This window comes from Myotis nattereri (assembly GCF_964212035.1).
Source record: "Myotis nattereri genome assembly, chromosome: 3".
In the NCBI taxonomy this organism is placed as follows: Eukaryota; Metazoa; Chordata; class Mammalia; order Chiroptera; family Vespertilionidae; genus Myotis; species Myotis nattereri.
Genome location: NC_138077.1, coordinates 6,579,728 through 6,649,845, shown reverse-complemented (window position 1 = coordinate 6,649,845; position 70,118 = coordinate 6,579,728). Strand labels below are relative to the sequence as shown.

The window sequence follows — 70,118 nt, the reverse complement described above, 5'->3', positions numbered from 1 at the left end:
GGGTTAGACACAAAGCCCCCAGCCAGCAGGTTTTCCAACTGGAATTAAACCAGCACGCTGCTCGGGGCAGCCTTCCGTGCCCCGACTTAACTTATCTAAGATGGGGTTCCCACCCTCCACAGAGGCTCAGAATTCCTGAAGAGCCTGAACCGCACACGTGACCAGACCCCTCGTCCCCAGAGCCTGAGGAATCAGCCTCTTTGGTTTCTCTTTTCCTGGCCTTTCAAGTGGTGAGTGTATACCCATCAGAGAGCTCCCGGGATGAGGGATGAATTGAAGTCAGTCAAATAGTCACATTCTCTCTCTCTCTCTCTCTCTCTCTCTCTCTCTCTCTCTCTCTCTCTCTCCCATTTGTTCCTGGGACTTAGAAAAACTGGCTACCTGGGAGCCCGGGCATCTTCACACAGAAAGCACCGGGACCCCCACCTCACTGAGCGCCAGGAAGTGGGACGCGCCCTGCCAGTGCGGCCTCACGGTTTCCTCCAGTGTTCACACAACCTTGTGAGGTGAGGACGCTGCTCTCAGCCGTGCGCTGTGGAGAAGGAGCTGCAGGCCAGGCAGGCTACGCGGCCGCCCAGCCCTCCAGCTCCTGCACAGCAGAGCCGGCCTCCCCGTCTGTGCTGGGTGCTCGGGACTGAACGTCTGTGTCCCCCAGATTCACATGTTGACATTCTAACTCCAATGTGCTGGTTCTGGAGGGAGGGCCTTCAGGAGCTCTAAGTCAGGAGCGTGGAGTCCTCAGAATGGGACTGATTCTCCAAATATACAGTAAAGTTGCAACGGTCTTAAATCCAGGAAATCTATTTTCTAGCATCAGGGTTAATTATTTTCTTTTTAAACAAATGGTTGGTTTTACCTTGCAGGTTCTGAAAAGGTTGAAAAACTCCTCATAATTTTTCTTGGAAACATCTGCGAAGGCAAGCCGGACCATATCTGATCAAAGAAAAACAAAAAAAAAGCCCAGTATTAGTAGGATCATTCATCATCTTAATAGATTGCAAAAAAATAAGAGGATAAGATGACAAGAACAAAAGTGCCCTCCGTCCCTCCCTCCTCCCCCATCTCCCTCTCTTCTTTGCACTAAAGGAAGAAGGCCTGCTTTTTGGCTCAAGAGCTCCCTAAAAGAATTTTAAATATATTTTTTTGTTGATTTCAGAAAGGAAGGAAGAGATAGAAACATCAATGATGAGAGAGAATCATTGACTGGCTGCCTCCTGCACGCATGTGCCCTAAGGGGAAATCAAACCCAAGACCTCGGGTTCACTGGTCAATACTCAACCACTGAGCCAGGGGCTGGGTCCTAGATTTATAAACCTAATGTCTCCAGCATACTTATTTAACATTTAAAGTTTTCATCCTAAGTTTAAATAGTTGCAAAGAATATGATTTCTAGTAAGATATAATATATATCAACATTTAAGTCAAACCTCACATCATTCTTTTAAATACGTCAATGAGATCTAAACATCCACATTATCTATTTGAAAAGAAATACACAAATAAGCTTAGTTAATCAGAAAATGTACATTATTTTCATTTCTGGAACCTGTATTTCCATTTGATTTCCTCACAGAATTTATCCTAACAGTATCTTTATGCTTGAAAATCTTTTACTAACTCCACACTTTATCTTTCTAAAACAGAAGTTTATACATACACTAGAGACCCAATGCACGAAAATTCGTGCAAGAGTATGCCTCCCTTCCCCCGGCTGCCAACACCGGCTTCTCTCTGGCACTCCGGACCCTGGCTGGCTTTGCCACGGCTCCCAGCTTCCTCAGTAAGGATGTCTGGAATAATGTCCAGAAGACGTCTGGTCTAATTAGCATATCACCCTTTTATTAGTATAGACTAGAGGCCCCGTGCATGCAGGAGGTGGGGGGAAGGGGAAGTCCCCTCAGCCGGCCTGCACTCTCTCTAATCCGGGACCCCTCAGGGGATGTCCAACTGCTGGTTTAGACCTGATCCCTGTGGAATAGGGGACTGCTGGCTTCTAACCACTCGCCTACCTGCCTGCCTGATTGCCCCTAAACCCTCTGCCTGCTGACCTGATTGCCCCCTACTGCCCCCCTGCCAGCCTGGCTGCCCCATAACTGCTCCCGTGCTGGCCTGGTTGCCCCCTAACTGTCTGGAAGGAAGTCGGACGTCCAGTTGACCTGGTCTAATTAGCATATTACTCTTTTATTAGTATAGATACTTCTATGACTATAAGTCTCTAAACACAACATATTTTCTTCAGGAGTGAATTAGAAGGGCACAACTGGTCAACACAACACAAGAACAGATTTTGACATATAATTATTAAGCCTCAAGTAAAATTTTATTAGAAATATACCCCTTAACGAGACAGTGGAGTAGCCACAGCAGTGGGCGGAGTGGAGGTGTTGGTTCATAAGAAACGTGCATTTGGTCTTTGCCCCTGGTTCCTGACACACAGCTCTCCCATTCTTTAGGCCTTTCTGGGGGTAGGAGCATCTTCTGTCCTAATGAGGGGACTCTGGGTGGCCCTGGGTAGCCCAGGATGGAGGCTGGTTGCCAGGAAGCCCAAGGCTTGATTGGAAACCTGGAACTTTCAGCCCAACCTCCCCCAAATTTCCAGCATCAGGGGAGAAGGGCAGGGAAGAGGGATGGAGACTGAGTTAATAATGGTTTATTGCCGGGGTCCAACCCCAGCAGGTCCAGGGGTTCCCAAAGGCGTAGACGGAGTCGGCAAAGAAGGAATGACACGGAGACAGCGTTCAGTTGATCAGCAGCCTAGCCAGGATCTCCAGCCAAGTTCTGGTCTCGATCTCCAGAGAGGTTCTGCTTAGGATCTCCAGCCAGGTTCTGTCCAGGTTCTCCAGCCAGGTTCAGTAGCCATGTTCCCTCGCTAGGTTCTCCAGCCAGGTTCTGTCCAGGTTCTCCAGCCAGGTTCAGTCACCAGGTTCTAGTCAGGTTCTCTTGCCAATTTCTGTAGTCAGGTTCAGTCCAGGATCTTTTGCCATGTTCTCTCGCTAGGTTCTGTCTCTAGGTTCTGAGGCCAGTTTCTGTCCAGGATCTTTTGCCATGTTCTCTCCAGCGAAGTTCTTCTGTCTCTAGAGAACGTTCTGTGTAGGTTCTGTCTTCTTCGTTCTGTCTTCTTAGTTCTGTGTCTTGCTGTCTTCTTACATCTGTATTTATACCAGTTGATTCCAATCCTATCAATCTCTATTTCAAAGGTTAGGGCGTTTCTTATTTCCATTCCAGGGAGTAAAGATTATGTAGCTTAAGCATGATTGTTCGTAGTTAAAGTGATTCATTACCCGCCTGGCACTTAGTTGAGGGGTTTTATTCCCTCCCTAACTTCAGGGGAAAATCCCTACCTGGGGAAACAACCTTTCTCAGAGAGGAGACCTTGGCTAAAACACACAGTGCCAAGAAGGTGAGCAAACATATCAAGAACAGTATGCCATATATGCCAGGTCCCTTGAAACAGCAAGGATGGACCGGCTCCCGGCAAATTCCCCCTTTTTTATTTTTTAAAAGCGGGCATTAAAATGAAAAAAAAACAAAAACAAATGCTCTCTTGTATCCATTTTAAGAGTAGGATTGGCGCTTTCCGCTATTACCTGAGTCCTGATCTATCACCCCAGGGAGAGCTTGCCAATCCTGCACTTTCCCAGGGTGGAAAGGCTGCAGTGGGGTTTAGGATAAGGCTCCTTGGGCCTACCTTCTCCCATGCCATTACATTTACCTTTCCTTCCTCAGAAAAGCATGGACATATTTCTTGTATAAAACGTTCTGTCTGACTGGGAGTAACCTTAATTCCTCTGCTAGCAAGCATATATGTTAAAAGATCAATACAGTCTTTTTTCTTTAGACTCAGTATGGCACATCTTCTTAATCTAAAGATCAATACAGAGTCTTCTTTCTTTGGACTCAGTATGGCACATCTTCTCAATCTAAGGATCAATACAGAGTCTTCTTTCTTTGGACTCAGTATGGCACATCTTCTCAATCTAAGGATCAATACAGAGTCTTCTTTCTTTGGACTCAGTATGGCACATCTTCTCAATCTAAGTTCTGTACTATCCACCTTCTTACCCTACTTGTCTTCTATAGGGGGGTCTGTAGCACCCTGGTGGAGTCCTATCCGTCCCGAGTGTGGGGGTTCTCAATGGAGGGGGCTTACCTAGGGGAATCCTGTTCCAGGGGTTCCCAAAGGTGTGGACGGAGTCGGCGAAGACTATCCACCCTCTTCCTACAGTGGAGTCCGATCCGTCCCGAGTGTGGGGCGCTTACCTAGGGGTCCCTGTTCGGGCGCCAGATGCCGGGGTCCAACCCCAGCGGGTCCAGGGGTTCCCAAAGGTGTAGATGGAGTCGGCGAAGAAGGAATGACACGGAGGCAGCGTTCAGTTGATCAGCAGCCTATCCAGTATCTCAAGCCAAGTTCTGGTCAGGATCTCCAGCGAAGTTCTGGTTAGGATCTCCAGCCAGGTTCTGTGTCCATGTTCTCTTGCTAGGTTCTCCAGCCAGGTTCGGTCCAGGTTCTCCAGCCAGGTTCTGTAGCCAGGTTCTAGTCAGGTTCTCTTGCCATGTTCTATCCAGGTTCTGTAGCCAGGTTCTGTCTCTAGGTTCTTCAGCCAGGTTCTCTCGCTAGGTTCTGTCTCTAGGTTCTGTTGCCAGTTTCTGTCCAGGATCTTTTGCCATGTTCTCTCCAGCGAAGTTCTTCTGTCTCTAGGTTCTGTGTAGGTTCTGTGTCTAGGTTCTGTGTAGGTTCTGTGCCTAGGTTCTGTCTCTCTCTCTGTCTTGTTACATCTGTATTTATACCAGTTGATTCCAATCCTATCAATCTCTATTTCAAAGGTTAGGGCGTTTCTTATCTCCATTCCAGGGAGTAAAGATTATGTAGCTTAAGCATGATTGTTCGTAGTTAAAGTGATTCATTACCCGCCTGGCACTTAGTTGAGGGGTTTTATTCCCTCCCTAACTTCAGGGGAAAATCCCTACCTGGGGAAACAACCTTTCTCAGAGAGGAGACCTTGGCTAAAACACACAGTGCCAAGAAGGTGAGCAAACATATCAAGAACAGTATGCCATATATGCCAGGTCCCTTGAAACAGCAAGGATGGACCGGCTCCTGGCAGTTTATGCCTATATGTATGATAATTGATTATATCTCCATAGAAACTCCTAAATGACAGGGTTCGAAGAGCTTCTAGGTTAGTGACACAAATACTTGCCAAGAGAGTAGTGGCTCCCAACTCTGTGGGACTTGCTCTTGGGGTACCCCCAGACCTGGCCCTATGTATCACTTTCATTTGCTTCCTTTGTAATAATCAGTCCTTTATGCTACATCAGTAAAGGTAAGTGTGTTCCTGAGTTCTGTGAGCTGTTCCAGCAAATTACCTAGCCCAGTGGTCGGCAAACTCATTAGACAACAGAGCCAAATATCAACAGTACGACTGAAATTTCTTTTGAGAGCCAAACTTTTTAAACTGAAAACTATATAAGTAGGTACGTTGTTATTAACTTAATTAGGGTACTCCTAAGCTGGCCTTTGCTAAAAATGTCCTCAATCTGATTGAGGTACATTCGCTGAGGTCAACCCCTTCCAACTCTCCCATCCACACTCATCTTGTATACTTGTTTCAGATAGATGAGTGTGGAAGGGAGAATTGGAAGGGGTCAACCTCAGCGAATGTACCTCAAAACAATGTACCTCCCCCGTGCTGCGTATCCCATCGCCAAACCGACTGACACCCCCCACTTCTTCTAACGCCACTTCTTAAAAATAGACTCGCCCAGGCCGAAAACCGACTTCTGTGCATGGGCCACGAAGCTTCAATCACACTGTACGTGTGCGCCCGCATGTGGTATTTTGTGGAAGAGCCACACTGAAGGGGCCAAGAGCTGCATGTGGCTCACGAGCCACGGTTTGCCAACCACTGACCTAGCCTGAGGAGGGAGCTGTGGCAACTCTGATGTATAGGTAGCTGGCGACTGCACCCGAAGCCGGCGTCTTGTGGCACGGAGCCCTTGAGCTGTGCCACCTAACTCTGGGTAGTGAGAATTGGAACTGAATTGAATTGCTGAACACCCAGTTGATGTCCCGAAACTAGAGAACTGGTTGGGGCTTGTTATAAAAAATGTGTATACACACATACACACACACACACACTAGAGGCCCGGTGAACAAAATTCCTGCACTGGGGGAGGGAGTGGTGTCCTCAGCTCAGCCTGTGCCCTCTTGCAGTCAGGGACCCCTCAGGGCATGTCTGCTTGCCGGCTTAGGCCCAATCCCCCTGGGCCTAAGCCAGCACTCAGACATCCCTCTTGCAGTCCGGGGCTCTCACAGTCCAGGACCCCATGCTCCTTACTGCCCACCAGCCACAGATGTGGGAGAGGCTCCTGCCACTGCTGCTGCGCTCGCTAGCCACGAACCAGCTTCTGTCTGAGCGGGTGGGGGGAGGGAGTGCCACTCAACCAGAGACTGGCTTGCTGCTACATAGCGCTGGCCCCACCCCCTGCCCACTGGGTGTTCAGGAAAGTCGTTCTTGCCTCAGCCCTTGCAGCCCTGGCTTCGTCCGGAAGGTCATCTGGAAGGATGTCTGGAAGGACATTCGGCTGTCTGGTCTAATTCGCATATTAGCTCTTTATTATACGGGGTAAACAAAGCCACTTTAAAATGGAGAAACTGCCTTGCTCGCCTTATGCCTCAAACTGTTGAGATGTTAGAACAGGCAAAATGGCCTTTGATCTGGGCCGAGGGTAACACTGTGTCCCAAAGCACTGACTGTAAGGATCACAAGAAAGCAGATACGATTTTAACTGGACTGGAAATTAAAAACTGTTTAGGATTAGCGTTGCTGTATCAGCTTATCAGCACCGACAGCAATGCCTTCCTTCTATGGAGGCAACTGTCCCCTTCCCTTTCTCATCGATCCCCCTGGCCTTTCCCTCCTCGGCGGAACACCATTTGGGCTTCTGCCTGAATCAGTGTTTCCCAAGTAGTTCTTCTTATTGATCTCAAAGAACTGCGCTGCCCCACTTCGGCCTTTTATTTCTACGTGAGCGGTGGCTGGTGCTGGGACACCCAGGGGAGAGCTCTGCGGCCTGGCACTGGCCTGAAGGTAGACCCGGGAGGACTCACCGGTGATCTTATGCAGCATTTCCACCGCCGGCTCCTCCAGGGTCATCACTTGCTTCTTAATGATCGTCTCAAACGTCTTGTAATTCACGAACCCTGGCAGCTCTCTGCCGCGATACTGATTTTCAAATTTCCTGATCTGTCTAAAAATATCGTCATAACCTACCGTGGGAAGGAAGAGCTCTGAATTATTTTACAAAAATAACACAGCGCCATCCTGGACTCTCTGAAAGCACAGAGTGGCACGGAAAAAAAATCACATCTGATTTGCAAATCAAAAAACAATCAGGGGTTGCAATCGCGAAAGAGGCCTTAATGTACTTTCCCTTGGTCATCTTGAGAGGGCAAGGATAGAGTCAGGGATAGGATAGAGCCAGGGCACGATGTCAGCGAGCAGTGACTGCAGACCTATTCTTTAAAAGGTACCTGAGTATGAAAGATTGTCCATCAATAGGGTTTTTACCAAAGCAATTGCATCTAATAGAACATTATGACTTGCAGGTCCTTAAGAAAGTGGGATTGGCCGTGACCACCACCTGGAATTCCCTAGGCATCCCTTCTTCATGTGCTGTTGCATGAGTAGGAGGACTGTGCAGATCAAGTGGGGTCATACAATACCGGCACATAGGATCGTATTAGTGTGGTATGTTTACTACATAAAAACCACTTGGCTTTTTCTTCATGTTTGGAATTCTTTGTTAAATATATATATATACATACATACATACATACATACATACACACACTAGAGGCCCGGTGCACAAAAATTTGTGCACTTGGCGGGGAGGGGGGTCCCTCAGCCCGGCCTGTGCCCTCTCACAGTCTGGGACCCCTCGAGAGATAACGCCCTGCTGGCTTAGGCCTGCTCCTGGATGGCAGAGGGCAGGCCCAATCCCTAGGTGCAGCCCCTGGTCGGGCTCAGAGCAGGGCCGATTGGGGAGTTGGGGCGCCGCCCCCTGTCATGCACAGAGCAGGGCAGATCGGGAGGTTGTGATGCCATCCTCAGTCACGCTCAGGGTAGGGCCTATTGGGGGGCTGGGGCACCGCCCCCTGTCACACTCAAGGCAGGGTCGATGGGGAAGTTGCGGCGCCACCCCGTCACGCACAGAGCAGGGCCAATCAGGGGGTTGGGGCTCCGTACACTGTCACGCACAGAGCAGGGCCGATCAGGGGGTTGGGGCACCGCACCCTGTCACACACAGAGCTGCAGGGCGATCAGGGGGTTGGGGAGCTCCCCCCTATCAGGCACAGAGCAGGGCTGATCAGGGGGTTGGGGCACCTTCCCCTGTCACGAACAGAGCAGGGCAGATAGGGAGGTTGTGGCCCTGCCCCCTGTCACACACAGAGCCGCAGGGCGATCAGGGGGTTTGGGCGCTGCCCCCTGTCACGCTGATCCCAGTGCCAGGAGGCCTCGTGGCTCCGCTGATCCTGGTGCTGGGAGGCATATTACCCTTTTACTATATAGGGTAGAGGCCTGGTGCATGGGTGGGGCCGGCTGGTTTGCCCTGAAGGGTGTCCTGGATCAGGGTGGGGGTCCCCACTGGGGTGCCTGGCCAGCCAGGGTGAGGGGATGATGGCTGTTTGCAGCTGGTCACTCACCCTTCAGGGTGGGGGTCCCCACTGGGGTGCCTGGCCAGTCTGGGTGAGGGGCTGAGGGCTGTTTTCAGGCTGGTGGGGGACTGAAGCTCCCACTGCTCCTTTTTTTCTTTTTTTATTCTGGGCCAGCTTTAGCTCTGACTCCAGCTCTGAGGCCTCTGCTGCTGAAAGCAGGTATCTGGTTTGTTTGTCTTCTATAATCGAAACACTGTATCTACTCCAGCTCTGAGATCCCGGCTCGCAGAAAGCAGGTTTCTGGGGTTTTGTTTAGCTTCTATATTTGTAACTATGTTTCAAACTGCAAGCTCAGAGGCTGGCAAGGCAGGCGGGGAACGTTGGTTTCCTCCGTCACTGAAGCAAGCAAGCCTCATGTTAGCTTCCAGCTGCCTGGCTGCCGGCCGCCATCTTGGCTGGCAGTTAATTTGCATATTGCCCTGATTAGCCCACGGGAAGCGTAGCGGACATACGCTAATTACCATGTTTCTCTTTTATTAGATAGGATATTGACTGATTTCAGAGAGGAAGGGAGAGTTAGAGAGAGAGAGAAACATCAATGATGAGAGAGAATCATTGATCAACTGCCTCCTGCACACCCCACACTGGGGACCGAGCCCGCAACCTGGGCATGTGCCCTGACCGGGAACTGAACCATGACCTTCAGGTTCACAGGTCAACACTCAACCACTGAGCCATGCTGGCCAGAATTCTTTTTATTCTCAACATACTAGCTGTGAAGGAAAACATGCCACTGGGGGGCATTCAGCAGGACTCTGGGTCCTCTTTTGGGAGAACTAACCAGGGGTCGTAGCCTGGGTTCCCTTTCTTGGTCAGGAGATACTTTCTCATAGAAATGTTTTAAATGAAGATGCAAGCCGTGTATTGTAAAATTCACCTATGGGAGTGTACAATTTGGCGGTTTTGGGTATATTCACAAGGCTGTGCAGCCATCACTACTATCTAACCCTCAAGCATTCCCATCGCCCCTAGGAACCCTGTGCCCATCGGGTCCCTCCCACCCTCCTTCCTCAGCCCCTGGAAACCACAGATCTACCTGCGGCCTCTGTGGATCTGCCCACTGTGGACATATCCTGTAGAAGGAATCACACGGCACGTGGCTTTTTGTGTCTCACTTCTTTCACCGAGCATGAGCCTTCACGCTTCAGCCACGCGGTACCCCGTGCCAGCACTCCAGGCCTTGCGATGGCTGAGTAACATTCCATCACGTGATGTTACAGTCTGAATTCTGTCTCCCCCAAATTAACACGTCGAAGCCCTCACCACTAATGCCTCAGAACATGGCTGTGTTTGGAGCGAGGGCGTTTAAAGAGGTAATGGAGCTGTGTGTGGTGGTGCCTCAGACTCACCTCTCTGGAAACTCTTTTCGATCTCAATGCTCCACTTGCCGAACTCCATCCGGATTCTGGTGAACAGCCGGCTGTCGTCGCCCCACACAGACTCCTCCCCCTCTACTAAAGCTTGGATGTCCTGATTAAATGCATTGACTTTCTGTGAAGAGGAAGCACGAGTGGAGCTATGTCAGATGCTGGCGTGGCGGGATCTGAGATGATACGCGTGCTGAGGGGCAAGGCAATCTTGCTGCCTACGGGCCACTCTGGGGAATGGGAACCAGGTCCCCCCACACACACTCTTTCCTTAAGGCCTTCGGGGTCTTGGGTGAGTCCCATGATGAGGAATCCAGGAGCAATGTGACCCTCCACCCTCCACACCCCACCCTCCCTGCTCCTCGTCCCTCAAACCCGGCCCCTTTCTGGTGCTCAGTGGACAGAAAAGAAAGAAGCACATAAGGCACGCAGCCCCTTTCATATATTCAGGGTGTGACTCTTCAGCGCGATGCCACGGAGCTACTCACGTCAATCAGAAAAAACATTTTCTCAGTTTCTTCTTCCGGGATGTCCATGCCATACTTCTGCAACTGCTCTGTTATACTCTGCTGGTTCTCCTTTATTTGATTTTCTAACAGGGGCAGAGATTTCTGGGGAAAGGAGGAAGAAAGTCATGGAAATACAGCAATGTGAACCGGGAACGAAAAGAAGGGTCCAGGCCTCCCTCTGCAAGGTGCGGGGCGGCTGAACAGTGCATCTGACTTCCTGGCTTCCTCTAGAAGGACTCTCCTGCCTGGAGAGACGGCACTGCTTCCCACCCGGGCCTGCCCACCCTCCCGCTCACGTGCAAATAGCCTTGCCCATGCCAGGCGACCCCTTGGCATGGCTCCTGGGCCCTGGAAAAGCAACTTGTCTAGTGGGTTCGGAAAAAGTGCAGCTGCAACAATTTGAGATTTAGCTACTTTCATGCTGTTGTGCAAGACGGAAAGTGATCAGGCCCTTTGTGTCTCTAATAACAACCATAAGGTGGAGTGCACGTGCCGGCTCAGCCTTCCACGGCGAGCATCTAAAGACGCCGACTAACATGTCACACGCAGCCTTTAAACGTGTCAGTGAGCCGGCAGGTGTTCACAGACACCCAGCAGCCAAAGCCGGCTGACAGTGGGTGCCCACGGATGCCAGAGGGGAGCCGCAGTGAGGCTCAATTTGGCCTCAAGAGCATTTGTGAGAGAGAAAGCTTGAACTCGCCTGACGTGATGCTGAGGCGAAGGAGAAATCTCCGGGGGCTTGCTCCAGGCTGGAACCTAAGGGACGAGCACCTTCTTTCTAGATAAACCTGGGGTCCTGACAAGATGCCCTCATCATAGCAGGAGGCACAGCCTGCCCACCAGCCCATTCCTGGGGGACTGCGTGCCATGCCTGGACTCTGTGCCGAGTGGAGAAGAGAAAATCTGCATGGAGAGTCTGTACCCACAGCCAGCACTCAGACAAGTTTGTTCCCCAACTTCACACTTGCTGAGGGGTCCCCAAACCTCCAGCTAAGAAGCTAACGCTGGAAGCAAACGCTGCCTCTCCCCGAAGAGCCCCATTGAACTCAGGCTTCTGCAAATCCCCACAGACCAAGTTCCAAGAAACTCAGGCTCCCAGTCAAAATTCCCGCCCAAGGCCCTGTGGGAACGGCCCGCAGAACCCAGCACACCCGGCTTCTGATTCTGGAACCATCGAGTTCAAGGCACAACAGAAATACATGCAAAGGCATCTTTTAAAAGGATCGAAAATGAGAAAGAGCAAGAGACTGTGCGGACAGATTGGAAAAGAAGCAGAGAAATGTTAAGAAATGAAATACGATCATTACAGTTACCAAGGCAGGCTGGCAGTGGCAGGCGGTGAGAAAGGAAGAGTTAGAACAGTGCTCAGAAGGTCTTGATTTTTAATTCGACCAAGTGGGCACTGTCAGCATCCCTCTCACTGTGTGGTCCTCTGATAAGCATCGTGCATGACCCGGGCCCTCTTTAGAAACGGGGGGTGTTTCAGGCCACACTCCAGACCCGCTGAGCCTGGGCCTGCGTCTTCACAGACGCCCAGGAGTTCCGTGTGCTCGCTGACAGTTCAGCGTCGCCATGCCACGGTCCAGCTTGCTGTCAGTAGGATTCTACCCAGAGAACATTCAGCCCTCCCTGTGCTTACACTGATGTGTGCGATGAGCTCATTGGTCAGTCTTTCTGCCAGGCAGGGGATCGTGGCCTTTCCCTCCTCCAGGAGATCCCTGCAAGAGAAGACGGCACGCACACCCATCTTAGTGTAGCCACAGAAGGCTTTGTGCGGCTGCCTGCGGAAGTCACGGCAAATCCAGTAACTTCCAACTGGAGGGAGTGCCCTGTGTTGGTAGATGTCCCGCCAATGTTCAGAATTGGATCGTATAGAAGGATGACTGCGTTTTAGTCAATTCAGATCATTCAAAAGTAGTATAGAATGACCCCTTCCAGTTGACGTGTGAAATGTGTCTTTACAAAGATACAGCCACCTACAGATACGTTTTCATCACACACACACACACACACACACACACACTTCTGTGTGTACCACACATGTAAATATACATAGTGCATATCGGTAGAGGACTTCATAAAATTATATTGACCCGTATTTACACAGGTGTGAGGGTGAACGTGGAACCGGGGGGCACGGCTTCCCCGAGAGGAGGACTGAGACCATGGCGGCTCGAGCGAAGGAAGCCAAGCCCTCCTCTCTCAGGCAGTCCCACTCTGAGTCCCCAGGGTGAGCTCCGACAGGGTTCTGGCACTGCACAAAGCTGGGCAGGATAAAAGGCAGGAAAGCATGAGCTGACATACCTATCAGTGAGATTACACACAAGCTCAAGTTCTCTTTCCACACCTGTCCATTTGTCTAATGGTCGTAAAATACACATCTCATAAAATTTACCGTTTTAACCATTGCTAAGTACACGGCTCAGGGGTATTGAGCATATCGACACTGTTGTGCAAACGTCTCCACCATCCAGCTCCTGAACGTTCCATCTTCTCAAACTGAAACCCTGTCCCCGTTGAACACTAACTCCCCATCCCCCAGCTCCAGGCCCTGGCTCCCACCAGCCTACATTCTGTCTCCATGACTACGACCACTCTCGGGGCCCTATGTAAATCATACAGTGACCAGCTTATTTCACTTAGTATACTGTTCTCAAGGTTCATCCATGTGGTAGCAGGTGTCAGATCGTCCTTCTTTCTTAAGGCTAATATTCCATCGTATGAATAGATCACGTTTTGTTTACCCATTCATCCATTGATAGATACTTGAGTTGTTTCATCTTTCGGCCTGTGTGACCAGTGCTGCTGTGCTCAGAGGTGTGTGAATAGCTGTTTACACACCTGTCGATTCTGAACAAGACTCTCCACGGGCTTCTGGGAGAATTGATCGTGATGATATTAACATGTGCGTGGGGCTCCACCTGCATACACAGGTGTGCACACAAGGGCCTCAACATCCCATAAGCACCTTTTCATTGGCATCTTTTTGGCCGGGTACCAAAGCGCCCTGCAGAGGCTGTGCCAGAAGGCTCCCTGCCCCGGGGACAGAGCCAGGCTCCTTCCTTCCCGCCACCTCCGCATCTTCTCAGTCTTTTAAATCTGACCAATTTACCTGTCTCTTCCTTTTAAAAAAATTCTTGTCTTTGGCCTTAGAGTTAGACAGATCTCTATCATGGGATTCTAAACTCTCCATCTATAAGCTTCAACCAGTATTTATTTTGGTGTAATGTGAATGTTCAGGGCACAAAGTTTAACTTTTTCCCCCAAACATTAAATGATTTTTTCAGTGCCACTGATTAATCATCAAAATGACATGGCCCATAGATTTGAAAGGGCCACATTTATCATATATCCAATACATGTATCTGGGTCTATTTTGGATTTTCTACTTTTTCCCTATTTGTTGTATTTATGCTTTTATTCTGGTTCCAGCACCATACTATTTAAATTATTGTAGCAAGTTCACTCCTTAATTTGATTTTTTTACAAGTTTGTGGGGTTTTTGTTTTGTTTTGTTTGCCATGCATGTGAATTCCTCCATCTTTCTTCCAGGGAAATCCCACAGTCACTCTCAGGATCAAACACTCACACATCGACCCCAATATCCGCTTTTGGAAGAGGTGGTTTTCCCGGGGAGGACAGAGATCCTTGGTTAGGTCTGACCTTGGGAAAGCGGAGCTGGGCGTACCTGAAATACGGATGGTCCTCAAAGAAGGCCCTCTCTCTCTGCAGGGCCTTGGACAGGCTCATCTGGTACTGGATGTCCTGCTGGCCCCGGCACTTGACGATCATGTAGCCCTTCTTCAGGTGGTAGACGAGGTTTCGCACCACGTCAACGACCTTGTCTTCCGTGCCTCTGTCCACCAGGTCGGGCTTTGTCAGGATCCCTGTGAACCAGAGACTTTCAATTAGGGGACAGTCACAGCTCGGGGACACTCACAGCTCCGTTGGAGCGAGGAGTGGTCAGCTCACCACCTGGGGGAGGAGAGTCTCCTGGCCACCCGCTTCCTCCCAACCTTGCTGGAGGGCAGACCATAGGGCTTGCAGAGCCCAGGTGCAATGCACGGAACTTTCCATCTTCCCCGTCTGACACTGTCCCCATTAAACACTAACTCCCCATTCCCCCCTCCCAGCCCCTGGCACCCTCCATTCTGCTTTCTATTTATGAGTCTGACTCCTCTCGGGACCCAATATATGTGTTATTTGGCTTATTTCACCTGGCAAAATATTTTCAAGGTTCATCCATGTTGTGGCATGTGTCACACGTCCTTCCTTTTTTTCCACCCTCAAATTCACTGTTAACTGACATAACTGCTTTCAGGTTTTGCCCCAATCCCTGAACTCACCAGGCCTTTTGTAAGCAGGCAGACAAGGGTTATGAGCCCACTTGTGGCCAACAAGAATCCACGTGACCCGCGCCATTGGGACTCAGTGAGCACCAAACCTGACACCTTAGCAGTCTCATCTGCTGGGTGCAGCCCCCTCCCCACCCTGCATGTGTGCCAACAAACACCCATTTGGATTCAAGGGATGCTTTCCCACTATCAGACCCCCTACCATTTGTCGGTTCGTCCCTCTTCTTACCTATGGTCCTGTCTCCATCGGGGTCCACCTCCTGAGCCATGCTCAGCGCCTCTGTGGTGGCGATGTCCACGTTACTGGGCACCACCACCAACATGATGGTCTGTTGCCTCAGGATGTACTTCTTGATGAGTGCTATAATCTGTAAGAAAATGAGAGGATGTGAGAGTTGAGATAGGTCCTTGGAGTCCCAGGCGTATCCTCCCCTCAACACAAGCCTAGCAGCTCTTCCCGAGCCAGAGTTTGAGGAACTAAGTTCTCTGTGGCAGAAAGAGCTCTGGGGTCAGGTAAAACCGAGGTTTCTGCTCATTAATCATCTCCTAAAACTCAAATCTGATGGTCACAAAAAAACAAGATGCTACAAGAATTGCTCAAGTCTTACCTAAGTCATTAATCCACAGGGTGAGAGTCATTGATAGGGAAATATCATTATATTGTTTCTAGTGCTCTCTCTTCTCACGTAAGATCCGTCTCTAATACATGCCAGTTTAGATATGCCACAAAATGTGACTATACCTAAAAATGCATCACCATAAAAAACATAAAACATAGAAAACATATTTCCAATTTTGCCTGTTTGCCTCACTCTCTCCAGAGAAGCCTCTACCTGACTTGGTGGAGAAAACTGCAGCCATCATGCGCTCTAAATTCCCTACTCATACCTCCTAATATCCAACCCTCAGCCTCAGCCCTGAATTCTCTATTGTTCTAATGAAGCCTCCCTCCCCCACAAGACCAAGGTCAAGATGAAGCCTGAAGTTTCACCTGACGTCCGATGTCAGCTGGCTGATTGCCCACAGCCACCCTGGTGATGCCAGGAAGGTCTATCAGGGTCAGATCTGGCACGTAAGGGGAGCTGACCTCCAGATTAATTAGCTCTTGACTGATTCCCACACCTTCCCCAGCAATGGCATTCTGGGCTAGAGAAGAAGAAAAAAAGAAAAACCAAATAGCACTTAGGATGAAAGTTACCCATTACAGCGAATCTTCTGAAGGCAACACCTACCAGTCACTTTTGTACCTTCCCCAAATGACTGAAACTTATGTGACATGGTAGGAAGAAATTAAAGTCAATAAGGAAAAGTTATCTATTCATCTCAATCACAGTTAGCAGTGACTAACTGTGTTACTCCTTTGTCTTTATCAACTTCAAGTCTGATTTCTCCCTTTGGATGTCTCAAATTGGACAAACGGTCTCTGTGGTTTACATCTACCGAGACCTTCCATAAATTAGTCTAAACAAGGATTCTGTAAACACATCTATTCTGCTCCTGGAGGAAAAGGCCCACCCAGATTCCTCTTCCATCAGGTCTGCAGAGTGGGGAAGCCCTTAAATAAAAAAGACTCAATATTTGGAGACAAGCTTTCCATTTTAAAATTCACATCACCCTCAGATACTTAACGTGTATACTAAGCAATACATTACTGAGGTCAGAATCTGCTCAAAACACTGTCTTAATGAGGGGAAAAGAAGATAAAATATGAGAGAACTGGGGCCTGATGAGCAGGAGGGAGAGAGGGATGGATGGTTCCCAAGGGTGCCAGGCAGACCCAGAAAGGAGAGAGTGGGAACATGGACAGGCAGACCCCACCCACTTCACCTGGTTTGACCTGACATCCAAATAGGTGAGGATGAATGAATATGGGGTACTTACCTTTCCTGATTTCCTGTTCTACCTCCGAAGCAGTTGAAAGCTCAATCTCTAGGTCCCGGTAAGTGACTTTGCCTTTCCACTCATCATCATGCCTAAGTTTTCTCAGTTTCAGCACCAGGGGACATCTTGTAACAATACCTAGGAAGCCAGGTGTATATCAGTTCCATACTCCGCTCTTCAAAGTCCTATATGGTGGCCTTGGATCAATGGCTCTCAAAGTTTCATATAATCTTGGAGACTGTTCACACTGCTAACGTTCTGGTCTCACCCTCTGATACTCTCATGCATGATGTCTATGGTAGCCTCAGAAATGTGCACTTAGAATATACATCTGAGGTGGTTTTTGGCTCCGTAATGCTTGAAAGCCTCTATTTTAAGTATCTTGCTTCATCCCAGTGTTTTGTCCCCAACTCAGGTGGTAAATAACAAACTTATGCAAACATCCTCCATTATCCCCTAATATGCACACTACTCCTGTCAGAAAGGCATCTATCCAGAAAGACCAAGACCAAAGATGGTCTACCCAGTTTCCATACCCAGAGCATGTCAAGACCCATTTCAGGTCTGTCTGTGTCCATGAGCCCTCACTGATATCCTTGGTCTTGTAGCTCAAACAGCACCAATGATCAGAGAACCAATCTTTGCCTCTCAGATGGAGGGTCAGCTCTGGGGAAGGAGCTCAGGAAAGACCCCACATGCACAGAATCCTGGGCTGGAGACTCATATGCACTTACTCAAGACCTTCCACACAGTGCAGGTTATGTATAAACCACACAGAATTGTGCAGTGAGTGGGTATTATGGACTGAATGGTGCCCCCCTCAAAATTTACATGTTGAAACCCCAACCTCCAATGTGACTGTATTCGAAGATAGGACCCTCTTTTAAAGAGGTGATTAAGGTTAAATAAGGTCCTAAGGGTGGGTCACTAACCAATATGGCTGGCATCCTTCTAAAAAGAGGAAGAGACACCACACATGTGTACACACAGAGAAAAGGCCATGTGAGGACTCAGCGAGAAGATGGTCATTTGCACAAGGAGAGCAGCCTTGGGAGAAACCAAGCCTGTTGACACCTTGATTTTGAACTTCTGTAGCCTCCAGAACTGTGAGAAACAAATTTCTATTGTTTAAGTCACTCAGCCTATGGTAGTTTGCTATGGCAGCTGCAGCTGACTGATAGAGAGGGGAAGTTCTTACCGCTGCCTCTGGGGAGGGAGACACCAGACAGCGCCTCCAGCACGGAGCTCTTGCCCGAGCTCTGGTCCCCGATGACGGCGATGGCGGGCAGGGCCAGGTCCTGCTCCACGCCCAGGGCCCGCAGGGAGTCAATGAGGTCGATGCAGGGGCGCACCTTCTCCTCGTACTGGCTGCACAGGCTATTCTCCAACGTCTAGCAAAAGCAGAATCAGAGAATTTTGTCATGGCTTGCAGGTCATGCACCATCAAAGATGGACAACTTCAACTTGCCTAATATACAGGTTATTCAAGTTACCAAAAGAGAGTGGGAGAGGAACAGAAAAAAAAAATGATAGATTAACATTTTCCCAAACTTGATGAAAACTATTAACCCAAAGGTCCAAGAAACTCAATGAACCTCAAGCACAAGAAACTATTGTGAACTACATCAATCTAGTCCAATTGCTCAAACACAGCGATATTGAGAAAATGGTTAAAGCAGTCAGAGAATGACATGTTACGTATAGAGGAACACAAGTGAGATTTCAGCAGACTTCTCATCAGAAATCATGCAAGTGAGAAGACAGTGGAACAGCATTTTTAAATTACTGAATATGCCTTTTAAAAATGAAAGTGAAATAAAGACTCTTTCAGATATACCACAGGTGAACAAATTTATCACAAGTAGACTTGCACCACAGGAAATGTTAAATTCCTTCCAGCAGAAGGAAAATGGCACTGGATGGGAATCTTAATCTACACAAAGGAATCTACACTAGAAATGGTAACTACTATACTTTTTTAATTACTTAAATACATTTAAAATAAACTTGACTGAACAAAAATAACAATGTATTGTGGGGTTTATGATATAGGTAAAGTTAAAATTCATGGCAAAAATAGCATGAAGGCCAGGAGGGGAGACATGAGAGCATACTATCGTCAGGTTCTTATATTAGACACGAAATAGTATAATATTCCTTGAAGGTAAAGTTAATAATGTTTAATAGAGACACTCCGGCAGTTCTATGTAATAAGCCAACAAAGAAGGTAAAATAGAATCATAAAAAATACTTGATGAACTTAAAAGAAGGAAGAAAAAGAAGAAATGAAGAACAGAGAGGGTAAATAGAAAATAAATAGCAAAATGATCTTCTCAAAACCATTAATACTAACAATCACAACAAATATAAATGGTCTAAATACTCATAGAACAGTCAAAATGACTTTGAAAATAAAGAACAAAATTGGAGGGCTAACAATACTATATTTCAATAATTGTTATAAAGCTTCAGTAACCCAAACAATGTAATCTATAATAATAAAATCGTAATATGCAAATCAACTGAACCACCGAACAGCAGAACGACCATCTGGACAACCTTCCGGACAATCATGCTGACACCCCTGGCACCACCAGCTAAGGCGGGTGTGATGCGATTGGTTGGGAGCCCAGCCATCACCCCATGATGGCTTTGCAGAGGGAGGCCCAGACTACCTGAAGGCAGCGCTGTGGCGGGTGGGCAGGGCCTCCCTCTGTGGGGGTGATCTATCATGGAGCCCTGGCTGGGTGGGCAGGGCCTACCTCTTTGGGGTGATCAATAATGGGGTTCCTAGACTGTGAGAGGGCATAGGCCAGGCTGAGGGACCTCCACCTCCCCGCCCCCCCTCCCAATGCACAAATTTTGTGCACTGGGCCTCTAGTACTGGTATAAAAATGGAGAAAGAAATTGATAGAACACATACATTTCCAGAAATAAACTGACACATATATGAATAACTGAGTTTTGACAATAGTGTAAGAACTATGCAGTGGAAAAAGGATAAGCTTTTCAACAAACGGTATTGGGATAATCTAATTATCAGCATGCAAAAAAACAACACACACCACCTAATATCTATCACACCATATACAAGCATTAGCTCACAACGGGTCATAAACCTAGATGCAAAACTTAAAACTACAGAAGTTCTAGAAGAAAACATGGAAGAAAATCTTTGTGACTGTGGATTAGGCTACGGTTTCTTAGGTATGGTTCCAAAAGCAGAATCCATAAAGGAAACCAACTGACAAATTCAACTTCATCAAAATGAAAACATTGTATGTTTAAATGAGGCTGTTAAGAGAATGAAAAACAAGCTACAGTCTGGGAGAATATGTTTGCAAAGCATATATCTGACAAAGGACTTGTACCCAGAATTACAAAGAACTCTCAAAACTCAACAATGAGAAAACCACCCAATTAAGAAAAAGAGAAATTAATTTTATCTTTTCCTTTTTTAAAAAAAATATATTCTATTGATTTTTTACAGAGAGGAAGGGAGAGGGATAGAGAGTCAGAAACATCCATGAGAGAGAAACATCGATCAGCTGCCTCCTGCACACCCCCCACTGGAGATGTGCCCGCAACCAAGGTACATGCTCTTGACTGGAATTGAACCCAGGACCCTTCAGTCTGCAGGCTGACGCTCTATCCACTGAGCCAAACTGGTCAGGGCTTATCTTTTCCTTTTTAATTCCCATTTTTGAGTGTGTTTTATAATATACATAAATTTTACTAGAATATTTCCTTTATAATGTGGTAAGAAGCTACTTATATTTTGGGCCAGACAAGTCTTTGTGGTGGGGGGCTATCCTGCATTCTAGTATTATAAGGAGATTTAGCAGAATCCTGGGCCTCTATTCACTATTCTCCATGAGTTGTTTTTTTTGTTGTTGTTATTGTTTTTTAATGGTTCAAAAATTTTTAAGTATATTTTACTAGAGGCCTGGTGCATGAAATTCATGCACTCATGGGGGGGGGGGACCCTCAACCCGGCCTGCGCCCTCTAGCAGTCCAGGACCCCTCACTCCTCACCACCCACCTGCTCACTGCACTCAACTCGCTGCTTCTTAGCTTTGCTGCGGAAGTGGGAGAGGCTCCCACCACCACTGCTGCGCTCGCCAGTCGTAAGCCTGGCTTCTGGCTGAGCGGTGCTCTCCCTGTGGGAGCACACTGACCACCAGGGGGCAGCTCCTGCATTGAGCATCTTACCCCTGGTGGTCAATGTGCATCATAGCAACTGGTCATTCTGGTCGTTCTGCCATATCGGTCACTTAGGCTTTTATTATATAGACTAGAGGCCCGGTGCACGAATTCATGCACCAGTGGGGTCCCTTGGCCTGGCCTGAGGGATTGGGCCGAAACCTGCTCTCCAACATTCCCCAAGAGGTCCCGGATTGTGAGAGGGCACAGGCCAGGCTGAGGGACCCTACTGGTACACAATAGGGGCTGGGGAGGGATGCAGGAGGTTGGCCACCTGGGTAAGGATTGCAGGAGTGCTCCAGGGCATGTCCGGCCCATCTCGCTCAGTCCCGATTGGCCAGACCCCAGCAGCAAGCTAACCTACCAGTCAACTGTCTCCCCCTGGTGGTCAGTGGACATCATAGTGAGCGGTTGAGCGGCCTTAGCATATCATTAGCATATTATGCTTTAATTGGTTACATGGACAACCGGATGACTGGATACTTAGCATATTAGGCTTTTATTATATAGGACTGATTTTTACAGAAAGGGAGAGTTAGAAACATCAATGAGAAAGAAACATCGATCAGCTGCCTCCTGCACAACCCCTACTGGGGATTGAGCCTGCAACCAAGGTACATTCCCTTGACCGGAATTGAACCTGGGATCCTTTAGTCCGCAGGCCAATGCTCTATCCATAGAGTCAAACTGGTTAGGGCCTCCATGAGTTTTGACAACCAAAATGTCTCCAGACTTTGCAACATGTTCCAAGAGGCAAATTTGCCTCAGGATGCAAACCACTGCCTTACAGAATATGCATGAATTCAAAACTTCATATATGGGAATACTGACAAATTCAGTAGAAAAGGGGGTACACACTGGCAAGGACCCCCTCAACTAACCTTGAGTGGGGCTCTATTGAGCCCTCTCCTCAGCCTGCTGCTAAGCCAGCTCATCCAGAATCCCTCACCTTTGATAGCTGATCAAGTCCCTCCCCATCCCCCACCCCTCAATCTTAGCATTTCTCCCTCCTCTCTCTCACCCTGCCCGCTGGCTAGAAACCCCAGTTGTACTTATATTCCACACTGAGCTCAATCTCTCTCCTCCGTTGCAATAGTCTTGAATAAAATCTTCTTTGCTATTTTTTTTTAAGTATCCAGTGCAATTTTTCTTCATAAGAACACTTAAGAAAGCAGAACACCCTGCCACAGGGAAAGCCCATGTGTCCATGAGTAGCCTCCGTATCCAAGCCCCTTATTGCTTATTTTGGTTTTCTTTTTTTTTTATCATCCCTTCACAAGAGTGTATAGAAGATGAATCATTAGCAAATGCACATGTGCCAACCACCTGGGTTAAGAAAACACATATTCTCAGGATTAAGACACTCCGTCCACCCCTCCCCAATCACCTGCCTCCTATTGCTCCTTCACCCTTCAGAAGGTCCTTCTATCCTGGGGCTTGTGATAACCATATTGGCTCTTCTTCATCGCTGTACCACCGAACCATCTTTCCCCGAACAACGCATTGCTTACTGTTGCTTGTTTTGGAACTTCACATAAATGAGATCACACTGTTCATTTCTTCTATGACGTGATTCTCTGGCTCACCACTGTTTCTTAGACGCAGCTATCTGGATATCTGGAAACCTAGTTCATTCATTTCACCGCTATATCCTAGTAGAACTCTGCTGCATATGCATACCACAATCACACACGGCACCTGTGTTGGCTCTGGATTTTGCTATTTATAAACAATGCTGTTAGAAGCACGGCTCCCAGGGGGAATGGGCAAGCGTTTGCATAGTGGTTTTCAAACGTAAACCTGAAGTAGAATCATCTGGAGGGCTTGTTAAAGGCCTCCTCCTGGAGTTTTAGTTTTCTATGTCCAGGGGAGGAGTGTGTGTGGGTGTGAACATTTGCATTTCAAATATCATCTGCATAGTAGCATCCCAGGCGATGCTGATATCACTGACTTGGGGACCACACTTTGAGAACCAAGATCGGCACCTAGAAGTAGAATTGCCAGATCACCAGACACACTGTTCAACTTGCCTGCAGGAGGTCAGGCTACTTCCTAGCAGGTGGGTGTGAGCTGTGCGAATCCTTACTGCCCCCTACACCACCAGTTACAGCCAGGCCCAAGACAGTTAGTTACACAGTGGGTCCTCGGATTACGTTGGAGATCCGTTCCTACGGCACAGCCGTAAGTCGGAAGCCACCTATGTAAGCACCTACGTCACTCACATGGAGCACATCCACAGCAGTGATGAAGTGAAACAGTAAAAAAATTTAAAAGAAAGATAACAATTCCTGACCTTTACTTGTGGTAAATAATAAAAAACATAAAGCACATATGTGCATACATCAACATGACAGAACTTTTTTTTTTAATAAATAAATGGGAGATGGTGACGTAACCACGAAACAACATACGTCAAGTCTGACGTAACCTGAGGACTGTCTGTATCAGGGTGGAAAGATGGGCAGACCTTTTCATTTTCCTATGTCCTTCAACATGGTTTTTAATATTGTTTAAGATACTGATAACACTGATCATGAAAATGGAGTCAGCTTGAAGGAGCTGATCCGTGGCTGGAAAACACGTAATAGCAAGAAAAGGAGCTTTTTCTAAGTGCCCGAGCTACCTGCATTCACTCCTCTCAACAGCCACCTGAAGTGAATACTATTCTTATGCCCTTTAAAGATGGAAAACCAGGCACATAAAGGGAGGAATAACCAAAGATCACGCAGCTGAAAGTGTCAGTGTTGGGATCAAATGTAGGCCAACTGATTCCAGAAGCTAAATTTGGTTCCCAACAAAAATATGTCTTGATGCTGGGAAACCAGACACCACAAGGCTGCCCTGTGAGGGAATGTCATGATGACACCTCAGAGGGTTGCAGTTTGAGACTGAATCATGACGTGAGCAACTGGTAACACAGGGTTCCTAGCGCCCAGGGCCCAGGCCAAAACTGCACCCTAACCAGCATCAGCTAAGGCAAAAAGTCTACATTCGGTTGCAAAAAGGGCTCAAGCTGTAGGATCCACATCCTTGTTCTGCTCCGAGAGAGACATGAGGGAGCGAGCCTCTCGGGCCACTGTGGCATCGCCACGCTCGGGGCAGCTCTGAAATGGACACGGCTCACATCCACACGGAGAGTGACTTCCAGGCAGCAACTTACTGTTTCCAGATTTCCCTCCGGCGCAACAGCATCTCCATTTGGTAAGGGATGACTGGATGCAGGGGTGGAATCAGGAGTTGCTGTTTCCATGTTAGAATGAACTGCCTTCTCCCTTTACCGGTTCAGCTTAAAACCAAGCAGATCAGGATGAACAGTCAGAAGCTGGGTACATTCAATCATGCAGCCAAGCCCACCACTCTGCTGACTGAAAAAGAAATGGCAGCAGGAGCCGGAGGAAGCAAAGGGCCGATGATGACAAAGGCTGCATCCCACCCAGCTCAGGGGTCTACAGAATATGCTTCTAGATCCCAAAAGATTTTTTTAAACGAGGTATTTCCTGTCATAATTTTAGGTTGAACATCAAACGTTTTTTTTTCACCATGCCTGGCTGGTGTGGCTCACTGGTTGAGTGTTGACCTATGCACCAGAGGTCATAGGTTTGATTCCCAGTCAGGGCACATACCCCCCCCCCAGCAGGGGGGGGTGCAGGAGGCAGCCTATCAATGATTCTCATCATTGATGGTTCTATCTCTCTCTCCCTCTCCTTTACTCCTCTCCCTAAAATTTAATAAAAACGTATTAAAATTTTTTTCCTCACCATAAATTTAGATAGTGACAAAGAATGAAATTTATGATGTATTTTTTAAGTTTATATTTAAAAATAAAATTATCGTAGAATTCATTCTAAAAAAAAAAAAATAGAACTCATTCTAATGCAGCTGAAGGAATCTAATTATGGTAATTTGATCCCCAAACCTATTGTTTAAAAAAATATAACTCCAAGTCATTTTATTCTTGATCCCTGATTTCATATTTTCATTCCATTTCTTCCACATAAGTGTATCTCAATGTTATTCATTTTATTCTTCAAAGTATTTAACTGACCACTTTATACTTGCCTGCACACAATAAGTATATATGCATATATTTGAAATTCATTTGAAAAATTTTCTGAGACCACAAGTCTCCAAACACTAAATTTTTTTATACAACCAATAATCTTGGATAAAAGTAAATAAAAATATCCTCCTTTGGTTTAAAATAAATGTTATAAAAAATATAAAGCGCCTACTTACGTCCAATGTAACTTCCTTTTTCTTGACGACGTAAAGTTGACGAGTTGGACAGAAAGGCAAAGCTGTTCTCCTATACCGCCTTCAAGTCATGGAAAACACACAAATTAGACCAAAACCCTGCACATAAGTGAGAGAACTCATCTAGGTCCTTTCCCATAGCTGCCCATGGTGCAAACACAGAGGGGACAGAGGGACCCACTTTGAGGCCCATTCGTGGTTCCCGGAATCCTTCTTGTAAATCCTGAATGTTTTAATTCTGAGACGGATGGATAAGGTACAGAACCTTGCTGTAAATTTACTGCCTGAATCAAAATTTTTTTCTGATACTCTCTATGCTTCTTCTCTGATCTCCCAAGAGCTGTGCAGTCTTTCTCAATATTAAAAGGCAAGATTAAAAAAAAAAAACACAAAAGGGAGACTGCGATGAATTCCTTTTATGGAAAAGTGGGAGAAAGGTGGCCAGGAAAGGCGATCAATTTCAGAGTACTACAGGCTTTTGCAATCTGTAAGTGTACCCCTTAACCCCATGCCTTTGGAAAGACTTCTGTGCTCAGGGGGATCTCAGGAATTGTATTTATAAATACATTCCCTTCCTGTGTTTTTGTTTGTTTGTTTTTCTTGTCATGATTCTCTCTGGCTATGTATGTTTTGTCTGGGTGCTAAGGTCCTCTGCGGACAATTGTTCAGTTCAGGAACCACAACTACATTTATTTAGAGCGTTAGAGATGCCAGAAGGTAATACAATTAAAAAAAAAAAAATTCGCCGAAACCGGTTTGGCTCAGTGGATAGAGCGTCGGCCTGCGGACTTAAGGGTCCCGGGTTCGATTCCGGTCAAGGGCATGTACCTGGGTTGCGGGCACATCCCCAGTAGGAGATGTGCAGGAGGCAGCTGATCCATGTTTCTCTCTCATCGATGTTTCTAACTCTCTATCCCTCTCCCTTCCTCTCTGTAAAAAATCAATAAAATATATTTAAAAAAAAAAATTCGCCCTAGCTGGTTTGGCTCAGTGGATAGTGTGTCAGTGTCCCGGGTTCGATTCCAGCAAGGGCAGTAGGGGGCGAGCAGGAGGCAGCTGATCAGTAAGGTCTCCTTCATCATTGATGTTTCTCTCTCTCCCTCTCCCTTCCTCTCTGAAATCAATAAGAACATATATTTAAAAAAAAATTCCCAGTGAAAGAGCCCCCGCCATTGGGGGTCAGAGCTCCTTCCTGCCTCCTCCGCATTTCCCTGCCGAATGCTTGCGGTGCTTTTTTGGCTTCCCTTCCCTACAGGCTGTTGTTTCCTCTGAGGACCGGACAGCCCTGAACTCCAGAGACACCCTGAGCCAAGTCCGCTGGGCGAGGCGTGTCTCGTTGCCAGCCATGGCGACGCGGCGCAACGTGCCAGGACGAGAAATGGAAACTATGTCGTGCAAAGTTTTTGCAGAAAAGCCGCCGGTTGGCGGGGCTGTTCTGGGTCGGTCTCCCGGGAGCCTGGGCAGCCGGAAGGCGACCCGAGTGTGCTCTGGCCCAGCGAACAACGTCATTCGCATCAGGACTGTTATTAGCAGCCCCGCAGCGCCCACACCCCGGGGCGCCCGAGCCGCACCCCGCCCAGACGCCCCGCTCCGAGCCCGGCGGGACGGAGGCCGCGCACCCGCACCCCGCCCAGACGCCCCGCTCCGAGCCCGGCGGGCGGGAGGCCGCGCACCCGCACCCCGCCCAGACGCCCCGCTCCGAGCCCGGCGGGCGGGAGGCCGCGCACCCGCACCCCGCCCAGACGCCCCGCTCCGAGCCCGGCGGGCGGGAGGCCGCGCACCCGCACCGGGCAGCGCTCCACTCACCTGCCTCCTCGCCGCGATGTGCCTGCGCCCCGGAGGCTCCTCCGCTTTATGAAGTCGGTGCTCCGCCCCTCCCTCCTCCCCCCCGCCACACCCCACCCTCCCTCCTCCCCCCCGCCACACCCCACCCCCCCCGCCCCCCCCTCACCCCCCCCCCCCCCCCCGCCTCCTCCGCTCCCCCGGGTCTCGCGGAGAAATGAAACTCCAGGCGCTGGAAGGGCCGGCGAGCCCAGAGCCCAGAAACGAAACCAATGCGCCTCCTCTGCGCCCCGCGCTCCGCCGCAGCCCCCCAGCCTCTCCCAGTGCATAGGTCAACACTCAACCAGTGAGCCACACCAGCCAGGCATGGTGAAAAAAAAACGTTTGATGTTCAACCTAAAATTATGACAGGAAATATCTCGTTTAAAAAAAATCTTTTGGGATCTAGAAGCATATTCTGTAGACCCCTGAGCTGGGTGGGATGCAGCCAGGCAGAATTGGGTAATATATGACATTTTGGAAAAAGGAGAAAAGGGGTGGAATAGCGTCTTAGATCTCAGAAGTGAAAATGGGGGATTTACGGGTAGTTGAGGAAGAGCAGGACACGTATGGCCGACAAATTCTTCCTGGGAAACCCAGAAACAACGGGACAGGGTGCCGAGCTAATTCACACCAGACAGAGGTGAACAGAACATCCTAAGATTTCCTTCCGGGTGGTGCCTTCCAGCTGAATCGATTAGGTAGGAAGGGGGGAGGTCAAAGGTTCTTTCTGAGCTTTTTGGTTTTTAATAGCCAGCGTACAGGCAATATCCCGAAAGCCAGCAGCACCAGGGTGGCAACGCATTGGCCCCCTTCACCCCTTCACTTGCTTCCTAGCACAAAGAAGAGTGACAGCATTTCCTGGCAGCTGTGGGCAGGAGGCCCTGGGGCTGCTGAAGGGGAGAAAGTGCTGCTGAAGTGCAAGGTTAGGCGGGAGCAAGGCAGACGTGGAGGGAGGCTTCACTCTGAGGAATGACACTGCATCTTCAAGCTGCAGGAGGCTCGCCCCAATGCCTCCCATTAGGGCAGCGGTTCTCAACCTGTGGGCCGCGGCCCCTTTGGGGGTCTAACGACCCTTTCACAGGGGTCGCCTAAGACCATCGGAAAACACATATATAATTACATATTGTGTTTGTGATTAATCACTACGCTTTATGTTGAATTTGTAACAGTGAAAATACATCCTGCATATCAGATATTTACATGATGATTCATAACAGTAGCAAAACTACAGTTACGAAGTAGCAACGAAAATAATTTTGTGGTTGGGGGTCACCACAACCTGAGGAACTGTATTAAAGGGCCGCGGCATTAGGGAGGTTGAGAACCACTGCGTTAGGGAGTGAGTTCAGAAGGAGCCACAGCCAGCCCAGAGTCAGGGCTAGGAGAAGGGAGTGAGGTGCCCGAGGCACCACATTTAAGAAGCCACTCACTCTCCGTAGGTGCAAACGCCTCCTAAAATCTGGTGCCTCTGCCCCTCCCCAGAGCCTCCCAGGCCTTTGGCACCTCATTGTTTCTGACATGCCCATTACATGATGTTGGGTGTGATTCAGTAATAATACAGGAATAGGTGTCAGCCAATGACTGTTGGTGCCCATTCAATGCCAACAGGAAGTTCCCAGTTCGCGTGGTGAAGAAGGAAACTTGATTCCCTGCGAGCAGAACAGCGGTGCAGCGGTGGGACAGCGGGCCTGTGAGGAGGCCTGGGTGACATGGCCCCGGCGCTAGGCCCCTCTCTGGCCAGACAGCTCTGCCCGGCTCTGCTGTGGCCAGGTCTGCTCCTCCGCCTGCACACTGGCCCCTTTGCAGACACAGCCGCTCTCCGCCCTTCTCCACGGGGGCCATGCTCCCTCCCCATCCCCAACCCAGGAAGCAAGGCCACACCACACAGCCTTGGCCTCTGCGACTCTGAACGTCCATCCTGCCACCAGGCTGTGGCACTTGGGATCCAGTGTAGTTCCTGGCATAGGGATTGCGTCAATGTCTAGAATGAATGAATGAATGAGAGGACTGCCTCTGGTCCTGCAGAAGGGGTTTCCCTAAGCCTCTTGGTTTCCTTCATAGTCGGGGGGAGGGGGGGGGCGGGCGCCCTGCCTCCACCCCCTGGCGTTTCCTAATTATCTCAGATTCTGTTTCAGTTTCCCCTCTCTTTCTTGGATTCCCAAATCCTGGCGCGGGGAGGCGGGGAAGGGTTGGTGCCTGGGAGGGAGTGGCGTGGGGAGGGGGCGGGGCCTGGGGGAGGGGCGGGGCCCGGGGAAGCGGTCTGCTCCCGCTGTGGCTCAGGCTTCAGGAGGAGCCTGGACACGGTTCTGCCGAACCGGTGGTGCCGCGCGGAGAGGGGATGCAGGACTGCGGGGCAGCCCTTAAGCGCCGGAGCAACGCGCCCACGTCGGAGGCCTCCGGCTACCGGCAGAGCAGCGCCGCGCCCAGAGCCCCCTCTGTCCTGCCCGGAGCACCAGTCCGGGGTCAGTTGTCATTTGCCCCGTTTCGTTTTTCTTCTCTGTGTTTGCGACCTAGCCCAGAGCTTCTCGAACCGGCAGTATTGGCTTCAGGACCTGCCCCCCCGCGGCCCCCAACATAGAATCGATCCTCATTTTAAGGGGATCCTCGGGTGTTTCGTTTGCAATTCAAGTGCGAGAAGGCCGGCGCCTGCAAGGCTGCTGCTGTTCATCTCATCTAAGGGCAGGCCCGGCTTTGCAGCCAGGAGTCAGGGCCAGCTGCTCCTCTGGCATTCACCTGGCGCTTCGCAGGGGTTTCTGTTTATTGATCTTCACAGTCCTTTTCACACGTCCATGCGGGCCTGTTCTCCCTGCTACCTGCCAGCCATCGCGCATTGCTCCAAAAAAGATTCCTACGGTGCCTGCTGTGTGCCCGGTACCATCATAGAGCCCACTTCTTTTGCATTGAAGGGCCACTGCCGCACCTGCCAGTCATCACAATCACTTGGGCAGCTTTAAGAAAAATTAAATAAAATTCATTTACAAAATGCCATCCGGGTAATTCTATAGGCCTTTCATTTCTGCTGCAGCATTGTGGCCAAGTCCCAGTCCCTGGCCTGATGATAAGGAACTGATGTCTGCCCCCGAGCCATGAGGGCCTGAGCCCCTCAATAGCCAGGGGAGTGAGCCTGGAGGCCGCGGAGGCGTTAGCTGCTGTAACAAATGACCACAAACTCAGAGGCTTAAAACAGGTGAAATTTATTCTCTTGAGGTTCTGGAGGCCAGAAGGCCAAGATCGGTTTCTCTGGGCTCAAGACCTGGTGTTGACAGGGCTCACCCCCTCTGGGGCTCTATGCCTTTTCCGGCTTCTGGAGCTGCTTTTCCTGCATCTCATGGCTTGTGGCCTCTTTGTCTGCCTTCACAGCCAGCAGCTTAGCATCTTCACATCTCCCTCTCTGTTCCATCTTTATGTTGACTTCTCCTCTGTGGCTAGAGTTCCCTCTGCCTCTCTCTTATGAGAACATGTGCTTCCATGGAGGACCCGACCCATCTGGATCATCCAGGATCATCTCCCCACGTCAGGATTTTTAACTTGATCAGATCTGCAAAGACTGGCTCTCCATCTAAGGTGACATTCACAGGTTCCAGGGAAAAGGACTTGGCTGTGAAAGGCCAGACGGGCCTGATAGCTGTGTCCCTAACTCCTCTTCTAAGAAAAAGCCTCTGAATGTATCAGTTACTCAGCCTGCCCTCATCTCAGCCAATGGGAAAGCAAGGGAAACTAGCCCAAGGCCAAAAGTATGCTAGCCACCCCCTCCCCCTGTATTTGTGTAACCAGACCCTATCGGGTGGGCAAACTTTTTGACTCGAGGGCCACAATGGGTTCTTAAATTGGACTGGAGGGCCGGAACAAAAGTATGGAAGGAGTGTTTGTGTGAACTAATATAAATTCAAAGTAAATATCATTACATAAAAGGGTACGGTCTTTTTTGTTTGTTTGTTTTATTCATTTCAAATGGGCCGCATCCGTAGTTTGCCCACGGCTGCCTAGCTGCACCCTGCCCTTAAGTCACTAGCCCCCGGCCCTCACTCAACCAACCGGAATCGGCCAAATCAGTGGTCCGAGTGAGCCCTCACCGCCCCCCCCCACCCCAAGCCCTATAAATTCTTTGTTCTCTTGGTACTCCGGGCTCTCTTGCATCCTACCACTGTGCCGAAGCAGAGGGACCAAGCTCAGCTTGAATAAAGACTCTATGCTTTTGAATCGGACTCGGCACTCCCTGGTGGTGTCCTTTGGGGGATCTTGAAATCTGGGCTTAACAGCTGTAAGTTACCGCCCCCCCCCCCCAAGATAAGAAATTCCAGGGGCAAGGTTCAGGATCTGAAGGAGGGGCTGACACACAAATGAAAATGCTACACAAGAAATATGAATTTAGAAGGCTTTGGGGGGCCAGGTGGAACCTCTTTCCTGAAAAGGCACCCTGAGACCTGGCCTAGTCCGCTTTTTATCCAGTTTTAGACACACAGCTTGCCCTCCGTAAAACACGGCAAACAAGTAGCAGGCAGACAGTCTCAAAGGTCAGTAAAGATCAGTAAAACCCAGTAAACATGTACTTGGAGGCCATCAGGTCAGGAAGTTGCTTCGAGCCACCGCTATCTCAACACAAACAATGGGTGCTTATTGTCAGCCCCGCTAACTGCTCAAGGTGCATGGCCTCCCATGTTCCTCCATGTACACTCATGACAGTCTTGGCAAGCAGTGGCTTCCCACAGGAAGCATAGGAAATTCAAACTGTTTACCCCATCTGTTGATACCTTTTCATGGATACTCTGCGGTTGTATCGCTACACCATTGATTAGAGAAAACACACCTTCCCCGCAAACCCCCACCCCAAAATAGCAACTTCCAGCCCTGTGGGGAATCTCAGGGTGGCCTAATGAGGGGAGTAGAGGAAAGGGGGGGGCGGGGACATGGATCATGTGCATAGGCAGATTGCCAGATATTGATCCAAGCAGATATTCCTGCAGGAGCAGGTCTGCCGTGTCCCAGGCAGAGGTGAGAGGAAGGTCCCACAGGGTAAGGTCAGCTGTGAGAGCCTGAATATACACACGGACAATGGCCAAACCATATATAAAACAGAACTCCGAGCCTGCAGCAACCTGCCCAAGAAGCCAACTGCTGTAAGTCAGACATGTAGGAAGTCAGACTGCTATCTCTAGTAACCAGTTCAGAAGCCAAATGCTAACCCCCGTAACAACTGGCCCAAAGTATACAGGACTTGATTCATAATGGATAGCTTCTCTAATTTGTGTCCCTACTTTCAACTTAGGACCAACCAGAGAAAGGTAAATATGCACCCTAACCAATCATACAGGGCACACGTGATGGGGGCTGACTCCTTGCTAGTCAGCTGTGAATAAATAACTTTGTATGTTCACATCCGGGTGATTTTCCTTTTATTTCTGCACTTGTTAGATACAAAACCCCAGTTCCACAGTAACATTGGAGGAGGAATCAGCTGTGTGTGTGGGGGGGGGGGGGAGGGTTGTGGGGGAGCGAGCAAGCCTGCGATGAGAAGGAAGAACAGGAAACACATCTGTGTTAGAGGGACAGGTGTGGCAATGTGCAAATCCCATTCCCTCTTTCTCCCTCCTGGCTAGCTGGACCACATTTCCCAGCCTGCCTTGCAGTTAGGTGTGGCCACTGGCCCAAGTTCTACCCAAAGAATGTGAAAGTAATGTATTCAGCTCCCAGGCCTGGCTCCTGGAAACCGCCCTTGCAATTCTCTACTCTCTTGCCTGATACAGAGAGCCTGGTGGAGGCTCCAAGGCCCCCACGACGGTGGGGCCACTAGATGGAGGAAGGCTGGGGGCCTGAGGGCCCGAGTGGCTCAGGACCCTGCCAACCCACCTGACACTGCATGATGTGAGTGGGGAACACACTGTGTTATGCTGTGGAGATCTTTTTTTTTTTTTTTAAGGAAAGGAGAGAGAGAGAAACATCACGATGATGAGAGAATCATTGATTGGCAGCCTCCTGCACGCCCCCTACTGGGGGTGGAGCCCACAACCCAGGCATGTGCCCTGACCCGGAATTGAACTGGGACCTCCTGGTTCATAGGTTGATGCTCAACCTCCGAGTCACGCTGACCAGGCAAGCCACAGAGATCTTCAAGTGTTCCTTGCCGCAGTTAGCTTGTGTGTGTGTGACTGAGTATGCATATGTGTGCCCCATATTGAACATTTAGGGAAAGATTGAATATACAATTTACGGAGCAAATATTAAGCACCAGACTTTATTTTCTCAGGCTGTTTTCACAACAGTATTTATGATCTGAGGAGATTTGATTCTTCTCTTCAGCTTTGCCACTGACTCTCTGTACTTGACTAACTCATACAATAAGGGGGGGAAGCCAAATTTTTTTAAAAAGCAAAGAATACCTAAGCTAATGTTTTGTCTTTTAAATTCTCTTCATCTTTCGCTTCAATATGACAAAAGTTCTTTAGAACCAGAATAGCTTTACAAGACAAGAATCCCCACTTTTGGCACTTTCATTCCACATAGTGTTGAAAGTTCTAGCCTGAGCAATTAAGCAAAGTAAAGAGATAAAATTCAGATGATATGAACTTGTAGGCAGAAAGCCATAAAGATTACACACACACACACACAAATAAAACACCAAAAAACTGTTTTAACTAATAAATGAATTTAACAAAGTGGCAAGGTACAAATTGGACACATAAAAATCAGTTGAATTTTTGTAGATTAATAATGAATAATTAGAAAAGAAAATTAAGAAAACAGTTATATTTACAATACCATCCAAAGGAATAAAAAACGTAGGAACTAACTTAACCAAGGAAGTGAAAGACTTGTACAATGAAAACGACAAAACTTTGCTTCAAGAAATTGAAATAGATATAAATGAGTGGAAAGACATCCTGTGTTTATGGAACGGAAGACTTAATATTGTTAAAATGCAAATGCTATCCAAAGTGATCTGTGGATTTAATGCAATGCCTATAAAATCCCAATGACATTTTCTGCAGAGATAAAAAAAAAAAATAACCCATCCTAAAATTCATATGGAACCCTAAGGCACCACAGATAACCAAAATAATGCTGAGAACGACGAACAAAGCTGGAAGGCTCACACTCCCTCATTTCAAAACGTACTGCAAAGCTACAGTTATCACAGCTGCGGTGCTGGCATACAGACAGACATACAGACCGATGGAATGGAACAGAGAGCCCAGAAATAAGCCTTCGTGCATATGGTCAGGTTCTTTTTGACAAGGTGCCAGGACAGGGAGGAAAAGGACAGTTTTTTTTCAACCACTGGGGCTGGGAAAACTGAACATCCACACGCCCAAGAATGAAACTGGACTGTTATCTCCAACAATTGGCTCAGAAAGTATCAGAGAACTAAGCATGAGAGCAGGCGGAAGAGCTGAGGGCTGCTCTGTGGACATAGAAATCAAGAAAAAAGGAGGTCTTTGCTGGAGGGAAGAATTGCTGGCATTTCTTAACCAAGCTCCCGGGGCAGGTAGTTTGTAGAAATGGTTTCAGGGAGCTTGTTGTAACTAGGGAAACAATATAATTGATAATAGTATCTATCGTTCAGGTCCTTCTCTCCCAGGGGGAGCTGGGAAATGTGATCACGGCAGGTGGCATCACCCCATTCATCTGAAAGTGACCGGCTAAGGGACACCATCCCCAATAAGCAAAGTCTGATTCCAGCCATGGCCTCAGGTAATCGCCATCATTCCTTTGTGCAATGAGACAGCATTTATTGAGCGGCTACTGTGTACCAGGTGCCATGCAAGATTCTGGAAATATGGAAGAAGACTATAATACTGACTTTTCCTCTCAGGGGCTCTCCTAATCAGATGGGTGGGGAGAGACAAATGCACAAGGAGTGACAGCAGTAGTTAAGAAAGCTGTAACTGGAGGCAATGGGGTCAGGGACTGGAGAGACATCTGTTCACGCAGGTGCAGGTGACAGCTCTAAGCAAGTGTAGACTTCAGATCTAAACTCTGGGGCGGTTCAGCGAAGATGGACAGACAGCAACGGGAAAGGCGGGCCCCGAACCAGAAGCCACGCCCTGCGCCACATCCCCTTCCAACGAATGCACAGGACATAAAACTCCCAAGTATTATTGCCCTCCCATCTATCTGCCCCCTTTAAGAGGAGAATTTATAGAGAGCGCGCCGCGCCTGGGTGAGCCGGTAAATCTTCTCCTTAAGGAATTTCCTCTTGAGGGCGGTCTCGCTCTGCTCCTGGAGCAGCCAGGAATACTGATCCTTTTCCTGCAGTATCTGCATCATGGCCTTCTGCAAGTAATCGCCATTCTCTTGGAGCATAAAATACTGGATTATGAATGGGATCTGGTTGGCGAGCCGCTTGCTGGTCTCCTGGAAGAGGGGAGAGGAAGGGTCAGCTGGAGGGGTCTGGCCCCAAGGCCGGTGGGTGCAGAGAGAAGCCTCGGGGTTCAGGATGCAGGCATGGTCGCCTTGCTAGGTCCTGGTGATCCCGTCCACCCCATCCAGTGTTCAGTATCAAACCACGAGGAGCTTCTGTCTGGGACGCCCAGTTTTCCCACCTCGGCATTCCCTCGGCACTAAGAACCCACCGGGCAGGCCAGCAAACCCCAAGCACCTGGTGGGCATCCCAGCCTTCCCAGGAGCCCCTCCCCGGCCCCCTCCACCTCTTGGCAGAGACCTCCTGGCCTCGTTCTGGGGACAGATCAGGACCTGCCTCAGTCCTTGCCTCGCGCCCTCTCTCCACAGGCATGGCCAGCTTGCCTGGCAGCTGGACTCCACATCTGGCTAACTCAACTTCTTATTCTGACTATGAAGGCTTAAGTAGTTGGGTTTCTTTGCAGTTTAGAAGCTACCTTCCATTCTGTATGCCCTCCTACTTTAGTCCTGTGATTTCAACCTTTCTCATCGCATGGCACACATAAACTAATTACTAAAATTCTGCAGCACACCAAAAAATACATTATATTTTCTGCCGATCTGACCAAAAAATAGGTGTAATTTTGATTCATTCACACAGGATTAAAAATAGGTATAATTTTTAAAAAAAATATATTTTATTGATTTTTTACAGAGAGGAAGGGAGAGAGAGCGTTAGAAACATGGATGAGAGAGAGAAACATCGATCAGCTGCCTCCTGCACATCTCCTACTGGGGATGTACCCGCAACCCAGGTACATGCCCTTGACCGGAATCGAACCTGGGACCTTTCAGTCCGCAGGCTGACGCTCTATCCACTGAGCCAAACTGGTTTCGGCAAAAAATAGGTATAATTTTGATTCATTCAATACAACAGCTATGTTGTGTTGGCTGTTGTCATTTTTTGTAATTGACTATCTAAGGGAAAAGAGGCCAGTGCCCCTGACTAAATAGTCAGGTATTGCATGTTTTAAAAATTCTTGTGCCACACCGGGCCAGCATGGCTCAGTGGTTGAGCATTGACCTATGAACCAGGAGGTCGAAGTTTGATTCCTGGTCAGGGCACATGCCCGAGTTGTGGGCTCGATCCCCAGTGCAGGAGGCACTGGTCAATGATTCTCTCTCATCACTGATGTATATATATATATTTCAGAGAGAATGGGAGAGGGAGAGGGAGAGAGCAACATCAATGATGAGAGAGAATCATTGATTGGCTGCCTCCTGCATGCCCCCCACTGGGGATCGAGCCTGCAACCTGGGCATGTGCCCTTGACCGAAATTGAACCGGGGACGCTTCAGTCCGCAGGCCGATGCTCTATCCACTGAGCCAACCTGGCTAGGGCCTCACTGATGTTTCTATCTCTCCCTCTCCCTTCCTCTCTCTGAAATCAATAAAACTATATTTTAAAATATTTTTGTGGCACACCAGTTGAAAATTGCTGCTTTAGTCCATGAGTGAGGTTGGGGGGGGGGGGGGGAGTGCGGTTAGAAACCATGAAGCTGATTGGGCCCCACAATCTCAGGAAAGAAATCTCATTCCTCTTTTGTGAACCTGGTGGGTATCAAGCACGTTAGGAGCTGAACGCCTTCTAAACATCAAGGAGAGCTAAGCATGACCAGCAAGGCGAGTTGTATTTTGCTGTCCTATGAGAAATGTATTTCCTGCGCAGCAGAGACTATAAAGAACTTCGGGGTTGGAGTTACTTTTGAGTACATGCTGTGCCACATGAAGAACCTGATTTGGGGCAAATTCATTAGAAGTGTCTGATAGGGTTCCCGTAAGATGATAGAGAGTAAATGAGTCGTTTATCAGAGCAGAAAGGGCCCCTCCCTTCTTCGCCCAGGTAACCACCTCGCAATCAGCGTGCCCCCGCACGGGCCACGTGCACCCACACTCACCAAGAAGTATGCGTTCAGGTGCATCCCGATCTCAGTGATGGAGGAAACAGAAGACGGGTTATTGGAAGCAGACAGTTTCAGGGACGGAGCCTGTGACATGCTTCCGTCCGTGTTAAAAACCTGCTCCCGAATTCTTTGCAGAATCTCGCTGTAAATCTGGTCTTGGCAGTAAACGAGCTGCTCCATCCTGAACTGCAGGTGGATCATGTTCGCGGCTGCCTCTGCCTGCTTTGTTTTTATGTCTTCAATCTTGTTCTGGTTGGAGAAGAAAGAGAGGCACGTCACTGCTGTTCGGTCCCGCTCGCTGTTCAAACAACTCAGGGAGCACTGTGACGTTGAACACAGAATTAGAAATGACGTAAGGCTATTCAGTGATTGAGCGTTGACCCAAGAACCAGGAGCTCAGGGTCTTCGATTCCCTGTTGCCCAGGTTGAGAGCTTGATCCCCAGTAGGGAGCGTGCGGGAGGCAGCCAATCAATGATTCTCTCTCGTCATTGGTGTTTCTATCGCTCTCTCCCTCTCCCTTCCTCTCTCTGAATCAATAAAAACATATTTAAAAAATAAGTTAAGGTCAAAGGAGGCCTGATGCTTTAAATGGTGACTTTCCGAAGGTCCCTCCTCCGTCTTTTGCTGCTGTCCTCACTGATCCCGGTGTGTTCCTCCCCCGCTTGCCCGAGCCAGTCCCACCTATCTCTACCCATTCTTTCTCTGCGCCCGGACCTTCATTTTCCCGCATCACCCCCTTTCTGCTTCCTTGACCGTGGCTCAGTTTCCACTTTCATGTCCATCACTCTTGTATCTCTAGTTGGCTCAAGTCCAAGCTTTCAAGGATGACCCCAGTGCCGAGGAGCACAGTGGGGTAAGCGTTGGTATCTTTGTTTGCCAGAAACCCTGTGACTCCTGCCTCACCCACACAGTCAAAGGCATTCTGGGAAAGGAATGGATGACAGTGGAGAAAAGTCACTTCTTGGCTTTTGAGTTGGAGACTGTTGTGCACTGAAGGCAGAGGTTAACCTCGGAGGAGAGAGAGAGAGAGAGAGCGAGAGAGAGAGAGAGAGAGCGCAGGTGGGTTTCACAGGGACTTGGTTCTTCTTTCTATGGAGTGTATGTGGCAAACAAGAATATATGCTTTATACCCGCGTGCAGATATGGGGCCTGAACATGGAAATGGCCCGTGTATCACTCCCAAGAGGCGTGACATGGGCGGTGACAAGGCCCCTGGTTCTGACCAGGCTCAGGGGGAGCGGGAACAATGGTGGAGGGTGTGTCTGGGATGGTGGCCGGGACAGCCCTGCACGGCACAGACAGCTACGGTGAGACTTCTGAGCTCTCAGAGGACGGCGCCAGGGGGTGGCGCCCTGGTGGGCGCTGGAGGTCCCTGGGCCCCAGGGTGGCCTGGGGGTGCAGCAGAGCTCCGGTGCCCAGGCTGGCCTGGAAGAGCTTAGGAGAACCAGCCCTGCACCTGGGAGCACAGGGGACCCGGGGCCAAGCGCCGAGGCCTGGGAAGCAGGGCGCACATCCGGGAAGCTGCCGGCAGGGAGCCGTGACTGCCAAGGACCAGGCATGTCAAGGCCCCGTGGTGAGGTGCCCGGGGCTCGGACAGCCCCTGGGGACGTTGGAGGGCTCAGAAGTGAGGTTTAATTTTCACCGACCGGGTGAAGAGGGGAAAGAGAAATTAAGTTGTACCCCGGGAGAAGGACAGAATCCTTGCCTTTACCACCTGAATGAGAGTGAGGAATGAGATTCTGGCCACAGCCGAGGCCGAGGCCGGGGCAGTTTTATCTAGAGCCACTCTCTTCCCTGTGCTGTGACTGGGATTCAGGCAGAGTGGCTAAGTTGCTAAGTGGAAACCCACCCAGCAGTGGCAATATTTTAAGTCAAACTACTAAAAATGCTGGACAAGGACTCGTAGACAATGCTGTCCTTCTGGTAGGAAAAAGGCCCAAAATACCCGCCAGTCACTAGGGACAGTCATACATTCGGTTACACCCTGCCAGGCCACAGGGGACGGAGAGAACAAAGTCAGTGCTGTTTCACTTTTCCCAGAAAGGGCCCCCCAGCTCCCCGGCAGAAGCAAAACAGCACTGCTGCTCGCATCGCCCGCCCAGCACGCCCACATGCTATCCCCAGCCTCGCATGTCTAACGGGCAGTACACACCCGCCTTCTTTCGAAGGCTAGACCCTAATAAATCCGCACAGGTGCCCAGCAGGCGAACTGGGGGTACTCACCCGGGCTGTTTGGTTAAGGTTGGAAAATTCGCCAAAATGTGTTTTGGCCGTGTCAATGAACGTTTGCCCGACGGTTTCTGACCAAAGGAAAAACCAAACATCAGTGAAATGCAAGCAGGAATCAAATGGCTCACTGGCACAGGGCGGAGAAATCATGGCACGTGCCCCTATTCAGGTCTACAGGCCGTGAGAGAAGGAAGGGATGGTACCTAGTCCCGGGGAGACACAAAATCCATGGTCACCACCCCCCTGAGCAGGTGTCCTCAATTTCCTGTCCTTTCGTGGCATGTGTGATCCTCCCAGGTGAGCATCCGACTCCTCCTCACACAGCTGCGTGGAGGGGTAGGTCTGACTAGATGAAGCCCACTGCATTGGTGCCCTTCTCCCCAAAATGGGCAAAGGAGATCTGTGACTGATCATTCCACCCCAGCCTCTCCCTCAAGGCGAGGCGACCATGGGCGGTGCCGGGAGCGGGCCTCACCCACAGTCTTCTGGAGCATGCTCAGGGCGGGCTCCACCAGCTGCTGGATGTACTGCTGCACGATGGTCTCGAATGTCTTGTAGTTGACAAACCCAAGAAGTTCTTTGCCCCGGTACTGGTTTTCATATTTTGAGACTTCTTCATGGATAATATTCTTAACTGCAATGTGAAACAAACCACGGGCATTTTAAAGATAAGAGCAGTTTTAAAAGGCTTGCTCATCGACTGTACGTACCCTAAGGCAATGCTTCTAAATGGAGTCCTTTTCATAATAAAAAAAAAAAAAATACAAGATCTGACAGTGACTTTTCAGGAACAAAATCTGACTCTAAAAGAAATGTATTTCAACTGAGAGTCATCAGCCTGAGAGAGACGCTGAGTGTGTACAGTTGATAGAAAGGAAGCGGATGAGTTCAATGAAAATAAAAGGTTAGATGTTGTTTCACTTACAAGTCTCTCAAAAATTCAGCTAAACTAGGGTTGGAGGAGTTCTACCATGGAAATGAGTAGTGCTGTTTTTTGTTTGTAGGGCGAGGCTATAGGGTTAAGCCTGGGAACTGACCTGTTGGCAAAGCCACAAACAAGTCCTAGCTCAGAGGGCACAGTCCTCTTAGCATAATTAGCCTTGACCTAATGACACTCCCTAGATCTTATCTGGGAAGCTAATGGGCTGGGGGAGGTGCAGCAAGTGCTGCCAAAACAAGTGAAACTCCCAAGCACACTAGGACTATGGTGACCACTACCTTGTTTACCTCTGGCTATAAAACGAAGGCTCAGCTTGCCTCTGGATCTCTCTCTGTGGCCTCAGCCAGGCACAGGAAGATCCACCAAACCCCAGCTTATTCTCTCTGTCTGGGAGAATAAGCCCTCACTCAGGCTTTCAAACCCTTGGCAGAGCTGGCTCGGCACATTTGTTATTGCTAATTTTTGTTTTTATTTTTTTGAAAGAGGCAGACATTTAAAAAAATTATTTTTATTGCTCTCAGAGAGGAAGGGAGAAGGATATAGGAACATCAACGATGAGAGAGAATCATTGATGGCTGCCTCCTGCATACCACCCACTGGGAATTGAGCCCACATCCCGGGCATGTGCCCTGACCAGGAATTGAACCATGACCTCCTGGTTCATAGGTCGACACTCAACCACTGAGCCACACTGGCTAGGCAATAGTGCTGTTTTTATCAAGTGCCAAAATGGACAAAGATGCAACACACACACACACACACACACACACACACACACACACGCACGCAGCCTACTTCCATCCTGGCTGGAGCAGAATGCAAGTTGGAAGCATGCCAGATGGAGCCAGGAGACTCTTATCAAAGCCTTCACCTCTGGTTTCGGCTTAGGGGTTACTGGCAGGGAGAAATGGGGGAAGTGGGATTGTCTAGCCCAGTGGTGGGCAAACTCATTCGTCAACAGAGCCAAATATCAACAGTACAACGATTGAAATTTCTTTTGAGAGCCAAATTTTTTAACTTTAAACTATATAGGTAGGTTCATTGTTATTAACTTAATTAGGGTACTCCTAAGGCTTAGGAAGAGCCACACTCAAGGGGCCAAAGAGCTGCATGTGGCTCGCGAGCTGCAGTTTGCCGACCACGGGTCTAGCCTCACAACAAAGATGCAAGAGAGAAGAAAGTCCAGGCTGTGGAGCTGCTTTCTGCGGAGTGGGTGAGGGCAGGCTCCCTTGGGCCAGGGTCTCCGGTGTGGGGAGTCAGCTCCGCACACTTCCTGTGCCGGGAGGAGCTCCTGGCCGTGGTAAATAAGACACTGCTGGTGGGGCAGCCCTGTTCCAAGACTCACCTTTTTGGGAATTGGCTGCAAGTACGAGGACCCAGTTTTTAAACTCCTCCCTGAGTTTGTTGTATAAGCGGGTCTCTTTTTCCTTCACGACTTCTTCTCCATCTACTAACCTTTCAATGTTCCGATTAAACACTTTAATTTTCTGAAAAAGAGGCAACGTCATTCAACTGTGCTGTGGTTGAGAAGCCGGGCTGGGGCACAGGGTGGCATGGGGGCTGGCAGTACCTCACCCACCCACCCCTCCCCTCCCAGGTGACACTGGAGGGAGGACAGGGCTCCTGCGGGACCCAGCAGAGAGGCACAGAGGCCACCTGGAGAGGCGCTGGGCCACCTGGAAGGGTGTGGCCACCGCAGGGAGCCGCCAGATTCTGGGCCCGAGTGTCACGTGGAGCCCCCAAGTCCTCACCTCGACCAGAAAGAACATTTTGTCGGCGTCGGTGTTGGGGATGTGCTCCCCACACTGGCGCAGCTCCTCCATGGCGCTCAGGTGGCTCTCCCTGATCTGATTTTCTAACAGCGGGAGTGATTTCTGGACAAAATAAGAGCAAACAGTGAACCACCACAGCTTGACGTGAGCTGACAGGTCTCCTGGGCAGCAGAATCCCGCTGGGAGGCCAAGGGGGGGGGTGTCTGTCCCTGTGTGAGGCGCCGAGGCGAAGGCCCGCTAAGGGGCCCGGGGAGGCTCTGCAGGCAGCCAGGGCGCAGCCCAAGGCCTGCGGAATGCGTGGTTCTGTTATCCAGGGAGAAACGCTGTTTGGTTCTTGTTTGGTTTAGATAAGTGTCTTGTATCTCCAGATCAATTACACCCAAACACAGCGTCAGCTTTCTCTAGTAAGACGCTGCCGTGGTGAGCATTTGAAAGCCATAAACCAATAAAGGGCACTTTGCTGGAAGATATGTCATGGGGGTTGGCGTCAGGCTGGGTATAATCCTAACCAATCACGATGCAGATGATGAGAACAAGGCGAGGAGAACAGAGGCCCTAGAGCGCACCATGAGGACTGCTTTGGCCCACGCCACGCACTGTGTCTCAGTGACGTTCCCCCCCCCACCCCCCCCCCACCCCCAGCAGCACCGGCTTCGTTGCCTTTTACAGGACAGGAACCTGAGGCCCAGAGAGGCCAACAGCTTGAGGTCATGCTGAGCTGGTAAGTGGCAGAGTTCCAGTCTGCACCCTGCTCACCACCCCCAAAGCGCACGCAGGCGGACACTGCAGGTAAAGACGCCTGAGTGAGCCGCGCCCCAGTTCTGCTTCGGTGCCTGAGGTCGCTGCAGCCAGCCCGGCAGGAGGCGTTCATTGGGACTGAGAGGCAGTTTGTCACGGCTACACAAAATGGCGATAAAGGTGGGGGACACCAAGAAGTTAATAGGTCTCATGGGCTCTTTAAAACAAAACAAAACCAACAAACAAATATATATATTTCAAATTATAATTACCATAATTGAATCTTGATATACATTTAAAAATTAATTTAAAGTATTACAAATTTTAAATTCAAATTCTAACAAAAATTTAAATGCTGAGAAATGTGTCAGCAAAATGCAACATCTTTTTGCAAAAACATGTGTTTGTTTGCTTTTTCAATTAGACAGGGTAATATCTTTTGGTGCCTCCTTCTGCAAACTGAGGGGATTCCACTAGAATCAGTCCTTCTCAAAGTGTGTTCCCTAGGTCACCTGGGAACTTACAAGTGCCAATTCGGGGGCCCCAACCTAGACCTGCTAACTCAGAAACTCTGGGTCTGGGGCCCAGGGTTATGAGCTTTAACCAGATTTCAGGTGATTCTTGTGCGCACTACAATTTCAGGTCCACTGCCTCCTTCTCACCAAATATGTCTTTTTTTACTTAGTTGATTTTTTTTAAAATATATTTTATTGATTTTTTACAGAGAGAAAGGGAGAGAGATAGAGAGTTAGAAACATCGATGAGAGAGAAACATCGATCAGCTGCCTCCTGCACATCTCCCACTGGGGATGTGCCCACAACCCATGTACATGCCCTTGACCGGAATCGAACCTGGGACCCTTCAGTCCGCAGGCCGACGCTCTATCCACTGAGCCAAACCGATTTCGGCTACTTAGTTGATTTTTTAGAGGGAGAGGAAGGAGGAAGAGGGAGAGAAACATTGATGTGAGAAATGATCAGTTGCTTCTTATACACGCTCTGACCGGTAATCGAACCCAAAACATTTTATTGTATAGGATGACTCGCCAACAAACTGAGCCACCCAGCCAGAGCCCACCAAATATGTTTTGAGTGTGTGTTTTCTGGCTCAAAAGTATTCATTGTCTTGGTGTCACTCCCGGTTGAGCAGTTTCGCATGGACGAAACCCAGGCCCAGGGGTCATCTCTGCTCTGAGTTAACCTGCAGTCCCGCCCTGTGGTTCAGCCTCATGTGCAAAGGCTCAGGCCAGCTCCATGAGTATGTCTCAAGAAGCACTAAGCCACGCTTGTACCATCTTGAACAACATCATGAAAAGTTTGTCTGCAGTTGCCCATTTTTGAGAATCCATGGAAATCAAACACGTATTCCTGACAAGCTCGAGGCTGGGAAAACGTTTTATATACTGTGAAGTGTTGAGAGACCATTGAAAAAAGAAAAATCTGCCACCTTGGCGTTCATTGCTTTTTATCGCGCTGAGCTGGTACTGCGGGTTTTCTTTCTGCTTCCCCTTTTTATTTCCAGGTTATGCCCTGTTCCTCCCGTTTCAGACGCTCTCCTGGGAGCCTCTGGCCAGGAGCCATTTGGTTTATTTGGTTTCCAGAATGTGCTTGTTTGCTTATTTGGAGAGTTCAATGCAGTGTCTTAGCCCTTTCGTGACCGAGAGTGACTTACGCAGGCTGCAATTTTTATAACTTGCAGCCACCCCTTACTCACATTGATGTGCCAGATGAGCTCGGTGGTGAGTCTTTCCGCCAGACGGGGCACCGTGGCCTTGCCTTCCTCCAGGAGGACTCTGAAACAAGACAGCGCACGTGAGTTCGGGAAGGCCCATGCGGTCCTTTCCCCAGGCCTGGGCTTTGTGAGCGGGTGGGTGAGCTCCCGCAGCTCCCGGGGGACGCGTGGCGCCAGAGAAGCCTGGGGGCGGGTGAGAAAGACAAGTGCTCCTTATGGGATGAGCCTAACCGAGGCAAGCACGGTGCCAGGAAGGTTACATTCACCTTCGCTTTTTATCATCCCAACAAACCGATGAAGTAGGTGATCTTTTTATCCACAGGAAAACAAAACCAACCTCACTTCGTAGCAGTGTAGTGACTTGTCCAAACTCGTATTTTATTTTTTGTAACCAATATTCATCCCTGAGTAGCCAAATCAATCTTGAGAAAAAAGAATAAAGTGGGAGGTACCAGCCCCAGCTGGTTTGGCTCAGTGGACAGAGCGCCGGCCTGCGGAATGAAGGGTCCCAGGTCCCATTCTGGTCAAGGGCCCATTCCCCGGGGTTGCGGGCTCGATCCCCAATAGGGGGCGTGCAGGAGGCAGCCGATAAATGAGTCTCTCTCATCGTTGATGTTTCTATCTCTCTTCCCCTCCCCCCTCGTCTCTGAAATCAATACAAATATGTTAAAAATAAAAAGTGGGAGGGACCACATTTTCTGATTTCAAAATATATTACAAAGCTATAGTTTATTATTACGGAAGAGTACAGTGCTAGCACAAAGACAGACATGTACAGACTAGAGCACCCAGAAATAAATCTGTGCATATACGGTCAACTCAATTTTAATAACGGTGCCAAGATGCACAATGCGGAAAGGATAGTCTCTTCAACAAAGGATGTTGGGAACACTCTATGTCTGCATGCAGAAAAAGGAAGTTGGATCCTTAACTCATACCATCCACAAAAGTCAACCAAAAATTTATTGAAGGCTTAAACGTAAGACATGAACTGTAAAGCTCCTAGAAAAAACAAACAAACAAACAAACAAACAAACACAGGGGAGCCCAGCCAGCATGGCTCAGTGGTTAAGCATCCATCTATGAACCAGGAGGTCACGGTTTGATTCCTGTTCAGGGCACATGCCCGGGCTGTGGGCTCGATCCTCAGTGGGTGGCGCAGGAGGCAGCGGATCGATGAGTCTCTCTCATTATTGATGTTTCTATCTCTCTCTCTTCCTCTCTCTTCTTCTCTGAAATCAATCAAAATATATTTTAAAAAAAGAAAAGGAAAAAAAAAAACCACAGGGGAAAATGATTTCCCCAAAAGCAGAGAGAAGAAAAGCAAAAATAGACTAAGGTGGGACTACATCAAACTGAAAAGCTTCTACAGAGCAAAGAAATAATCAACAGAGAACCTACAAAATGGGAGAAAATCTTTGCAAACAATATATCTGATAAGGGGTTAATTTTTAAAAAATGTAAGTAACTCCTACAATCAATAGCACTCCCCACCCCCGCCACACACACACAAAAACCTAGTAACCCAAGTGAAAAATGGGCTAAACAGTTGGATCGTGATTTCTTCAAAGATGACACGCAAATGGTCAACAGGCACGTGGAAAAGATGCTCAACATCACGAATCATCAGGAAAATGCAAATCAAAACCACAATGGGATCTCAATCTGTTAGGATGCATGTTACATATATACAAAACAAAAACAAAAAAACCCAAGGCAGGCGGTGGCTAGGATGTGGCGCAACTGAAACCCTTGTACAATGTTGGTGTGAATGCAAAATGGTGCAGCCACTAAGGAAAGTAGTATGGAAGCGTCTCGAGAAATTAAAAATAGAACCACCATGTGATCCAGCTCTCCCATTTACACATATCTACCCAAAAGCATTAAAATCAGCATCTCAGAGATAGTAGCCCTCCTCTGCTCACAGCAGCACCAGTCACGCTCATCATTGATGTTTCTAGCTCTCTTTCCCTCTCCCTTCCTCTCTGGAATCAATTACAAATATATTAAAAATAAAAAGTGGGAGGCACCACACTTCCTGATTTCAAAATATATTACGAAGCTACAGTTTATCATTACAAAAGAATAGAGTGCTAGCACATGGACAGCCATGGACGGAATAGAGCACAGGATGTGGTAATAAAGACAGATTATGTACAGAATATAGCCAGGATGTGGGAATAACCGACATGTCCATGGCAGACGAGTGGGTGGAGAAAATATGGTATGTACATGCTGTCAGACATTCAGAAAAAAACAGAAGCACAACCAGAGGCTCACCGAGTAGTAACCGGTAAAAGCGTATTGTGTGCACAGCAGCAAGGCAGCTTGCCACCCAGGGGCACTCGGACCCAAACATGGAGTGAGGCTCAGGGACACGTCGCCAAGCAGCATGGAGTGAGAAAGCAGTGGCAGCTCCTTCTGCGTGGTGATCGGTTCTAATATGAGAGTATCCTTAAAGCTAAGGAAATTGGCTAGTGGTTACCTCATGTCAATTTGGGGGAACAGCTTAAGTTTCGTTTATGATTTTCAGAAGCAAGAAGAGCACGCCTGTGGGCACTGGCTTGTCTTGTAAACTAAGCTAGGTGAAGCATTGCCTGTGTGACTGATCCGCTTCTGTCTGCTCAGGGGATCCCCACGTCTGGCCCCCGTTTGCGTTTGTTTTAACAGTGCAATGGGATCCGAGTCAGCCTTTAAAAAGGAGACTATTCTGTCATATGTGACCACAAGAATGAACCTTGAGGACGTTATGCTGAGGTGACAGAAGCCAGTCACAGAACAGACACTGCCTGAGTCCACCTATGTAAGAAATGGAAAATAGCCAAACTCACACCACCTGAGAGTGGAATGGTGGGTGCCAGGATTGGGGGAGGGGGAACTGGGGAGCTGATAAAGGACATCACATTTCAGGGATGCAGGTGAGTGAGTTCCAGAGACCGCAGAACAACCTGGGGCTCACAGTTGACCTCACTTTCCCCAAACCCGTGAGCAGTGGTTTGCAAAGTGTGGCCCCTGGACCAGCACTATCAGCCTCAACTGGAAACTTGATAGAAACACAAATTCTTGGGTGCCACCCCAGACTCAGAAACGCTGGAGCAGGACACAACCAGGAGGCTTTGCTGCTCAGGACTGAGAACCGTGGGTGCGATTATCACAGAATCTTCTTCCCATTTAGCGAGCAGTTCCCTCTCCCTGCGGGCCCCCAATGCTATCGAAAATGGTCTGTTTCTGGCGTGGCTCAGTGGTTGCGCCTCAACCTATAGACCAGGAGTTTATGGTTCGATTCCAAGTCAGGGCACTTGCCTGGGTTAGGGGCTTAATCCCCAATGTGGGGTGAGCAGCGGGCAGCTGATCAATGAATCTCTCTTATCATTGACTAGAGGCCTGATGCACAAAAATTTGTGCACTCAGGGGGGTCCCTCAGCTTGGCCTGTGCCCTCTCACAGTCTGGGACCCCTCGAGGGATATCCACCTGCTGGCTTAGGCCTGCTCCTCAGGGGATCGGGCCTAAGCTGGTAGTCAGACATCCCTCTGGCAGCCTGGGAGCCCTCAGGGGATGTCCACTTGCCAGCGGGGAGCAGGTGTAAACTGCAGTCGGACATCCTTAGCGCTGCTGAGGAGGCAGGAGAGGTTCCCACCACCACCGCTGTGCTGGCAGCCATCAGCCTGGCTTGTGGCTGAGCAGAGCTCCCCCATGTGGGAGAGCACTAACCAGCAGAGGGCAGCTCCTGCATTCAGCATCTGCCCCCTGGTGGTCAGTGTGTGTCATAGTGACCAGTCATTCCCAGTCATTCTGCTGTTAGGGTCAATTTGCATATTATCCTTTTATTATATAGGATGTTTCTATCTCTCTCTCCCTCTCCCTTCCTCTCTGAAATCAATAAAAATATGTTTAAAGCAACAACAACAAACAACAACAATAACAAAAACGGTCTGTTTCTCCCTCCAAGGCGGGGCAGAGGGGAAGAAAGAAGGAGCCGCGTGGTGTTCATGGAGTGCTGGCTGTCGGCGCACTGGGACCTTGGCGTGGGTCCTATCATTTAACCCGAAACGCGATCCTGTGGAGCAGCTGTGTGTGTGCTCCCCCAGCTGAGGAGAAAGGCCGAGCCACTGCCCAAGGGCACATAGCGAGTAGCAGATCTGGTCTGCGCCCGCATCTCTCCTTCAAGCAGGAGTGGCTGCTGGGGCTCACTGGCTGCTCCCCCACTGCTCAGGACCATCAAGGTCCTGCAGAGCACGAAAGGGCAAAGGGCCCAGCTCAGCGGGAAAAGCCTCAGCGTCCTGCAGGGCCATTTGTATGTAATAAAACTGTTAGGGTCGCCCAAGGAAGAAGGCACGAGGCCAAGAGAGGTGAAGAATTAGGAACTGATTAGGTCCTCTGGAAAACCAGATGGGCTGAGCCCCAAAATGGAGCCAGCCCCCAGACACAGGGAGTCAGAGGTTTAAAGGACTGTAGTGGGCTTTTTCTGGGCAGAGAACCCTCTGGGTGGTCTGGATCATGGGAAGGTCCGGAGGGGAGAGATAATGGTCTTAGCAAGTGGAATGTGGTCTATCTAAGCGAAAGGGACTGTCCACTGTGCAGTGGCCTAAAGGTCCGTTCCCAGGGGAGGGGGTATCCATTCAACTATGTGATCAGACCTAACAGAAACCCGTTCCTTTGCAGGCTCTAACGCAGTGGAAGGAGTCCTACAGCAGGTTTTAATGTGTACCATTTACGATGATCAACATCGGTTTCTGGAGGCTAGGAGATCTGTTTCCGGTCCTGTCCCCTCCACTATTGCTTTGACCTCATCATCCTGGTTTATAGAAGTGGGAAGAACCTCACTTGCCATGTGCATCTCCTAAGATTTGATGGGATGCTAATGAGAAGGCGGGTGAAAACATGTTGGAAAACCCAAGTGCCCTACGCCCTGTGGAACACCAAATTACAACCTTTAATCAGCACCATCATTACAGCCCATGAAAAAATGATTTGTTTCAATAAGCCAATGAATTTCACACTAAAAATAAAGTCAAGGAGAGGTTCCACTACACTCTATAATTTATATGCAATTTGGTTATCATGTTGGCCAGTCTTGGGGGGGGGGGGGGGGCGGCTCCCTGGAGTCCAGCTCCAGGGTCCTGCAGGCGCTCACCTGAAATACGGGTGCGTCTGGAAGAACATCGTTTCTTTCTTGGTGGCCTCCGCCAGGCTCAGCTTGTCGGTGACCTCCTGCTGGCCCCGGCACTTGACTATCATGTAGCCCTTCTTGAGGCGGTACGTGAGGTTCTGCGCCACATTCACCACATTTTTTTCGGCGCCCTTGTCCACCAGGTCCGGTTTGGTCAGGATCCCTGTGAGATGATAAGAAGGGCATGGAAAGGTCAGTTCTCTTCTCAAATACACTTGACCCCTGCGGGGCTATGGGATCCTTTCTTGGCCAGGACCAACAGAGCCTTCTGCAGCCTTGATTGCCCAGTGCCTGCCAGTCATTCATTCATTTCATCATCGCCCCTCAGATTTGCTCCCCCACTCACTCAGTTCACCCACTGCCTTGCGTAATTGACTTAACAAACGTTCGCTGGGTGCCTGCTGGGTGCCAGCACTGGGCAGCAGCGTCATCACAGGTGGCCGGCTCCATCACCATGTTCCTAAGAAGCTGCCCTGGTGCTTAAGCAGCTTCATTTCTCTTCTGTTCTATTACCAGAAGGTGTTATATAGACTCACTACAAGGTTTGTGTGAGCACAGACCTTCAGGTGACTAACAGAGCCAAGTCTTGTCTGAATCTGCGTTTGCACCTTCCATTGGTAAAGGAGAGGGCCTTCCCCTGGGAGGGGAGATAGCAGCCGGGAATGCCCTTCCCCGGAACCAGAACTCATTCATGGAAGCCTGGGTCGCTGTACTCTATTCTGAGAAAAGGGAGTAAGATCATGAAAATGGAAGCTTGCAATTCGAACCCCCCTGGCCGGGGAGACAGGGCCTTCTACTGCGCCTCAGTTTGAAACACATGCCCCCAGCTACAGAATCAGCTCATAAGCATCATGTAAGGACCCCTCTGTTGGGCCACAGGGAAGGCCACTCTCAGCAATGTTTAGATGCTTGAATTTTTTCTCTTTTTAAGTGTGTTTATTCCTGAATGCGTTATGCATACATATTAAATTAACAAATGCTTATTAAGCACACTGCTGCGGGTGTTGAGGAATGAGTAAGACTGCATCGTTCCTGATTTCATGAATATCCCTCCACCTTCTAGTGGGAAAAAGCCAGATAAATTATCCTAGTAATATATAAGAAATAAACAAAAATACCTAATATTGATAAGCGGCATGCAGAGAATGAAAAGAAAGGCAAAGAAATGACTACAGGCTGGGCGGCTGGACAAGTGTAGGCTGGCTGGACAACGAGGGCCAGGAGGCAACGTTTGGGCTGTGACCTGAATGAGAGGAAGGAGCCAGCCCTGTGGGTGGAGAGGGAGCTGGCTGACTGAGCTGCACTGGACAGCAGTGGACGAGGTGGGGAGTGATGGGAGCCGTGGTCCCAGGGGCATGCACAAGCCAGGTCCCAGATGCGCTGTGGTCCAGGCACAGTGGTCTGGGTTTGACTATGGAGACCGAAGCATTGGAGAGTAAAAGCAGAGGAGGGCATGGCCTGCTTTACAGGTCTAAGGCCAGGGGAGGGTGGACTGTTGTGGGCAAGGTGAATGCCAGGAGACCTGAGCATGTCTGCGTAGCCCAGGCAGGCGACGATGGAGGCTGGGTCTAGGTAGTGACTGTGGGGATGGAGAGGGGCAGACAGATTTAGTATTAGTTCTAGAAGCAGGGTCGCCAGGACTTCAGATGAATTAGACACAGAAGCAAGGAGAAGGAGGAATCAAGAGTGACTCTGATTTGGCTTTAGACCCAGGCGGGTGGATGTGGGGCCGTGAAGGGGTGGGGAAGCCTTGGGGAGGAGGAGAATTGGGTTGGGGGAGGGTGATACCAAAATTAGTGCTTTGGTCACAGTACCTCGGAGACACTTAATGGACATCCAAGTGGAGACATCAAGTCTAGGGAAAGGTAAGTTACGGATATAGACTTGGGAGTCACTGGCATGTAGAACGAATTCAAAAGCATGGACAGATAAGGTCACTTCAAGAGAGTGTGTTGATAGAGGGAGAGCTCAGGACCAAGTTCTGGTTTCCAATATTTAGAGGTCAGAGAAATGAAGCAGCAGCCAGCCAAGGTGACTAGGAATGTGACTTGCAGGTGGCGACGAAGGAGAGGAGAACCCAGGGAGAAACTGTGCACACGATAATTCTTCATGTAACCCTCCCAACAACCCTAGCAAGTGGTTGTGACTTAGCACCATTTACAGAAGAGGACGTGAGGCGAGGAGAGGTTAAATGCATTGCCCAAGGGTGTGGAGCCGGTAAGTGGTAGAATGAGGATCCAAACCCAGGCAGTCTGTGCTCTTAAACCAAGTCCCTATAACGCCATGGAGCGTGACATTGAAGAAAGGACATTTAGGAGAACACAGTTTCCCACAGAGTTCTGCTTGAATTTAAATCCTGCAGATGCTGACGCTCCAACATTAGCCTGGAAGTGTGTTCACTGGGGTCTGGGACGGTCTTTTCCCTGTACCCAGGGGTCTTAGACCTGTGCTGTGTTATGGCAGAACTGATGGGCCAGTCACTTCTCCTTTCTGGGCCATTGTGGGTAAAGTAAAGTGGGTCTTGACCCCATCCAGAATGGCTCATGAATGCAATGAGTGATGAGAAGGAGGGTGAAGAAGCACATTCTGGCGGCTCATCTAACCCTGATTGTGAGTGAAGATGACCAGCAGGGATGGACCCTGAGCCCATGGAGCTTGGGCTGGAACAGCGCTTGGACCTAGCGCAGGATGTGGGCGTCTCTAACGGTGGACCTAACTCCAGGGCCTTCCACATGGGCGAGGATCTCCCCTCCCTTCCCATCTCCTGGAAGCCTGATTCTTCCTTCTTACCTATGGTCCTGTCTCCTTCGGGGTCCACCTCGTGAGCCATGCTCAGCGCCTCTGTGGTGGCAATGTCCACGTTACAGGGGACCACCACCAAGTTGATGGTCTGCTGCCTCTGGATGTACTTCTTGATGAGTGCCTTGATCTGGTGCCACAGAATCACACAAAGGAAGAGCAGGTCTCTGATTACTCAGTAGCACATCATCATCGTGAAAACCAAAGTCATCCCAGCGCATGACCCCGTTTTCACACTTCCGAGCCCTAGCCTGGCCTGTCCCCTTCCTTTGGAATGCCCACCCCACCTGCCCTTACGGGGTTCTCTGTTGATTTTTTCTTATTCCTCAGAGCCCACCACTGGTATAGCTTCTCTCCTGAAGACTCAATTCTTATGGCCCGATGCAACCTCTCCTTCCTCTCCAGATCTCTCCTGGAAGCCTTCCGAGATTACCGTCACTCTATTAGCATGATTTTCTATGTGCTGTACGTTCCCCAGAAGCCGAGAGGTACTAGGGAAGTCCACCCATGGCATGGATGAATGAGCACCCTCCTGGCGGGTGAGAAGTGTGGAATTAGTCACTAACTCCGTAAGGAAAATGAGCGAATGACACTGCTCCTGGAGACACAGAACGGTGATGTGGATGTTGAGGAAGAAACCAACACTTCACTGCCCAAGATTTCTCCCAGAGCAGCAGAGCCTGCAGAGGCCCCCTCAGGAGGTTCCTGCCACACCCCGAGTGTGGCTATGGTTGGCTTCCCCACCCTGGCAGTAATCCCCACAAAAAGGGAAAAGGGCAGGCAAGTGACCCTAGTTCCTAGGATAGAAGGGTCTCATCTTCTCCCCCCGACAAACCCTATCCCACCATACCCTGGACCCTACCCTTGCACCTGAGACCATCCTGTCTCCTCGGCCCCCATGTGAGCTGGCTTAGCAAAGCTTGACAGAGCTAGTTTGGGGACAGGCCTTGCCCAAAGATCAAGTGTGACTCAAGCATCCCAGTAAGACTTTGCGCTCAGGCAGCCTTAAGTGGGAAGGCCTTTAGGAAAGAAGCATCAGGCTCAGTGGCTCTTGGTTTGTACTGGTCATTGCTGGCCTTGGCTGTCATCCCTCCCATTGTGCTGCCTTCTTGCTCCTGCCCAGAGATCACAGACCATGTTCTGATTACTTTACGTAGCGTTATTTTTTAATTGTTGCTAAAATTGGCAGATTTCATGTGAAAATTTGAATTTCTGGCATCTGTTGACTATCTCAAGACAGCCAACACTGGGCCCACAATCTTTATTTTAGGTTGGATGGGAGCTGTCCCATGCACCCCCATTCCCACCAAGTCAATTTCTCTTGTTTCCATGACCTGTCAGGCTCTACTCAGATCCTCAGTATAAGCCCCATTCCCAGGAGGTCTTATTCCAGTCTCCTCCCAGTCACTCAGAGTGAGGGCTGGGGAGGCACACCACAGCCCTTGGGGTGATCGGCAGAGGCCTCAAAGTCTCCCCAACTTCAGCTTGGCCCATTCCCAAGTTCCAGAAAGGCTCACCTGCAGTCCGATGTCCTGGGGCTGGTTTCCCACAGCCACCCTGGCGATGCCAGGAAGATCAATGAGGGTCAGATCTGGAACCTCGGGGGAGGTGATCTCCAGATTGATGAGCTCGTGGCTGATGCCAACTCCATTCCCGGCTATGGTGTTCTGGGCTATGGAGGCCAAGAGAAGAGAAACCCAGAGTCCAAGTTAATGACCCACCTGAGAAAAAGCAGTTGTTCTTGAAGGCGACTGTTGGTATTCAGAGTATAGGAGCTTCAGAGAGTCCCAGGTGCTTGGACACATTTCACAGAAACCTGCGGACTGATCTCAGGCCACTGAGGTGGCCATCCGTGTATTCAGGGGTAGCATGTACATACACTCTCAGAAATCCCAGAGGAAAACATCCGATTTATTCCCATTGGCATTGTGGATGGGTTCTGTTCTCTTTATGTTTTTAAATATTTTTCATTGGGTATTCACTGAGTGTGGTGATGGTTATGTCCACAAATCCTTCAACATCCCTCTCACCAAAAGATGGAGCCTTGAGTGGGGTTAGACAGAAATGTGGCCACCAAGTGGCTGCTGGGGTGAGTTTAGAGCAGCGACCCAAGACAGTGGTGACCAGGACAGCCGGGGGGTAGAGTGGAGTCCTGTGGGGACACTTCCCAGGGTGGGGGAGTTAACTGAGAAGCAAAGAAAGAATAGGAAGGGGGTAGAAGGGACAGTGTGAGAGGCAGGGGCATCAGCAGGAGGAAGCACATGGGAAGAAGAGAGGGCGCTCCCTGGGAGGAGAGGGTGCTCCCTGTGAGGAGGAGAGGGTGCTCCCTGAGAGGAGAGGGTGCTGCCTGGGAGGTGGAAAGGGTGCTGCCTGGATAAAGGAGAGGGGGTTCCTTGGAGGAGGAGAGGGTGCTCCCTCAGAAGAGGAGAGGGTGCTCCCTGAGAGGAGAAGGTGCTCCCTGTGAGGTGGAGAGGGCACTGCCTGGGAGGAGGAGAGGGTGCTCCCTGAGAGGTGAGGGTGCTCCCTGGGAGGAGGAGAGGGTGCTCCCTGGATGGAGGAGAGGGTGCTCCCTGAGAGGTGGAGAGGGTGCTCCCTCGAGGAGCTTAAGAAGCCCCGAGGCCCAGGAGGAGCTGGAGGAGGCGAGACAGTGAGGGGAGCAGCCCCAGCAGCAACCACAGCCCCAGGCCTCACCTTTGTATATTTCCCTCTCCACCTGGGAGGGGTCCTGGAGCTGCAGCTCTGTGCTCCGGTAGCTGATCTTCCCCGTCCACAGGGACTCTCTGGCCACCTGCTTCTTCAGCTTCAGCACCAGCGGACATCTGGTCACGATTCCTGAAAGACAGGTTCCCAAACCCGGGTTTCCTTTAGAAGAAGTGTCACAAATCCACCTTGGGAGACTGGTCTTGGAGGCGGTGTGTGTGCCCGGAGCCCACCCTGCCCCCGGGCCTGAACCGTGAGCAGTCTGGGCCTGGGCCATGGACAACGTCCCTGAGCTGAGCCGCCCCACCTGCGACCCCTGCCTCTGGCTCCCGGAGCCTGGCCCCTGGGACGCGGAGGGTCCCAGAGCTGAGAGGGGCCAGGAACGTGACCAGGACCAGGCCTCCAGGACCCACAGTCCCCTCGAGGGGAAGCCCAGGGTGCCAGGCCGCACAGCCCTGCAGTTCCTGAACCAGCCAGGAGGTGCCAGCCCCAGAGGGGATGGAGGGACGCAGGCTCCTGGTGCTGCGCTGAGCCCCAGCCGCCCGCACCAGCGCCCAGCACGCAGGCTGCACCCCAGGAAGCAGACAGAAGGCAGCCAACAGCTCGAGGAGCCGCACCCCTGGGGACCCCGAGACTGCCCTGTAGGCAGCCCTGCTGCTCCTTTCCCTCCTGCGGAATGCACAGGCTTTCCTGGGACAGATTCCTCCCGAGGGCAGTCCATAACGTGCTAAGCACTGTTTACATGAGCTATCTACGTGCCCATCAGTAGACAATGGGATAAAGAAGTTGTCGGGCACATTGAATGTTTTTTATAGAAGACTAGAAGCCCGGTGCACAATAATTTGTGCACTGGCGGGGGGGAGGTCCCTCAGCCCAACCTGTGCCCTCTCACAGTCTGGGACCCCTCGGGAGATAACCACCTGCTGGCTTAGGCCCACTCCCCTGGTGGCAGATGGCATGCCCAATCCCACGGTGTCTGCCCCATCTCCCCCGGTCGCAGATGGCAGGCCCAGATCCCGTGCTGGGTCGGACGGCTGCTCGGATCTCACGGCCGCCCGCCCCACCTGCCCCGCCCCACACACGACAGGCCCGGACCCAGCGCTGGGGCGGGCAGAGGCTCGGGATTATGCTACCGCTCCCTCTGCCCCGCACAGGGCAGGCCAGGATCTCCCGCTGGGGTGGCCAGCGGCTGGGGATCATGCCCCAGGCGGGGCGGCGCAGCGGGATCTGCCTGCAGTATGCAAATTAGTGGCCATCTTTGTTGGTGGTTAATTTGCATATCATGCTGATTAGCCAATGGGAGGCGTAGCGAAGGCATAGTCAATTACCATGTTTGTCTATTATTAGATAGGATAGGATAACCTTCCAAAGAGCATATCTAACTAATTGTGGTTGGTTTTAAACAAAGAAACAAACTTTAAGGCTCTCAAGCAAGACACCTTAATCCTATCTAGCCCCACCCAGGGTGATCAGATCCCCCTCAATCTCATTATGTACCACCTTCCGCAGCAATTGGCACCACCCAGCCTGACTCACTTCCCATTGGACCCCTAGGGGCCCAGGGGGGTATAAATGTGCAGGGAAGGAGTCACTGGGAACCCTCCTCTCAGCAGTTGAACCATGGAGCCCAGCCTTCCCCACTGTGGGCGCTGTGTGCCTGAGGCCTGGAATTCCCTGGAAGAGCCGCAGGAACCACGCCAGACCTTCCAGCACCGGGGGCCCTGGGCACTCCCTCTCTACCCGGGGCTGGGCCGCCTCACTTGGGACCAGCAAGACTTCAACCAGGAACTGAATTCTGGTCCCTGTGGGCTTCTGTGCTGCGCCAGCACTGCCTGCTGCACAGGCCCAGCGCACAGAACACATGCAGTCTGGGCACAGAGCTGCCTGCACCACATGGGATGCCCAAATCCCAGGAGCTAGAGATGCCCCCAGCAGTGGAGGACCCCACACCCAGGAGCCAGAGACGCCCCCAGCGATGGAGGACCCGACGCCCAGGAGCCAGGAGCCAGAGACGCCTCCTGGGGTGGTGGCTGTGGCCCAGAAGCCCAGCTGATGCTCGCCCTGCAGACTCCTTCCGCCACGGGCCTCTCAGCGCGAGGGACCTCAGGAACGGACTTCTGAGGGACCCTCCAGCAAGGCTCTCAGGTGCCCCCAGTTCCTCGGGAGGCAGCGGCAGCAGATCGGAGGCACGCGGCCCAGGACTGCCAGGGGCTGCCTTCACTGAGACCCGTTAGTGAACCAGCCTCTGCCACAGATGTTCTCGCAGTAACACTTCTGAGTGTAAAAGTCCTGTAAGAAACGGGCCTTTGTGTGGGAGGCTGCCCATTGTTTTCACTAGCAGGAAGTGCAAACAAGGATCCCGGAAGTGCAAACTAGGATCCCCCTGAGTTGGACTTGCCCGCCTGGCCCCCCAATATTTCCAAATTATCTCTTGTCTCTTCTCTTTCATTTGTGTGCGGCTCCTCTTCCAGATCCTGAACCCTGAACCACGCGGGACGTGGGGGTGCACACATACAACACCTTTGTAGGCATTTTCTTTCGGTTACCTAATAAATGTGGCAAGCATTCAAAATAAATAAATAAATGAATAAATAAAAAAGAAGAAGTGTCACAGGTGCCCTTCCCTCTCACCGCTCAGGAGCTGCCCCAGGTCCCCAGAGGCCCCACCTGAAATGTTTGTCCCTGTGTAGGGCCCGATCCAGGCCCCCCACTCACCACCCGGCCCTAGAAACACCTCGGTCACTGGCCTCTGGACCACGTGCGTCCAGGTGGCAGCTCAGGGCAGGGAGAGATGGAAGCAGTGATCCAGCCGAAGACGATGGATGCCCAACCCTCTCAGGATGCGGGAGAAGGCAGCGAGAGCCTGGAGGGAGCTGGACACCCCGAAGGAGGGTCCAAGGGGCATCCAGGGCTGGTTTTCCAGGTCCCTGGTGGCGAGGGCAGAACGCGCCCCCCCCCCCACCCCCCGCCACCGCAGCTGAAGCCAAAGGCTGGGACTGCCCTGAGCCTGTGGGCTGAGGCCAGAGTGTCGGCAGGTGGTGAGTGAGCCTGTCCCCTGAGGGAGGATCATCTCCTCGCCCAGCCTGGAGTTGCCCTGGACCACATGCCTGCCACTGGCATGCAGGCTCCCACCCTGGCACCCTTCTCCCCAGAACGCTGAACCCAGGGCAGAGGTGTGTGTCCCAGACTCTTGCTCTCAGGCATCAGGTGCCGGCTAATGGGGACCTCAGAGGCCCCCCAGGCGCCTGGTGTGCAGACTGCCATTGGGGGCTGTGCCGCCCTCTGGTGTCCCCACACCCTCCCCTATGCCGGGAGGGGGGGGTCGGGCAGCCCCAGTGGGGTGCCATTGGTGCCTCCTAGCCCCTGGGTCTGCTGGGGTCTGGCTATGGCAGTGCTGGTGGGAGCCAGGAGCCAGGGAGAGGCCAGGAGGGGCCTGTCTACCCACTTTGAGGAGACTGTCTCTCTTGCTTTCCCCCTTTGCGATTATTTTATTAAACTGCACAACAGCTTCTTTTTATCTTTTTAAAGGAAAACACATGATCCTGGCTAATAGCTTCTCTAAACATTGAGCAAATTCTTCAAGAGGACTTCGCATGTCACCCGAAACGTACAAATTTACACGATCTAAGAAGAAATGCTCTGCACTCCCTCGACCACAGGAGAGAAACAGCAGGGGCCCGGGACCTGGACTGACAGGGCCAGCGATAGCCATCACCACGCCACGTGACAGTGGACCTGGAAACCTAGGGGCAGCTTGGGTGGTCCCTGCCCGCCCCCCTTCCCTCCCGTCCCCCCATCCCCCCCAGGCTGGGCACTCCAGGCCTAAGTCACCCAGGGCCTGCAGGCGCTGCCCTCCCGCGGGCCTTCCCAGTGGCCTGTCTGACACCATTGGTACCCAGAGATGCTCTGTGGCCCCTCTGAGCTTACCGCTGCCCCTAGGCAGGGCGACGCCCGACAGCGCCTCCAGCACGGAGCTCTTGCCCGAGCTCTGGTCCCCGATGACGGCGATGGCGGGCAGGGCCAGGTCCTGCTCCACGCCCAGGGCCCGCAGGGAGTCGATGAGGTCGATGCAGGGGCGCACCTTCTCCTCGTACTGGTTGTACAGGTTGTTCTCGAGCCCCTGGGAGAGGCAGAGCAGAGTTCACACCCCCGGCCTCTGAGAAGGCTCCCACGGCCGCGGCGAATTTGCTGCGGAATTTGGGCGTCTGCTCACGTTGGCTGCAGACAGGAGGCCCCTGAGTTCTGCTGCTATTGAGGCTTTGCTTCTGCAGAAGCGGGGATATTTAGCTGAGGGTGGAGGGGCCTGGCTGAGCAGAGAGAAGGGACCCAGAAGGGCAGGAGGGTGCTGGGTCCTGGGCCCTGGGGGAGGGTCCCCAATCGTGATGGTGGCAGGAGGAGCTGGAGGAAAAGCTCCCGGAAGGAGACCCCGACATGTGGAACAGCATGGAACAGAAGCCCAGACGCAGGCCGAGGAAGGTCGCCGCCGCCCCTGGTGATTGCAAGATGTGTCTGGAGAGCTGGGGACACAGCTGTGACGTTGGTGGCGGCGGTCTCCCCTACAACCCCATCCTTCCTCCGCTGGTGGCTATAACGCGCCTTTCCAGAACGTTCTCCCTACCACTCACCTTTGTCCTCTCAGGGCCCCTGGTTTCTCCTGGCATCTGAGGGTTCAATGTCATCAAGTTGAAGTTCTTGGTGAGGAAGCCTGGGTTCTTCTCTCCCAGGTGGGGAGAACCCATCATGTTGGGGGGAAACCTCATTTGTCCTCCTGGGGCGCCGAATGGCGGTGGCTGCTGCTGGAAGAAACTCATTTCTGCCTTTGGAGAGGGCGGGGAGGGAAGCAGGTTGTGCCTCGGCTGCTGCCCAAACTTGTGGCTTTTCGGCATTAGCTGATGGCCAGGGGAGCCGGCAGGTGCTTCTTGGAGAGCTCTGCAAAGACACAGACGGGGTGGCCCCAAGTTGCCCAGGCTGCACCTCGCCAGCCCCAGCACAGCCCCCCACTTCCCTCTACACACAGACTCGGGGAGACCAGGACCCCAGCATAGAGAGTGGGGTCTCCATGGGCCCTAGGGCTTGGGGATGAGAGGCAGGGGGCTCCACGTTATCCTGGAGTGAATGTCCCCTGCCACTTGGAGACGCTTGTGGCTCAGGAGCAAACAGGGGACCGTTAGGTGTGGGGAGACGCGAGGCAGCATCCCCCAGGCCCCTGGAAGCCAGCGCCTGCCCTCCGGCCACTGTTTATCACCGAGGCCTGGTCAGACCGCTGGGGAGCCCGGGAGGGGTGCTGCAGGAGGGGTGCTGAGGCCTGCAGTCAGGTCCAGGCAGCCCTGTTATAGAAACAGCTGGTGCCTGAGGGCCATTCTGAGATGCTCCTTTTGTTTGGACAACAGCTCCTTGTGATGGCTGCTTTTCTGCACTTTCCAAGTCAAGAAACTAAAGTGCAGGAAGGGCCTGAACTGGGTAAGTCAGTGTTACAGATAAACCAGACCAGTTTGGCTCAGTGGATAGAGCACCAGCCTGCGGACTCAAGGGTCCAAGGTTCGATTCCGGTCAAGGGCATGTACCTTGGTTGCGGACACATCCCCAGTAGGGGGTGTGCAGGAGAAGCTGATCGATGTTTCTAACTCTCTATCCCTCTCCCTTCCTCTCTGTAAAAAAATCAATAAAATGTATTTTTAAAAAAATCTGAAGGCATAATCATTGAACACAGAAATCAGTGCCCCGTTCCTCAGGAGAGCGAGTTTTCCAGCCCATCTCTGAGGTGGCCCTGCCTCCAGCACCACAGCAGAGGGCGCCTGAACCCCGAGACTGAACCCGGAGTCAGGCTACGGGGCTCCGATCTGACACCAACACCCACATGTGTGTCCCCCCCCCCCCGCCCCGCCCCCCCCCCCTCCCCGCCCATGGCACCAGTGCTCTCACGAGACTGCCCCTGCCTGGCCATGCCCCTCCCATCCACAGGTTGTCACCTGTGTTTCTGACCGACTGGCTCTAGATCAGAGGTGCCGAGGACCCCCTCCTTGGTCCTGAATAATTTGCTACAGCGGCTCACAGAGCTCAGAGAGAGACACGGTGCTTACAGATCACCGGCTTATCATGAGAGGATGTAACGCAGGAACAGCTCAGGGAAAAGCCACACCGCCCGGCGAGGGGGTGGGGGCACGGGCCTGCCACACCCTCGCCAGATTCGCTGCCCTCCCCAGACCTCCACCAGTTCACCAGCCAGGAGCTCTCCGCACCTCGAACCCGGGCCTTTGGGGTTTGCACGGAGGCTTCTGCACAGAGGCATGATTGGTGCAATCAGCGACCGCCAGCCAGTGAGCTCCCGGCCCTGGAGGTGGGGGGCGGAGCTGAAAGTTCCGACTCTGGGTCACAGGGCTTGTTCCAGGCACCAGCCCCGCCGGGCGCAGCGTAAACATCACCCATTAACCCCGCGCCCTCAGCTCTTAGGGCAGTGACCGCGAACCTTATGGGCTCGGCGTGCCAGCATTTTGGAAAACCCTAACTTCACTCTGGTGCCGTGTCACATACAGAAATTTTTTGATATTTGCAACCATAGTAAAACAAAGACTTATATTTTTGATATTTATTTATGAATTTAAATGCCACTTAACAAAGAAAAATCAACCAAAGAAAATGAGTTCGCGTGTCGCCTCTGACACGCGTGTCATAGGTTCGCCATCGCTGTCTTAGGAAGTTCTGTGACAGGAACAGAGACACAGACCAAAACATAGACTATATTTCTCCCCCCCCCCAATATTTCTATCTATTGTGAAATGATCACTAGTAAGTCTAGTTAACATCCATCCCCGTACACTGTTACAACCTTTTCTTTTTTTCTTGTGATGAGGACTTTTAAGATCTTCTCTCTTAGCAACTCTCAAGTCCTCAGTCCAGGATTGTTCAGGGTGGGGATGAAACGTACAGTAAAAATCTGTGACTGCATGGTGACTGCGCTCAGCCTATTTCTTGTCTATTTCTTATCATAAATCACAGGATCACACCGCACAAAGCCCCACCCCAACCCCGGAGTGTGCACTTTACCGACGCTGAGCCCAGGTGTCCCCAAAGCCACCCCTTCCTGCCCACTGCGCCTTGAGCCGGATTCTGGAAGAGGGGGTCCCCTGGGCTCCCCCAGCAGCCACTCCTTTCCAGCGCCAACACGGGTCTGAGTGAGCGGCACAACGGGCAGCAGCGGAAACTTACCTCTATGGCTCCTGCCTAGGACACCGCCGGTTTACCAGGAAATCTCCCCCGCCGGCCCTCACCTGCCAGCCTGCAGGACTTCGGGATGGAGACTCCGCAGATCCCCCCTCTCTCCTCCGCCGCTCCCTTTATTTGCTGTGTGAGTCACGCCTCTCCACGGCTTTCCCCTCAGCAACAGCCAGAGAAACGAAACCACAGAAATGAGGCGGAAGGCCACAGAAACGAAACAGAAGAATGGATGGGTTCCGGGAAGGGGGGGATGGGGGGGCTCTGATGATCCCCCGGGAGCCGGGAGCCTGTGAACTGAGGGGGCCCGGCCCACCCACCCCCACCCCCCCACCGGCCGGATGCGGGGCTCCCGGGCGGGCCCATGTCTGCGTGGCTAACAGGTTTTCGGAGACGTAGGGCGGGACGTCCTGAGACGCTCGCTGCGAAGATGGACAGCCGCGCTCTGGGCTGCCCGGCTCGCCGTGTGCGGTCAGGAGCGCCTGCCCCGCGGCCGGGCGCCGCGGAGTGTGTGCGGCTCTGATTTCTTCCAGTGAATTGAGAAGCCACCGGGTGCGGGCTCCGTTCTGCACCTCGCAGGCTGGGACGTGCACTCAAGCACCTGCTTTGACACTTCGGAGCCGTCCTGCTGGCGTCAGGCCGGAACCCCCCCAGACCGCTGTCCCCGCGGCCGCCTTCTCCCGGCGGTGGGCGGCGGGGGCTCAGTGCCCACACGGGGAGCGCAGATCGGAACTCAGCCTCGCGCACTGCGTGGGCTTCAGGCTCCCGGGGTTGGACCGGGAAGGGGCGGGGCCCAGGCTGACCCGGCGGCAGGCCAGGAGCTCCAGCCCGAACCTGATCCTGATTCTGCCCACAGCCTGCCTGGCCGGCCGGTCTCCAGTTACTTCATCTGCCAGAAGGCAGGGGGTCCCGCTCCCTCGTCCCAAACGCTTCCCTCCATGCGCGGAGTTGGGGGACCCGGGCTGTCCCCTCTGTGCGGGGAGTGAAGGGGCCCCGGCTCTCCCCTCTGTGCGGGGAGTGAGGGGCCCGGCCTCTCCCTCTGTGCGCGGGGTGGGGGGACCCCGGCTCTCCCTCTGTGCGCGGGGTGGGGGGACCCGGGCTCTCCCTCTGTGCGCGGGGTGGGGGGACCCCGGCTCTCCCTCTGTGCGGGGAGTGAGGGGACCCGGGCTCTCCCCTCTGTGCGGGGAGTGAGGGGCCCGGGCTCTCCCTCTGTGCGGGGAGTGGGGGGACCCGGGCTCTCCCCTCCGTGCGGGGAGTGGGGGGACCCGGGCGCTCCCCTCTGTGCGGGGAGTGAGGGGCCCGGCCTCTCCCTCTGTGCGCGGGGTGGGGGGACCCCGGCTCTCCCTCTGTGCGCGGGGTGGGGGGACCCGGGCTCTCCCTCTGTGCGGGGAGTGGGGGGACCCGGGCTCTCCCTCTGTGCGGGGAGTGAGGGGGCCCGGGCTCTCTCCTCTGTGCGGGGAGTGAGGGGCCCAGGCTCTCCCCTCTGTGCGGGGAGTGAAGGGGCCCTGGCTCTCCCCTCTGTGCGGGGAGTGGGGGGACCCGGGCTCTCCCTCTGTGCGGGGAGTGGGGGGACCCGGGCTCTCCCCTCCGTGCGGGGAGTGGGGGGACCCGGGCGCTCCCCTCTGTGCGGGGAGTGGGGGGACCCGGGCTCTCCCCTCTGTGCGGGGAGTGGGGGGACCCGGGCTCTCCCCTCTGTGCGGGGAGTGGGGGGACCCGGGCGCTCCCCTCTGTGCGGGGAGTGAGGGGCCCGGGCTCTCCCCTCTGTGCGGGGAGTGGGGGGACCCGGGCTCTCCCCTCTGTGCGGGGAGTGAGGGGCCCGGGCTCTCCCCTCTGTGCGCGGGGTGGGGGGACCCCGGCTCTCCCTCTGTGCGGGGAGTGAAGGGGCCCGGGCTCTCCCCTCTGTGCGGGGAGTGAGGGGACCCGGGCTCTCCCCTCTGTGCGGGGAGTGAGGGGACCCGGGCTCTCTCCCCCACTGTGCGGGGAGTGGGGGGACCTGGGCTCTCCCCTCTGTGCAGGGGTGGGGGTGGGAAGACCAGGGCCCTCCCCTCTGTGCGGGGGTGGGGGTTTAGGGGGGTGCGGAGTGGGGGGACCCGGGCTCTCCCCCACTGGAGCCCTTGGTGCAGGAGGCAGGAAGCTGGGGCTCGGTCTGGTGTCCACTCCCAGCATTCTTCCGGAAACATTATGAATTAAGTAAAGGTCGCCTTGAGCACCTCTTTGCTCAGGACTTTACTTCCTTTAGAGAAGGCATTCCGGGGCTTAACCCTTTGAGTGCCAACCAGTATCCTAGGAACTATGCTAAAATTGCCAAGGCATTTTTGCTGATTTTACAGCAGTTTAGGAAAAAAAAATTATGAATCTCAAGTAAATGAAGTTACATATTCAAAAACTTAAGGAAACCTTTACTACATTGACATATTTAGCAATGTCATCATCACTAATAAAGGCAGACTTAGAACTGGACGCCTTTTCGAAGCTTTGATAGCTGCTTCCCGGCACTTTAGGCAAAAGACAGGAGGAGCACGATCTGCTCCCCAGCACTCTAGGGGTTGTTAACAAAGGTTAAAGCCCAGGCTCTGGGAGGCCACGGGGACTCACCCATGGTCTGTCCTGCAGGGTCCAGTACTGGCCTGGCCTCTCCCAGAGGGACCAGCGTCCCAGGGGCAGCATAGGACGCTCCAGGAAAGAGTGTCACAACCCCCAAACCAGCTGAGGAAATGGGAACATCAAGTTGGCTGGATCTAAGGACTCATGAGTGGGCATCAGCCGCCTCGCAGGCAGAAAGGAGCTCTCAGTGGCTGCCCAGGATGGAGGGTTCCACAGATAGAAGCAGCGGGGGAAGGGCGTGGGGAATTCCCCCCATCTGTCTTTGGGGGACTGCAGGGGTCTGTCAGGCAGATGACCTCACCACTGCTGCCCAGAACCCCCCCTGACCCCCCCCCCCCAACTGCAGTTAGATTAGGTGTGAAGGCTCCATTTGGTGACCTGGGCTGAGCACTGGTGACCCCTTGGGGCCTGTTTGTTTTCCTAACAGAAGGCACCTTCGAAGCTGGACAGAGTGATGGCAGTGTCACAAGAACACCTGGAGACCCTCCCTTCCCCACCCAACAGCCTCCCCTGGGCACCTCCCTCATCCGGGCGGCCTCTCCAGGAGGGACGAGTCCCCTGCACGCGGGGTCCTTGCTGAGGGAGGGTGACAAGTCCGGGGAAGGAACACCACACCACACGCAGCATCAGCGAGCAGGGCGGGCCTGCCCCGTGTGTTCACAAGCCCCAGCGTCTGAGCCACAGCGCACCCACCTCAAACGGCCTCTCTTTCCCCGTTTGCGCTCTCAGTGCACAAAGGTGACAGGCCAACGCTTGCTGGATGATGAGGCGGAGGGGACCTGGAGTCCTGAGGGCGGGCGAGAGATCTTAGCGGTGGGTGTTTGCTCTGGCTGGGCACAGAGCAGAGAGCGCATGTTGGGGTCCAAGCTCACTGAGCCCTCGCTCTCTGTGCCCACCTGCTCCAGTGGGGGTGACCATGGCCATCACAGGCTGGCAAGGTCTTGTCAGCCCTCCTGAATGGTGCCCACCAGAGACTGGCTTGGGGGCTGGCAGTGCCCAGGCCTTTGGCTACAGTGAGACAAGGGCCTGCTCAGGGGTGAGGGTGTCTCAGCTGGTGACACCCTTCCCTCAGTCAAGAACATGCTGTTATCAATGTTGTGGTGTCCAACGTCCAGGAATCTTGGTAACAAAAGTACCGAGAGGGGCCGGGGAGATGCCTGTCTTCCCAGCCTTTCCCGAGGGCAGAGAGCCGAGGCCCTGGCTGCTCTCTCTGTGGAAGCAGGTGCTCCCAGCCCCGCCCCGTGCTCTCCCTTAAACCCACCACGGGGAGGGAGGTCTGCAGCCTTCTGTGGGGTGAAGGGGGGGGGGAGCTTCACCAGCTCTGCCTGCCCTGGGGTGGGGGACCCTCCGGGCTTGCTGCCTATCTAAGTCTTGTTCTCCTGGCAGCACTTTTTCTCTTACTAGTAACAGACTTTATTTTTTAGGTCAGTTTAGGTTCACTGCAAAATTGAGCAGAAGGCACAGAGCTTTCCCTGTATAGCCCCTGCCCTCACACAGGCACAGCCTCCCTCTGTCAGCAGCCCGGGGCAGGGCGCCTGTCACATTCCATGACCCTCAGTGACTCATCACCATTGCCCAGAGTCCCCCGTTTGCGGTGTGAGCGTTCTGTGGCTTGGGAGACATGTATAAGAACATGTGGCCACTGCCTGGCTGGTGTGACTCCATGGTTGAGTGTCGACCCATGCACCAAGAAGTCACCTTTCGATTCCCCGTCAGGGCAATTGCTGGGGTTGCAGGCTCAATTCCCAGTAGGGGGCGTGCGGGAGGCAGCCGATCCATGTTTCTCATCATTGTTCTATCTCTCTATCCCTCTCCCTTTCTCCCTCTCTAAAAACATGTGGCCACCATCACAGCATCATCCGGAGTAGTTTCACTGCCCTGAAGGTCACTGTGGCTTCCTGTCCCCTCCGACCAGCCCCCGCACTGCCGGAAGCCGGTCCACGCTTGCTGCTTGACGCAGTCGCTGCAGGGAAGAAACATCTGCACAACTTATGTTTCAAGGGACCTGGCGTATATGGCATTCTGTTCTTAATATGTTTGCTCCCCTTCTTAAGCGCTATGTGTTTTAACCAAGGTCACCTCTCCGAGAAAGGTTGTTTCCCCAGGTGAGGTGAGGATTTATCAGTAAAACTCCTGAACTAAGTGCCAGGCTACCCGGGTAGTTAATCACTTTAACTACGAACAATCTTTACTTAGAATAATTTCCTTCAGTTACTTGCTTGTAGCTTAATAGAACAATAGAGCAGTGACCTTGGAATGAAGATAAGAAACGCCCTAACCTTTGGAATAGAATGGATAGGATTAAGATCAAATAGTATAAATACAGATGTAAGAGGACAATAAAAGGAGGAACCTGGCTATGATGATCACCTGAATGATGCCTCCCTGTCATTCCTTCTTCGATGACTCAGTCCACACCTTGGGGAACCCCTGGACCTGCTGGGGCTGGACCCCAACACCGCACCTGCTCTGTGCAGCTCCAGCCTGTTGCTGGTCCAGGGACGGCCTCAGGCTGTCCAACCAGCTGGGCTCAGGGGTCCAGAGCCCAGAAAGGAGATAGCTTCCCACCCCTGACTCTTGCCCAAAGGGCCCCCCAGGAAGGGGCGGCCCCGACTGGAGCTGGGGGAACACTCTCACCCCACAGTGGTCTCCAGGCTCTGAAGGCAGACGCCCCAGCAGGGGTGATGCGATGGCCCATGGCTGTGTTCAGGAATGTCAGAGGCAGCTGCTAACAGAAGTAGCGGGAACAGCGTCTACACCACACGCCAGCAACGCAGCCGGGAACTCTCAAAACCGGTCATGGTGTGGGGCCATCCTCCTGATCACGTGTGTTTAGTGGAATACAGCCAACATTTAGGTAGAAAGCGAAAACCTGGAAAAGGAGGGTCGCCAGGGCCACGCCTGAGGGAGGGAGCCGGTTTTGAAACGGTCTCTGAGGTTTGATGTGTTCCAGGCTCCCCTGAGCAGGTGGCCTGGTGCAGGGCTCCCCCCAGTGCCGGGCCCAGGAATGACAGTCCCAGTGCCCAGGGAGGTGGGAAGCAGGGCCTGGCAACTCGGAGTCCTGTGCCCACACCAGGTCGGGGTCCTAAGGGTCGCACCAGGGAGAGTGGCAGCGGAGGCGCAGGCGCCCAGGGCAGTCGCAGGATGGGGCCGGGGTGTCACAGGAGGGCCCAGCGCGGGCAGGAACCTGGGCAGGCTGGCTGGGAGTGCTCCCGCGGCTTCACAGTGAATAAGACAACACTGCCATGAACGTGTGGTCATTCCATGAACGTGTGGTCATTCCAGACGGAGTAAATAAAAAGATCCAATCCAGCCCCCCCCCCCCTTTTTAAATACAGGAATCCTTTGTGCACGTGAGAGTTTACAACGTAAAGAAAACGATCTTAGTGTTCTGGCTGCTATAAAAGCACCAGGATCTGAGCGGCTGAGACAGCCAGGGGATATTTATCCTCTTGCTGTTCTAAGGGCCGAGGTCTAAGACGCAGGCGTGCGCAGGGCCCTGCTCCCTCTGAAGGCTCCAGGGACTCTGGTCCGCCCTCCCCCAGCACCTGCTGGCTGCTGGCCATCTCGGGGTTCCCTGGCTGTCGAAGCATCACCCCATCTCTGCCTTCATCTTCACGGGGCCTTCTCCCCGTATGTGTGTCCAAACTTCCCCTTTTATTAAGGAGGACACTAATTATATTGGCCCAGGGCCCACCCTACTCTCACTCATTACAATGCAAAGACCTTGTTTCTGAATAAGGTCACATCACAAATGTGGTCTGCAGACTGCTCTGCGGGGAGGGGCCCCAGCGCCTGAGGGCCCACTGCCCAGGCCGGGCGGCCAGCAGCCCCTTCCTCAGGGCCCCCAGCCCTGTGCTGGGTTCACAGGCCTTGTGTTCCTGCTCTTCCCGAACGGCCAGAGGAGACCTCTACAGGTGGCTCACTCTTCGCTTGACCCAGAAAACCCCACAAACCCCTGCAGATCCGGAGGTTCAAATCTTCATGCTCATTGTGAGGACCCTTGTGAAACTGGCCAGGCCCTCAGGGTAGGCATCTCCAAGAGCCACCAAGTCTCTGAGGGATGTCCCTTTTCAGAAGCAATGGGCGCCATTCTGTCCTGACGATGGTGGAGCTGGTAGGTGTGCCCAGGCCAAACAACGGGGCCGGACAGGGTCGGTGGCCCAAAAAGGGTGCTGAATTTTTGCTGCACGTGCTTCACAATGCGGAGAGCAATGCTGGACTTGAGGGTTGAGATGTAGATTCTCTGGTCATTGAGAACATCCAGGTGGACAAAGCTCCCAACTTACAGAGCTCATGGGCGGATGCACCCACACAAGCTCCCCCTGCCGCCCCGAGAGGATCCCACTGGAAAGAGCAGGTGGTTCCTGGACTAGGGGAGGTGGCAGAGAAGAAAAAGATGCCCCGGGAGAAATTGAGGAAGCAAAAACTATGGCGCGGGGGAAATTCAGAATCAAATGCATGCTAATATAAGTAAAAAAACACACACCCCACAGTCATTGCAGTCCTGTATCACGGATGCTTACCGCACCCACTGCCACACTGTGGACACGCCCCAGGCTGGGCCTGGCGACAGGTGTGAGGAGGTGGGGCTCACACAGAGCCCTGGGCATGTGCATTCTGCTCTCTGGCTTCTGTGCCTGACGGGGACCCTCCTCCAGCCTGCCTGAGTGCTCAGGGACCAGTTGCAGCTGCCCGGTGGCCCAGGTGTAACTACTCGAGGGAGAAATCAGCGCTGTTGTAAGCCATTGAGGTTGGGTGGTTTGATATGGCCAGGATGCTGAAATCCAGGGTGCCATGTGCTAC

The 70,118-nt window shown here is 51.7% G+C and overlaps 2 protein-coding genes across 3 annotated transcripts in view; both read right to left on the bottom strand.

Moving 5' to 3' along the window:
- Window positions 1-27,178, bottom strand: part of MX1 (MX dynamin like GTPase 1) — a 31,207-nt gene extending 4,029 nt beyond the window's left edge. Inside the window, exons 1-13 of the mRNA XM_081088252.1 lie at window positions 27,095-27,178; window positions 25,271-25,349; window positions 24,195-24,320; window positions 18,030-18,222; window positions 16,832-16,969; window positions 15,942-16,096; window positions 15,180-15,318; window positions 14,284-14,482; window positions 12,235-12,313; window positions 10,575-10,697; window positions 10,069-10,210; window positions 7,112-7,270; window positions 857-933 (exon numbers count right to left, since the gene is read on the bottom strand). Of these exons, the coding sequence (XP_080944378.1) occupies window positions 857-933; window positions 7,112-7,270; window positions 10,069-10,210; window positions 10,575-10,697; window positions 12,235-12,313; window positions 14,284-14,482; window positions 15,180-15,318; window positions 15,942-16,096; window positions 16,832-16,969; window positions 18,030-18,222; window positions 24,195-24,284 (1,494 nt within the window). The 5' untranslated portion in view covers window positions 24,285-24,320; window positions 25,271-25,349; window positions 27,095-27,178. The remainder of the gene's footprint in view (window positions 1-856; window positions 934-7,111; window positions 7,271-10,068; window positions 10,211-10,574; window positions 10,698-12,234; window positions 12,314-14,283; window positions 14,483-15,179; window positions 15,319-15,941; window positions 16,097-16,831; window positions 16,970-18,029; window positions 18,223-24,194; window positions 24,321-25,270; window positions 25,350-27,094) is intronic.
- Window positions 27,179-33,332: 6,154 nt separating this feature from the next.
- On the bottom strand, window positions 33,333-62,848 carry MX2 (MX dynamin like GTPase 2). 2 transcript variants are annotated; one of them, XM_081088250.1, is made up of 14 exons: window positions 62,703-62,848; window positions 60,122-60,425; window positions 59,424-59,616; window positions 55,488-55,628; window positions 54,314-54,468; window positions 52,788-52,926; window positions 49,962-50,160; window positions 44,809-44,887; window positions 42,336-42,458; window positions 41,930-42,071; window positions 40,120-40,278; window positions 39,639-39,715; window positions 37,409-37,663; window positions 33,333-35,464 (listed from the first exon to the last, which is right to left on the bottom strand). In XM_081088250.1, the coding sequence occupies exons 2-14, from the start codon at window positions 60,380-60,382 to the stop codon at window positions 35,234-35,236; spliced, it is 2,154 nt and encodes a 717-aa protein (XP_080944376.1). In that variant the 5' UTR covers window positions 60,383-60,425; window positions 62,703-62,848; the 3' UTR covers window positions 33,333-35,233. The 2 variants fall into 2 exon arrangements, with proteins under 2 accessions (XP_080944376.1, XP_080944377.1); XM_081088251.1 differs by having other exon boundaries at window positions 62,765-62,837.
- Between the last annotated feature and the right edge of the window lie 7,270 nt (window positions 62,849-70,118).

What these genes read in the sequence shown, in the direction of transcription:
- MX2 (XM_081088250.1), bottom strand. Translation starts at nt 60,382, where the DNA reads ATGCCGAAAAGCCACAAGTTTGGGCAGCAGCCGAGGCACAACCTGCTT. An exon ending in AGCTCATCTGGCACATCAAT is followed by an intron (nt 42,459 to 44,808) that starts GTGAGTAAGGGG and finishes TATTTTGTCCAG; the next exon opens with AAATCACTCCCGCTGTTAGA. An exon ending in AAATGTTCTTTCTGGTCGAG is followed by an intron (nt 42,072 to 42,335) that starts GTGAGGACTTGG and finishes CCTCTTTTTCAG; the next exon opens with AAAATTAAAGTGTTTAATCG.